The 64763-nt window shown below is 36.2% G+C and overlaps 1 protein-coding gene across 6 annotated transcripts; it reads left to right on the plus strand.

Annotated features, from left to right (window-relative positions):
- Positions 1-5931: 5931 nt before the first annotated feature.
- On the plus strand, positions 5932-47239 carry TTK (TTK protein kinase). Of its 6 annotated transcripts, none has more exons than XM_072735913.1 (24): positions 5944-6136; positions 6289-6723; positions 6986-7208; positions 7907-8047; positions 10398-10620; positions 10973-11079; positions 13313-13456; positions 14527-14641; positions 14802-14874; positions 14970-15061; positions 16493-16580; positions 17495-17618; positions 21900-22048; positions 26368-26504; positions 27912-28038; positions 32238-32327; positions 35274-35431; positions 35561-35712; positions 36780-36904; positions 38929-39009; positions 43545-43721; positions 44075-44159; positions 44478-44575; positions 46735-47239. In XM_072735913.1, exons 3-24 carry the CDS (start codon positions 7142-7144, stop codon positions 46819-46821), a joined length of 2640 nt encoding a protein of 879 aa, XP_072592014.1. In that variant the 5' UTR covers positions 5944-6136; positions 6289-6723; positions 6986-7141; the 3' UTR covers positions 46822-47239. The 6 variants fall into 6 exon arrangements, with proteins under 6 accessions (XP_072592005.1, XP_072592014.1, XP_072592021.1 ...); XM_072735920.1 differs by having other exon boundaries at positions 5949-6136; positions 6307-6723; XM_072735904.1 differs by having other exon boundaries at positions 5932-6723.
- Positions 47240-64763: the final 17524 nt, after the last annotated feature.

Raw genomic sequence — 64763 nt, forward strand, 5'->3', positions numbered from 1 at the left:
ACTGCATTTTGGAAACTCTCTGCTGGAGCTAATGTACAGACAATGTCAGCGCTCATTTGTTACCTTGCCTTCAGGGATCATTGTCCTGTGCCATCTGGGGTCTAATGCTTGAAAATGCTTGTTTCGTTTATTTTGTGAGGTTTTTGTTATTTATAGATAATAAATCTAGACTATGTTTATCTTGGCTGGACTCTAATTATGTATTTGAGAATTTTATTTTTATAAACCTAAATTACATCTATCCCTATAAATTTCATAATCTTAATTTTGCCCTTTTTAATTCTATTCTAACATTTTCATTTTTTGTTTTAATTAATATGTGTCAAAGGAATAAACATTATTGCTATATATTTGTCACACAGATAAAATATGTAGTTTAGTGTAAGACCAATGATAGAGTTTTAAGGCCTTCCACTAGGGATCACCATGAAGTTCTCAAACCATTAGGCAGTGTTCTTTGAGAATAATGGTCCATAGAGTTGCAGGATCATCTCGCATCATGGGTAACAGATCCATATCTGGACCATCGAAACAGTAAGAGAGGCTTTATCACTTTCTTTGCATAAATGAAGGTATTCTATGTTTATTGCCTTCCCTAAATTTAGACACTGTCACAATTAAGAGATAATTCTACATGGATTTTTCTTAAAGAATTCATGTTGGTATCTGCAGCTCTCTGCTTCCAAACAATTCTATAATGTATTCCAGAATTGAGCAAAAAATCCACATCAATATTATATAGACTATAGCTTCCAAATTTTACTTTTTCTAAAAAGAGCCATTTGTCTGTTTCTGATTTTCCATCATTGGTCTTCTTATCATGACTTTTCAGAAGCTGCCGACAATGTTTCTGGGACTATAATACAAATTTTTTTCAATATTCTGTTTATTATCCCCAGTATATTACCCAGCTATGTGAGGTTCCTTTTATATAGCCGAAATTGAAAACATATGGCTAAAATTAAAAAAAAAAGTCATTGTATCAGTAAATTTTAATGTCTTTTTTTAAGGTTTTATTTATTTCTTTGAAAGAGAGAGTGCAAGAAAGAGAGAGAGAGAGAGAACACAACAGGGGGAGTGGCAGAGGGAGAGAAAGACAAGCAGACTCCTTGCTGAGCAGCAAGCCCAACATGCAGCTGCATCCCAGAATCCTAGGATCATGACTTGAGCTAAAGATAGACACTTAACTAACTGAGCCACCCAGGCGCCCCAAATATCTTTCTTATATAGCTTCACCTGATAAGAACCTCAACCATATTTGTTTTTTGTTTTGAGGCAGGAGTGGAGGGAGAAGATGGGCAGAGGAAAAGGGAGAGAGAGAATCTCAAGCAGATGCCACGCCCAGAGCAGAGCCCCATAAGGGTCTTAAGATCGTGACCTGAGCCAAAATCAAGAGCCAGATGCTTAATCACCTGAGCCACACAGACGTCCCAATCATCTTCTTTTTTAAGATTGTCAGTTTGAATGCTATTATCCATGATGGAGAAAAAAGAAAAATCGGAATTTTACTTGTCTTCTGTCATTTGTTAGCATGATCTGTTGCCTGAATAACTAAATACCTGGTTTCCAAGTAGTGGTCCCAAAATGTCACTGCTCTTTTCCTGGGTCAGAACATAATCTAAACTGTCATTGCCATTTCTCTTCACAATCCTGAAGTACTCTGTTGACTGTCCTTGTCCTTTCTTTTTTCTCTTGAAAAATACTTGGTCCATTCTGTGATATGTAGCTTTCCTTCTATTATTTGTATAGACTCTGACCATTCCTATAGCTTCATAGCATTCCTAAATGCACCCAAAGCAGGTATACGAATACGTTTTTAGTCCCAGAATAAATAATTGTAAAGCAGTGCATAACTGACTACATTCTCTAAAAACTTATCATTGCAAAAGTAAATCCAAGTATGGGAAACAGTTTCTGGAATAAAGTTTGGGATTTAGTGAACTCATGTAAAATAACTTCAGTAATTGAAATTAAAAAAAAAAAAAAGATGCTAACAGAAAATTGTCAGATTAGCACAAAAAGGTGACATGATGATAATGGCAAACTTACATGATCCAAACTTTTATTTGTGTAAGAAAAAAATGTGAAGTTTTCCATCTTAAAGTTATAAGGTGAATTGGTGAATTCTTGGTGAATTGTATTGTTTTGTGGAAGGCTTGACTGAAAATAAACAAGTTTATTCACTGTCAGATGAAGTTGGTTTTAAGACAAACTAGTGATTGTGGTACATCATCTTTACTGGAACAACTTCATTTCCTTACTCATCTCTGGAAGTGGCTTATCATTGGTCTATGATTCCAATGGCCTGAATGAACAACAGGTAAGGATCAAAATCTATTTGGATAGGTAAGTCAGAAGCACTGATTCTGGGTAAAGCAGGAGAGCCATGGACACCCTCGTATGTGGACATCTAAACACTGCAGTGGAACTATTTATTCCAATATGGCACATTGTTACATATCTTCCATGAAAATAATTAATAAAGCATTTAGCCAAGAATGGTACCTAGTTTTGTTTCTGAATAGCTTGTAATGATAACCTGTCAATAAATAGTTTCTGAGAGTAGTGTAGGGTACAATAAAAAGGTTCTTCAAGCACTTATAGGAAGCTTACGTGGTTAGTTGCCTGTTCTCAAGAAGTCTGCAAATATAGTAGAGGAAACAGGATTCTGAAATACTCCAATGATTGCAAATGTTAGTATTTAGCTAACATTCACTGAATGTCTGCAAAGTTCCAGATACCATTCTAAGCCCTAATGATACTGTATCGAACAAAGTAGACAAAAATTCCTGTACTCCTGGGGTTTACATTCTACTGGAGGGGCAGGTAGAGTCAGAAAATAAATAACATAAATAAGTAAAACTATAGGATTTTATAGACCACTGCTGGAAATATAATGCAAATCACATATGTAATTGTCAAATTTCCTTTAGCCATATTAAAAAAGTACAAAGAAACAGATGAAATTAAATCTCAATAAATTTTTTATTTTGAAGTAATTTTTGGTTTACACAAAGTTGCAAATGTAGTATAGAAAATTGGTGTGTATGGGCAACCCAGGTGGCTCAGGGGTTTAGCGCCGCCTTCAGCCCAGGTTGTGATCCTGGAGTCCCGGGATCGAGTCCCACGTCTGGCTCCCTGCATGGAGCCTGCTTCTCCCTCTGCCTGTGTCTCTGCCTCTTTCTCTCGTGCTCTGTGTTTCTCATGAATAGATAAATAAAATCTTAAAAAAAAAAAAAGAAAATTGGTGTATACTCTTTACTCAATTTTCCTATCTTTAAGATCATATATTACTGTGATACATTTGTCAAAATTAAGACACGAAAACTGGTACATTACTATTAACTAAATCACATTTATTATTTGGATTTCATCAGTTTGTCCATTAATGTTCACTTGCTGTTCCAGGATCCAATCCATGATACCCTATTGCATTTACTTATCATATCTCCTTACTTGCCTCTGGTCTGTGACAGGTGATATTAATTTTAATGATATACTTTAATACAATATATCAAAAATATCATTTCAGACTATGATCAATATTTACATTATCCATAATATATTTTACATTTTTTCATACTAAGTCTTCAAAATCCAGGGTGTATTTATATGTAAAACCTATAAGCACTTTCATTGAAAGTACTTAATCTACATGTAGATGTCACAGATTTACATTTGAAAAAGTAGATTCACATACTCAGGTTCTAAACATAGAAATCTTCCAATAATTGCCCAGAATGTCAGGTTTTAATGAACCTAATTAATTTAAAAATTGAGTTCCTCTGTTGCACTAGCCACATTTGAAGTACTCAATAGCCTATGTAGCTAATAGTTACCATACTGAACAGTGTAGCTCTAGACCATTCTAAGGACTTTTGGCTCTTATTCTGGGTGAGACAAGGAGCTCTGAAGGGTTTTGAGCAAAGGAATGATGTAATGTGATTTAAGAATACTCTGTTGTGCTGGAGAATAATTTGAAGTGAGATGAAGAAGAGGAGCAAGGAGACCAGCCTGGAGGTTAGTGCAATAATTCAAGTGAGTGATGAAGGACTAGGCTGGCAGCAGAGCAGGTGGGGAGAAGTGGTAGCATTTCAGGAATACCTTGCTGGACCTAACACAGTCTGTTTATAGATTGGATGTGGGGTCATGCATACACCAAAGGTTTTGACCTAAAAATTAGAACAATGGAATTGTCTTTTACAGAGCAGATTTTGTAAGAAATAGGTTTGGGGGATAAGGGAGAGGAAGATCAGGGGCTCAGTTTTGGACATTTTCAGTTTTTAGATGCCTATGAGATGGGTAAGTAGAGATGTTAAGTAGGCAATGAATATATGATTCTGAAGTTCAGGGGAGAGAACTCAGCTGGACATATAAATTTGGGAGTCATTAGCATACAGTTGATATTTTTAAATTGAGACTGGAGATTACCAAAGGAATGAGTATAAAGAAAGAAGTGTTAGGGTGTATTTTTAGGAAAATGCAAGTTTTGAATCAGTCCCTAAGACATCAACAAGAATTGGTGGAATAACCAATTTCTTCCAGGTAAATGCAGTGTTAGGCACAATGGCGTAGAGGTGGCGATCACCCAACCATGCTACAGCAGATGATTCTGTTCTGCTGAAGTATAAATATATAACCAGTGGACATGGAAAGATGCATTAAGTGAGGAAAGCCTTCCTGGCTGGCTAAGTGCCTAGCCAGACCTGGGAATGCAAGGGTTCTCAGGGCAATTTTGGAGTTAACAAGGGACCTCTGTAGTTCCTTTCCTACACATACACAAAACCAACCAGCCTTTTCTACCATACAATAGATGTCCTAATGCCGACACAACAAAGACCTCTCTTCAATTGGCAGAGAAGAGAAAGTGGTGCCTTGAACCACAAGGCCACTTTTAAAAAAAAATTTTGTAAATATTTTTATTTATTTATTTATTTTTAAAGATTTTCATTTATTTATTCATGAGAGACAAAGACAGAGAGAGGCAGAGACACAGGCAAAGGGAGAAGCAGGCTCCATGCAGGGAGCCTGACTTGGGACTTGATCCCGGGTCCCCAGGATCACGCCCTGGGCTGAAGGCAGGCGCTAAACCGCTGGGCCATCCAGGCTGCATTTATTTACTTATTTATTTATTTATTCATTCATTCATTTATATTGGTGTTCAATTTGCCAACATATAGCATTTCATTCATTCATTTATTTATATTGGTGTTCAATTTGCCAACATATAGCATATTCACCCAGTGCTCATCCCGTCAAGTGCCCCCCTCAGTGCCCATCACCCAGTCACCCCAACCCCCGCCCACCACCCTTTCCACTATCCCTTGTTCGTTTCCCGGAGTTAGGAGTCTCTCATGTTCTGACACCCTAACTGATACTTTCACTCATTTTCTCTCCTTTTCCTTATAATCCCTTTCACTATTTTTTGTATTCCCCAAATAAATGAGACCATATAATATCTGTCCCTCTCCGCATCACTTGCCATCAGGGAAATACACATCAAAACCACAATGAGATACCACCTCACCCCAGTGAGAATGGGGAAAATTAACAAGGCAGGAAACAAACAAAAAACAAGACAGGAAACAACCAATGTTGGAGAGGATGTGGAGAAAGGGGAACCCTCTTGCACTGTTGGTGGGAATGTGAACTGGTGCAGCCACTCTGGAAAACTGTGTGGAGTTTCCTCAAAGAGTTAAAAATAGACCTGCCCTACGACCCAGCAATTGCACTGCTGGGGATTTACCCCAAAGATACAGATGCAGGGAAATGCCGGAGAACACCTGCACCCCGATGTTTATAGCAGAATGTGCGCAACCTGGAAACACAAAGCCACTTTAACAGCAAAGGCCCAGCAAGGGAGGTGCCCTTCCCCTGCAGCAAGGGAGGTGCCCTTCCCCTGCAGGCGCCTGAGCTCTTAAAGGGGACCAATTGGGAGGAAGCGGGCTGATCAGGCGTGTTCCGGCCGCCGCCTTCCCGACGGGCTCGCGTATTCCGAGCGGAATTCTGACAGAGGGGAGGGGGGGCCTGGGCTCCAAGAGGAAGCGCGGAGTTACTTATTTTAGAGCGGGAAGGCCAGGTGGAAGCTCAAGGACAGAAAAGCACGGAGATTCTTGCGCAGGCAGCAGGCGTACAGGTAGCTCTGAGAAGGATCCTTGCTTGCCACGTCCCCCCCAGGCGGGGCAGTGGGAGGGTGAAGGACCCAATCGGGTGGCACCGAGGCGGGAAGGGCCGACTCACAGGCATCGTTTAGGTCCTGATGCTGGGACTAACGGTCTCCGTCACTAGCTTCCTCTCGCCAGGTAGCCCTGCCCAGGGGTGGCTCCCTCCCCGGCAAGAATCTGGGCCGCCTAAGACGGGGCAAGGCAGGAGACCCGGCCTGGTGACACCCGGGACGCCCACCCGGCAACAGCACTACGCTACCGCCCGCGCAGACCGGGAGGAGTCGGAGCGCAGGACCCCGCGCGGCGAACGGGGCGGTCCCAGGCGCCCGGGCGGTGCTGACGCGCACGAGCCAATTACGGCAGACGCCCCCACGTGACCAGAACCGACCAACCGGCAGCCGCGGCGGCAGCGGCGGGGAAATTCAAACGTGTTTGAGGAGAGGGATCTGGATTCCATCTTTTCTTCCCGATTCCGCTTTCCGGCGGTGTTCTTCCCTCGCAGACACACACCGAGGGACGGCGGCGGCCCGTGTGTGGGGCTCCTTAGCCGCGAGGGCCGGTGAGTGGTGAGGGCGAGGCGGGGAGGACTCAGGGCCTGGTAGAAGGGGGGGGGCGCGGCTACACGAAGGGAGGGGGAGGGGAGGCTTCGCTGCTTCCGCCTCTCCGGTGGGTGGGTGGAGGGGGCGATTTTGCTGAGGACCCAGGAAACGAGAGGTGGGTGTGTGCCTCGCTGAAGAGAGAGCCTGGCGGGCCCCTGGGGGGGAGTTTTGGGGACAGGAGATCGTTTCCCAAAGGATTTGCCCTCTTGTCTGGTGTTTTAGGACTGGGAGAGGAAACGGTGACCTCGTTCTGACAGTTACCTTTTGAACCCGACTTGAGATAGTGGTGTCTGGCTGCCCACTTTATCGCCCCTTTTCACTGTCAGGACTCGAGGTCAGGGGCGGTATTGGTAGTATTTGCCCTGGGCCACCGGGTTAATGTCTGAGACTCTCAAACCTGAGAGTGACAGGATGAACTGCCCTTTGCAGCATCACCACCCTGCAGGTGAGCAAGTGCTCGGTGCTAGAAGAATGCAGTACATTTCTTGGTTTTAGCATGATTTAAGATAGCAAATCATAATTCTGCCAAATAGGCATAAGAATAAGCCTTCTAATATCCCATTCATCAATAAAAGGCGATCATGTTTATTGCATTTTGGCAATACGCCTTGGAAGCACTTGTAATGTGCAGATTGACTTGCATACAGCTGGTGAATAAAGGAATGGTTATTATCAAAAACATTCTTTATATCTATATGTCACTGCCAGAATCCAAGCAAACGTTCCCTCACATTAAAAAAAAAAAAAAAAAAAAAAAAAAAAAAAAAAAAAAGGGTTTGCACATGGCCCAGAGGAAATAGTTCTGTAAAAAGTGAAAGTGTGGAAGAAAAATGGAAAGTTTGAAAGTAAGGAAGGGCAGCAATTTCTGTGTTGTGCAATGGCTTCATTGAAGTTTCTTTTGGGAAGAAAAGGCGTACCTGGCCTATTGGAAACCTTGCTGGACAAATTATAAGGATATGCTGTTGTTTTTATGCACATAGCTTCACAAATACTACTCTGATAATATCTGTGTTTAGATGTGATAGTATAACGAATACTTTAGTCTTCTGGGTTCTAAAAGGCTAGTTAAAACATCTTTTTTCTTTAATGCTAGTAAAAAGGAATGATGCCCAGTTCTTTTTTTTTTTTTCTTTCTTGCCTTAGAAATGGAGGCTGAAGACGTAGGTGGCAGAGAATTGACAATTGATTCTATAATGAACAAAGTGAGAGATATTAAAAATAAATTTAAAAATGAAGACCTTACTGATGAACTAAGCTTGAATAAAGTCTCTGCTGATTCTACAGGTGAGTTTCTTTTCTTTGAGTGCCCGCTAAGGTAAAGGAATGAAGTGTTATCCACTTGCATTTCACAAATACACTTTTTCTCAGTAATTGTTGCTTACCAATTAGACTACAAGCACCTTATATTTTAACCCTTCTGTGTGGAAATGTTCCCATGTTTTTTTTGCATTCCTAAAAATAGAAACCCTTTACAGTGTACACTTAATGCTTGCATTACTGTCAGCTGTTCTTTCTGTTGATACACCTGCCAACAGTAGATATGCCATTTTTTTCCATTTCATTTTTGCTGCAAACTGAGAACCAGATGAATTGTAATGAAATGATGTATACACTTAACGTCAAACACTCAATTTTTGATAGGGGAGAATCTTCCTTTTATCCTATTATTACTCCTTCTTTTATTCTATTCTCTCTTACCTACTCTGTTTCAGTGACCGTGGTTTCCCTGCTCTCTCCTATATGCTAGACCTACCCCAATGCCTTTGTTCTTGCTCTCTGCCTTGAACACCGCCCCTGAGATATCTCTCTGCTCTTAGCTTTTCCAAGTCTGTTCACAGGTCCTCTCAGTGCGGCCTTTCCTAGCCCACCTATTTAAAATAGCAACCTGCTGGTGTGAGCATGTATATACTTTCCTTGTATTATTTGTCTCTATAGCACTAATCACCTTATATCTAATTTACTCATGAATTTGTTTGTTGTCTATCTCCTCCACGAGAATGTGAGCTCCATGAAGGCATGACTTTTGTCTGATTTGCTATATCTATAGAGCTTAAAATGGTGCCTGGCATTTATTTATTTATTTATTTAGGTGCCTGGCATTTAGTAGATACTTAAATTTTTATTGGATGATGAAAGAAAGTCCCCAAAGTTTAATACCCTAGCTTTATGAGCAGTTAGGTCAGAAGCCTAATTCTTTCTATATTTCAGATTGTTGGGGTTGTTTTAAATGTGACTTTTAGATAAATTTGTTATATCTATATTGACCATTAAGTGTGTGAGGGATTGAAAATAAGTGGAAGACCCTGAAGTCTAGTCATGATGGCAGATCCTACTCACTTGGAACAACCTAGAAACTGATCATTTTGGTGTTAAGCAAAATCTTAGAATATTACCATACTTTATTATGTGTATTTAAATAATGTTAACAAAGCTTGCACACCAAGATGAGTCCTTATTTAAAATTCTTAGCTCACTCAAAACTAAATACTTAACATGTATTGATAGCTGGGATATAAGTCATTGTAAGTATTATAAGCATCCATAGATGCTTAAAACCATGGTTTCTAGGTGACAACAATTTATATATTCACTGTGCTGCACTGTGAAATATGCTTGGCATCAACTGAATACTAACACAATAAAGACACAATTTAAGTTCTGAGTAGGGAGAGAATGGAGTACTCAGAGGCATGAGGAATACATTTGCAAACAGTGGTTTTTAGACATTTTGCAGACTAATTTTTTAGGAAAGCAATGGAAGGGAGGTAAAAAAGTGGAAAATGAAATTAATATCAGCCCAGATTAAAATTAAAAAGCAGAGTTGTGAACATGTTATGTTTTAGTAAAAAGCAGAAACAACAATTTTTTTTTGTAAAAGCAAAGATTTTGCCCTTATTGAAGGTAACTAAAACTCATAGAAATGATAGTTTCTCTGGGAAATCTGAATGTAATAATGTGAGTAATGACTAAAATATCCTGAACAGGAGATTGATATTAATTCAATTTGTCTTTTTAAAATGACTGACAGTAAGTAAATCAATCAATCCATCAATCAATCACAACATGAAAATTCTGGAGGTAACTTGGAGGGAGAAGAAAATAACCATACCGGTTATCTTTTATAAATTGGTTTTGTTTGACTGGGTTAAAGGTAAGTTTGAGATATATGGAGATTGTGTTGGATGGATGAGGTAAAGAAAGGTATGTTAGGAATGCAACAGTAAGTTTTAAAATCTTTAATGAGTAAGTCATTGATGAATTTTCTAACAAAGTTGTTATAGGTGTTGGTGGGAGAGGCTTAGGTTTTCTTTGGATAGTTAGAGTGCTGAAATAGAATTAAGCTGGTAGAGCATAAAATTTTCTTAGACTACATATGGTCTTTTTAAAAAGCTACTTACAAGAAAACTGTTTCCAAAGTTTTTCTTTCCTTCAAAATATGTAACTTTTGGAGTAAGATAAACTCTTATAAAGACATATATGCAATAAATAAGTTGCTTATATTTATGACTTGTTGAAGTTTTAAAGGTTTTAAGGAGTTCATGTACATCTATACCAAAAATATAAATTATTAACTAATTTGAAGGGGAAGTGCAATTTGGCATTTGTTATGGTATATTTTGTTCTTCTTGTTCAGATAACTCGGGAACTGTTAATCAAATTATGATGATGGCAAACAACCCAGAGGACTGGTTGAATTTGTTGCTCAAACTAGAGAAAAACAGTGTTCCTCTAAATGATGCTCTTTTAAATAAATTGATTGGTCGTTATAGTCAAGCAATTGAAGCCCTGCCTCCAGATAAATATGGGCAAAATGAGAGTTTTGCTCAAATTCAAGTGAGATTTGCTGAATTAAAAGCGTAAGTATTCACTTTTTAACTACATTTAACTACATACATAGCACATAACTACATTATGAAAAGAACCATGTCAGGGTTGATTGTAAGAAAAGTAATATTTTTTAACCACATTTTTTTGTTTAGAATTTACAAGTGAATATTGTAAACTCTGTTTACTATGTACGTATTTCCACAAGAGTTACATATTCTGGACTCTGCCTAAAAACATTTTAAAAATCAACTTATCAGTATTTAATTTTACACGCAGAAAAAAACAATATCCCACGTTCCTTGGAAAATTGAATGAGGAGTTCTCAAACTTAGGTAGCTCTGTCCTTTTTCTTAAAATTTGACTCTGAAATCTTTATTACAGTATTCAGGAGCCAGACGATGCCCGTGACTACTTTAATATGGCCAAAGCAAACTGCAAGAAATTTGCTTTCGTGCATATATCTTTTGCACAATTTGAACTATCGCAAGGTAATTTGAAAATGTCAAGTCCAAATTTTAATAGATTGCTTACTGCTGTAACTCACATTGTAGTGTTAAATCATATATATGAAGTAGAATTCTGTGGCAAAAAGCATGAAAGTTGATCAGATAATGTGGGGGAAGAATGCCGCTGACATATAAATGCAGAGAATATTTGTTATTTTAGCTTTTCTACTTGTGAGGCATAATCCCTGGAAATAAGCCGGAAAGTTGTGTTTGTGCTATTAATTAGATTCAGGAAATGTCTAAAGGAAAGTAGCTTTTTCACTGAATATTTGTGTGATAGAAGGACATAAGATACTTACGTTGGCATTTAGATAAAGTTTCCTTGCTTGGTCTCATAATATCAAGATACACATCAAAATATAATTGTAGCATTAATTGGTAGTTATCCTTTTTAATTAAAAAGACAAAGCAAACTACTGTAGGACCTTTTATTTCTTGTTCATTTGATTCTTGTGTAATCTGGACTTTTTTGGACAGAACCATGAGAATCTCTTCAGATGTTTTTAGCCTACCCATTCTTTAGTCTTTTCTTTTTCTCATTTTCCAGGGCTTTTGGATCTGCGCTCAGTCTGCCTTCTGACCACATGTTTCTAATTTTCCCTCTGCCTTATTTCTGCTCCAACCACAATCCCATTTACTACCAGTATGCATACATTATCACTATTGGTTTGGCTCAACCAGAATCCCCATCCCGCTGCCCAAAGCAGGGCTTAGTCACTGGAGTGTATTTCCCAGGGTTGAGGTTGGAGAAAAGCATTGCAAAACCTCAGGAAATGGATTGAGAACCCTGAACTTTTACTTATTTACAAGATTTGAGGCCTAGTGATCTGAATCATCTCTAATCCATCCTGTGTACTGTCAGGTGACTTTTTAAAAAAATCATTCCTTTTCTGCCTAGGAAAATTGATTCCTCCTTGCTAATTAGAGTAAGTTTGGCCAGGCCTTTAATACCCTCTCTCCTTCATTCTACTTAAAACATTTGTTGAAGTATTACGGCCTATCAATAGCAACTGTAAATTTTATACATTAGAACACATAAATACTGAAAATCTCTAATTTTGTTATCTGCGAAAAAGAAATAAACTATCACTGCAATGTAGTAGTGGCCTCAAGGTCAAAACTGTGATTATTTTGAACAAGGTTATGAATAGGCTTTCAGGAATTATGTGCATCTGTGAAATCATATGTGCAGTTAAGTGTGTATATATATTTTTGTAAGGTTGGTGGACATTCCACATTTTTTATCAGACTCTCAAAAGGGTCTATGACCTTGTTAAGCTCCCTACTTACTAGTTCTTATCTAAGCCTACCTTTCTTTTGCTGCCCTAAAAATTTTAAATCCTAAAATACCACTCTTCTGAATAAATGTATACTAAGCCACTCTCAGATATGTTTATATTCTTAAAATTTGTAAACTGTCAGAAGCTAGAAGCCATCTCTCAATCATTTTTAAATCCTAAGTGCCAAGTGTATAACATAGCTGAGTGGCTCCCATAAATGCTAACACATTCCATATGATCCATGATGTATACATTTGATATTGATAAATCAAATTCTAGACAAAATATATTGAGTAAGTTTGCAGTTGAAAGAAAATTTGGTGATTTATTTGTATTCAGATAATTATGGTAATCTCAATTATTTTGCATTTTTGGGATGGTATAGCTAAGTCTGGTAGCTAAAGGCTAATCTTCTCTGTTATTACTTTTTAAAATATAGATCCTTTTGATGGAGGATTCTCTTTAGCAAAAGATGTCAACCTTAATAACTAAATGTTGTCATGAATGATAATTATACTGTGTTGTAACAGGTTGGTGTTCTTAGGACTATAATAACATCTAGGACTTAGTTTTCCCTTTTACTAAATTCCCTAAGTTTTGTTTTATTTGATTTTTACTGCCCCGAGTTTATACTACTTTGTTATATTTCTTTTACTTTTGAAAACAGACAGTAAAAAAAAAGAAAACAGACAGTAGTGATAAACTAATGCATAATTATGTTAACTACATATTACATAAGTAAACTGACAGGCATTATTACCAGGAGAGAGAAATTGCTTTTATTTGCTAATGAAATAAGGTACATGAATCTTGGAATAAATATTTTTGCCTAAACCTTTTAAATTTTTAAATTTTCTCCCTAGATCCTGATGAATAAGTATCTGAGAAATAGAAGATTGCTGCATTAAAATGACAATTATTTTTTACTTTGTTAGGTAATTTCAAAAAAAGTAAACAACTTCTTCATAAAGCTGTAGAATGTGGAGCAGTACCACTGGAAATGCTGGAAATTGCCATTCAGAATTTAAACCTTCAAAAGAAGCAGCTGCTTTCAGAGGAGGAAAAGAAGAGTTTATCAGGTAAATGTATTAATGTGTACTACTACTTTTCTGTGGCAAAAAATTCAGGATAATTTATTTATAAAGATTTTATTTGTTAATTAGAGAGTGCGAGAGAGCATGCACATGGGTGCACAGTCAGCTGGGGCAGGCCACTGAGAGGGAGAAGCAGATTCCCTGCTGAGCAAGGAGCCCCATGTGGGTCTCTAGCCCAGAACCCCAGGATCATGACCTGAGCCAAAGGCAGAAGCTTAACCCACTGAGCCACCCAGGCACCCCCAGGATAATATTTTTTTAAAAATACCATCTTTGTAGGGGATCCCTGGGTGGCTCAGCGGTTTGGCACCTGCCTTTGGCCCGGGGCACGATCCTGGAGTCCTGGGATTGAGTCCCGCATCGGGCTCCCGGCATGGAGCCTGCTTCTCCCTCTCGTGTCTCTGCCTCTCTCTCTCTCTATGTCTATCATGAACAAATAAATAAAAATCTTTAAAAAAGAAAATACCATCTTTGTAGAATGATCAAAATCTAAGATTAAATTTTAGATGTAAAGGAGGTAGGACTTTAAGGAGTAACAAAATCTTTATTAACCCTGTTGGATTTTTTTTTCTTTAATCAAACTCATTCGTAACACATTAAAAACAATTCAGTCTAAGCAAGAGAGTGACTTTTTATTTTTAGAAATAGGGACTGTGCCTTTTTTCTGGGGAAACAGGTGTGTCATGAAAATTACAAAGTATAGTTAGAGAATTGTAACATCTTCATGTCTGCATGTCATATTTGGGAACGAATGTTTACTATAAATTATCTTCTTAGATATTCTTTTTTATTTTTTAAGATTTTTATTTATTTACTCATGAGAGACACAGAGAGAAGGCAGAGACATAGGCAGAGGGAGAAGCAGGCTCCTCATAGGGAGCCGGATATGGGACTTGATCCCGGAACTCTGGGATCATGCCTTGAGCCGAAGGCAGATACTCAACTGCTGAGCCACCTAGGTGTCCCATCTTTTTAAATATTCTTGTTTGTGAGATTACTTTTTGTGTATTTCTTGTGTCTTGATAAACTTAATTACACTTGAAATTTTTTTACAGTATCTACAGTATTGACTACTCAAGAACCATTCCCCAATTCACTTGGACATTTACAGAATAGGAACATCAGTTGTGATTCCAGAGGACAGACTACAAAAGCCAGGTTTTTGTATGGGTAAGGAAACTGAATTTGGTTTTTAGTGTTCATCATACATTTACATTATTTATACATCTGCAGATGTATTTTCACATTACAGTAAAAATACTAGCAGTTAATAGAAATACATATGTTAATATTATTCTTTTAAAAATTGGGATATTTTCTTTCTGTGTAGAGAGAACTTGCCCCCTCAAGATGCAGAGATATGTCATCGAAATTCCTTGAAACAAACAAACAAAGCTAAACGGGTAAGTTACTTTTGATCTATCTTGATTAAAATGATAGCAGTAAGGTATATGTTTATTTTTTAGTTAGTTACCAAATCTTTCAAAAATTTTTTTAGTCATGCCCATTTGGAAGAGTCCCAGTTAACCTTCTAAGTAGCCCGGATTATGGGAAGACAGATGGTTCAGTTTTACCAAGTTTTACTAAAAGGTATGTTTGAATTTTAATTTTTCAATTTGTTTTCAATACTCAAAGATTGATGACAGAATCCTTTATTGCATAATAGTAATTATGATTAAATATTTAGTATTAAAGGTTACCAAGTCTCTAAATGCTATTAGGACAAAGGGATGAGTAGGAAATATGACTTTATTTTGCTTTTTCACTCTTTAAAAATCAAAGGAATGGGGGGCAACTGGCTGGCTTAGTCGGTGGAGCATGTGACTCTTGATCTCAGTGTTGTGAGTATGAGCCCCCATCTTGGATGTAGAGATTCCTTAAAAATAAAATCTTAAAAAGGAAAACTAAAGGAATGATTAGCAAATTAGGAAAGAAGGAGAAAAAAAATATTACATCAATATTAAGCTTAAAAGTTTATGAAGATGTCCCTGGGGTAAAAACTAATGTTTGGACATTTCTTGCTTATGGGTAACCTCTCTGGTAAGACTGTCTTCCTCATATATATGAAAGTCTTCATAGGAGGAGTGGAAAGAGATCTAGAATTTCTTTACTAGTTTATTCAAGGAGAAGAGCAGCCATCAGTGGGAAAGATGATTAATTTGCTCATTTGCTTCAGAGCCCAGAGCATCAAGAGGTGGGGCAGGGCAGGTAGAAATGAAATATTGTTCATCATATCCAGTGTGTTCTCCTTCCTTCAAGTTGGGGTATTTATCCCTTTTTAAAAAATGGGATCTAGTATTCCAGTTTAGCTAAAGAAATTTTTCTGGTCTGTTCTTAACTAACCATTCTTGATTTCTTATTTCTATTAAAAAGCCTCCTTGGATTCCAGAGAACCATTTTACAAATAAACTTCGAAAGTACAACTGCTTGTTTTTAGTTGTCATCATTCTTTAATTAAAATCTTGTCATGCATAGGGCTTGACCAAAGATAGATATTAAGAGAGCATTTTGGTTATCCAAAATCTAGAAGATAACTTTTGTTGTCTCCACTTCAAACACCTAGTTGAAGAATAAAGGAGACTTTCTCCCAGTATAAAAAAAGAACAAAACCAAGCCAGTCATTTTCTTGGTGTTTGTAATGACAGACTATCTACTAGGCATGGTAGAGGCACATGGGAAGGTTTGTACTCTGGTCCTTAAGCTACTTCAATCTGAAGTGTAGTTTTACCTATATTCTGCTGTCCCATTCTCCATTACCACAGTCATACTTAGTTACAACTGTTACTTAATACATAATGAAGTAATACCTATCTCTGTTGGTTTTGTCACTGCCAGAACCTAATTTAGATCCAATTTAATTACATTTGTATTGTAATTATGCTATTTAAAATTTTTTTCAAGAAATCTTTCTAATTAAGTGTACATGTTGTTAAAAAGTCAACTTTAAAATGGAAAAAAAAACACATTATAAAGATTAATTTCAAGTTAAGCTTTAAAACAATTTTGTTTTGTGGGTAATAGACAGACGTCTGGATCAGAACGCCGAGATATAATTGTGCCTGGATCTAAATCAAGTGGAAATGATTCCAGTGAATTGAGACATTTAAAGGTATTTTGATTTTTAAATCTTTACATGGAGTAAAGGGTCCTGGTCCTGGATCCATGGAGTTTTTTCTGGAGAAGGTATCCAACAGAGTTCCTGCAGCCCCAAGAGTTATAAGGACTACTAATGGGAAGTACTATGGAAGTCCTAAACTGTTCCTCCAAAATTGAGATGGTAGAGAAATGATAGGTGATCTCCCGGGATACCTTTGAAGTAACAATTATTATGCATATGTTTAAGTAGATTAGTTGGCTTGGGTTTGGGAATAGCTGGGGAGCCATTCCCCCCAACTTTTGTTTCTTGATGTGTTTAATTATTTGATCTGACAGGGCATCTTATGCAGCAATGAGAGTAAATTATAATGTATCTTTGTGAATTCAAAGATACAGTTTTAGTCTCTGGTGCACTCATTTTTAGGGGTTATACTATTCTTATTGTACTTGAGTTCAACTGCTGGCCTCACAATTTTTGTAATTCCTTTTTCATGGTCTGTGCTTATTGTTTTAATTAATCATATCTATCTTAGAGAATAGTTTTTGGATTTAGAATAACTACTGTTTTAGACTTCTACAAATCTTAATTTTCACTAATGTTATTTTTGGGGTAAAATACAATCATAGTAACAAAATAATGAGACATATCTTATGTTGGATTCAAAATTTCAGTCTCTTTTATTAAGTGAATATATTTTAGCAGTTGATTATGTCCTTTGAAAGCACATATGGCCATTCCCAATGCCCTAATCAATAATTCAAGAAATTAATATTAGAGTTTGTTTGTCTACATCTGATTATAGTAGGTAATTTACTTAGCAATCTTTTCACATAAATGAGACTTCAGTATTTTGAACACTAAGACAAAATAGTGGTGTTATTGTTTATGAGACTTTATTTTTTTGATAACTTATTCTTTCCATGTAGTCTATTCAAAATATCAATTCCAAGGAATCTCTGATGTCAGATGAGAAGAGTTCTGCTGAACTTGATACTGATTCAGTAACCCTAAAGAATAAATCTGAATCAAGTCTTCTAACAAAATTAGAAGGTAAGAGAAACAAAATAAGCTTCCTTAAATAAAAACACTTTGTTGCTTGTGAAAGTTGACCAGCCATCTAAGAATTGCAATGTAAGAGTGTACCTATATCTCTTCATTTTGTATGCCAGTTGAATGATGTAGAATGTTTGAAAATGTATTGAATTCTGCAGCAACAGAAGTTTATTTGACTAAAAGGTGCATAAAAAGAAGAGTGGAAGGACATTACAATGGGGTTGAGTTAGGTTTTTCAGTTGGCTTGACAAATACTTTCTGGGAAAAAAAATCACAGAAGCTGTATCTGTAGGACAATTCTCTCTTTTTTATCAAACATTTGATTTTCCACTATATGAGTACTATGATAAATGTTCTAAGGGTATACAAATGAATGAGACAGTGTCCCAAGGAGATTGCCATCAAGCATGGAAGAGACTTTTAAATATAACGCTGTGTAGAGTTTAGAAAGTGTCATGAGAACCACATAAATAAAGTGCTAGAGAACTCAGTAACATGAAGAACTAATTGATTTAGGGTAAATAAGAAAATGTTTTATGGAGGAAAAGAAACACAAAGAACTGTTTGGGTTTAAAGAGGAAGAAATAGCTGTGATAGAGTATTTTGGATGGAGGGAATAGCAAAAGCAAAAGAATAAAACATTTAGAAACCAAGACAGTCTAGTTATGTGGAAAACTGTAACAGGTCATATAGAAGTGGGAGATAAGACTCGTAGACTGAATGCCAGGCTTAAATTTTTTTTGTAGACCTCAGAGTACCATTAAAGATTTTTGAACAAGATCACAAATTGGATGATTCCATCCAAACAAATGTTGCCAGATTGACTATTTTTTCTTTAATTGGACAGAGGAGGAAAACTGGGACAAACTAGGCTTGCTGAAACTCTGGTTTCCAAACGGAAACTTTCCTGGTATTAGTCCTGGAAGTTTCATACATCAGTTTGACCCTCAGTCCCCAACAAACTGGGACTGTTAATCACCTTGGAATAATCTCTTTTGTCACTATTTTGACTAAGAAGAGATTCCTAGCCCTAGTATTTGAAGGGAATTTTCATGGCATCTATTATGAACTGGTATTATTGAAAAATCATCTTTACCAAATATGCTTGTTAAATAGTAGTAATCTGACACCTATTTTAATGTTTTTCAATAAATGCTTGTTGAGTACCTACCTAAACAGTGCCTGTGATACCTTCTTACATAGTAAAACTTCAGTCACAAAATTTCCCAAATCATAAGAGTACAGCCCAGTGAAATAGCATTCCATTCATACACATTTCTTATGGGTGTATTCAAAGAGTGAGGTTATAGGGTCACAGGATGTGCATGTGTTCAACTGTGGCAGATATGCCAAATAGTCCTATAGAATAGTTGTGCGATGCCTACGTGGCTCATCGGTTGAGCATCTGCCTTTGGCTTGAGGTGTGATCCCAATCCTGAAAGGGAAAAAAAAAATCCCTGCATGGAGCCTGCTTTTCCCTCTGCCTTTGTCTCTGCCTCTCTCTCTGTCTCTCATGAATAAATAAAATCTTAAAAAAAAAAAAAAAAAAAAAGAATGATTGTACCTTTGACCAGATATTTTGTTCTTCCTCCATCTTAGTCTCAATTGTTTTATTGTTGGTTTTTAATTTTAGACATTTGGATGCTGCTATTTGATATGTCATTGTGGTTTTATTTATTTATTTTTTTAAGATTTTATTTATTCATTCATGAAAGACAGAGAGAGAGAAGCCTGGAGAAGCAGGCTCCATGCAGGGAGCCCAATGTGGGACTCAATCTCGGGTCTCCAGGATCACACCCTGGGCCAAAGGCAGGCGCTAAACTGCTGAGCCACCCTGGGATACCCATCATTGTGGTTTTAATTAGCACTTCTCTGATGACTTACAACATTAAATATCTTTTTCTGTATTTATTGGCCTTTTGGAAATCCTTTTGTGAAGTACTTGTTTGACTCCTGCAATTTTTTCTCGTTGATACCCAGGAGATATTTATATTATCTAGATAAGTATCTTTTGTTGGATATATGTATTACAAGTAACTTTTTCCCATTATGTAGTGAAGACTTTTTAAAACAAGAAATTCTTAAATATCAAGCATTTTAATTTATCAGTCTTTTCCTATGTGCTGTTTCCTGTGTCTTTAAACAAATCTATTCCTATTCTAAGATCTTCCATATATTTTAGATGATTTATCATTTTGCTTTTCACATTTGGATTTATCTTCTACCTGAACTTAATATTTGTGTATATGTAAGATGAAGTATCAAGATTCTTTTGGGGGGATCCCTGGGTGGCGCAGCGGTTTAGCGCCTGCCTTTGGCCCAGGGCGCGATCCTGGAGACCCGGATCGAATCCCACGTTGGGCTCCCGGTGCATGGAGCCTGCTTCTCCCTCTGCCTGTGTCTCTGCCTCTCTCTCTCTCTCTGTGACTATCATAAGTAAAAAAAAAAAAAAAAAGATTCTTTTGGGCTTTTTTCTCATATAGATATCCAGTTGGTCTAGCATTATTTATTGAAAAGACCCTCTTTTCCCTCACTGAATTATAAATTAAGTGATCTGTGTGTGATGTCTGCTTTTGGGTTCTTCTCCATTTCGTAGTTCTTTTTATCTTTGTGCCAGTATTACCTTAATTACTGCAATAAGTATATCTGTCAGTTGTAAAATCTTCCAACTTCATTCATCTTTGAGGTTATATCAGCTATTTAGGCCTTTTGAGTTTCTGTATAAATGTTAGGATCTATCAGATGCAAATGCCATTTTGTAAAAAAATGAGATTTTTGACTGAGATCCTAACGGGACAGGTTGACATCTTAACAGGTAAGTTGTCTCATCCACTAACCTGGCAAATCCCTTCATTTAAGTAGTGTTTAAATTGTTATCGAGAATCATTTTCTGTGTAGAGATCTTTCTTATCTTTTGCTAGAGTTATTCCTAGATATCTGATATATTTTTGATGTGATACTGTGATGATGGATGATGGATAGGATCTTTTTTTTTTTTTTTTTTTTGGATAGGATCTTTTAAAAAGTTTTTTTTATCCCCTACTTCATTGTTGCTGGTATGTAGAAATATAACTGGCTTTAGTTATTGATCTTAGATTCAATAATGTTTGCTAAATTTACAGAATAATTTTAATATTTTTATATGGATTCTTTCATGCTGTTTGAAAATAATATAGCATTTTTTTCCTTCTGATTCTTTTAACCTTTTTTTTTTTTTTTTTTTTTTTGCCATAATGATGAATGGAAAGGATGATAGGTGGAGATCTTAACTCATTCCTTATTTTAGAGGGAAGCTTTCAGTATTATCATACCTTTGTATGATAATTGCTATAGATTTTTGTGGCTACTCTTATTAGATATCAAAACAGAGTGAATTTTGCTTTATACTTAGATTACCATTAGTTTTTTGTGACTTAGTGTTGAACTTAAATGTTTTTTCTGTGTTTATTGAGTTGATCATATGTTCTCAGTTCTGATATTATGGCAAATTAAACTGATTGCAAAAGTTAAGCAGCCTTTGCATTATTCCTAAATGAACAACTTGGTCACAGTTCATTATCCCTTTTGCATATCAGTGCAAATATTTAGGATTTTTACATTTGGGGCACCCCCGGTGGCACAGCGGTTTAGCGTCGCTTGCAGACCAGGGTCTGATCCTGGAGACCCGGGATCGAGTCCTGCGTCGGGCTCCCTGCATGGAGCCCGCTTCTCCCTCTGCCTGTGTCTCTGCCTCTCAGTCTCTCTCTCTCTCTGAATAAATAAATTAAAAAAAAAATACTTATAAAAGAAAAGGATTTTTACATTTATTATGGTAAGAATGAATATAATCATAGAATAGTAAATATATTGTTGAGGCTCTTTTGTTTGGAGACCATTAAAAAGGTAAGATACAGGCTAACTTAAGGTAAAATTTTTGTTAAAAAAAACTAGAGGTCTATGAAAAGTAGTGGATTAGTGTCTATTAGTTAGATCTTATATATGTGTTTTTAAATTTTTACTAATTTATTTGGTGTTTTCTGGTGAGGACTGAAGTATTTAAATTCAGAATGGATTCAGATAGAGCTCTAGGTAGCAACTTAGGAAGATGGCTGTATGGCACCTCAGCAAAATTGCTTGCTAAAAACAAATTGTCAGCAGCTGACTTAAAGTTTCTAGTGTCCTTATTTTTAAGAGTGAAGTACTAATACAGTTTGTAATATGTTCTGTAGATCAGATTTAATTTTGTTATTATCAAATTTTCTTTCCTTTTATTGGTAATAACTACAAATGCAATTTCAGAAACTAAGGAACATCAAGAACAAAATGTTACAGTGAGTAACCAGAAACAGTGGCAGTCTGTGAGAAAGTCAGAATGTGTAAACCAGAATCCTGTTGCATCCTCAAATCTGTGGCAGATTCCAGAGGTTTCTCGAAAAGTTGATACAGAGGTAATTTTCTTTTCCTCTCAAGTGTAACATTGCCATTGTTTGTAATGTGGCTGATCATTTAAATGTTTTCTTCTTTTATTAAATCCTTATGTACCATATTTAGTGGAATAGTTTTACTTAGAGGTTTTTTGTTTTTTTTTAATTCACAAAACTGATCACTAAGAGTCACAGATTCAGTAAAAGTGTATGTCAAGCTGAAGTCTTTTATTTTCAGTGGTATTTCTAGATTTCTGGTAGACTGCTGCTAGGAGTCAGCAAACTACAGCAAATCTAGTCCCCAGTCTGACTGTAAAACGTGTTTTATTGGAACACAGCCATGCCCATTTATTACTTTTTTATGGCTGCTTTTGAACTGTAAGAGCAGAGTTGAGTAGTTGTAACAGAAGCTATCCGGCTTAAAAGCCTCAAATGTTTATTTTCTTGCTCTTTACAGAATACAACATGCCGATCCCTGAACTAGTGCAATGCTGTACTAAAGCATTTGACAATTTTCTGTTGTCATCCCCATGGATAAAATAGGAATAGGATAAAATAGGACAATACATTGTCCCCCTAGACAATGTATATATGAATTTATAACAGATTGAATGATGATTCCCAATGGCCAAAGGTCATTTCAGAAGGAATGATCTGGTAGGCTACTAGAAAACCATACCTATATATAGTCCATGGTTATACATTCCTCACTTTTTCTTTTTTGGTTATAGTGTAACTCAGTGGTTCTCGCCTACTTTGGTGTTGGGGTCCTCTTTATACTCTTAATTATTAAGGCCTCTAAAGAGTTTTTATTTATGTAGGTTGTATATCTGTTTTATTGTATTAGAAAATAAATAAAACATTTAAAAACATTAACTTATTAAAAATAATAATAAATCCAAATGACATGACTATAGTCATATATACTTTTATGAAAAATAAGTATTTTATGTTTTCTTTCATTGAGGTATAGTGGACATATAACATTTTTTCATGCCTACAACCTAATGATTGAATATTGTATTATGAAGTGATCACTACAAGTTCAATTAATATCTATAGACATATAGCTACATAATTTCTTTGTGAGAACTTACAAGATTTATTCTCTTAGCAATTTTCTAATATACATGTAGTATTAATAACTATAGTCACCATTATATTTCCATAATTTATTTATTTTGTAACTGGAAATACCTTTGGATCTTTTGACCCCCTTCACCCATTTTGTCTGCCACCCACCGCCACCTCTGGCAATCATTAATTTGTTCTGTGAATCTCTGAGGTGGTTTTTTTGTTTGTTTTAGATTTCACATATATGCGATAGTATGCAATATTTGTCTATCTCTGTCTGGTTTATATCACGTAATAATGCCATCAGTGTCCATCCATGTTGTCACAAATGGCAAGATTTCATTCTCTTTTATGGCTAATAATATTCCACTGTGTGTGTGTGTGTGTGTGTGTGTGTGTGTGTGTGAGTGAATGTGAGATTGTGTGACGTTTTCTTTATCCATTCATCCATTGATGGACACTTAGGTTGTTTCTATGTCATGGCTATGGTAAATAAAGCTGCAGGGAACATAGGGATGCATATATCTTTTCAAGTTAGTGTTCTCATTTTCTTTGGATAAATACGCAGAAGTGGAATTGCTGGATCATATGATATTCTATGTTTTTTAAATATTTTATTTATTGATTCATGAGTGACAGAGAGAGAGAGAGAGAGAGAGAGAGGCAGAGACACAGGCAGAGGGAGAAGCAGGCTTCATACAGGGAGCCCGACGTGGGACTTGATCCTGGGTCTCCAGGATCATGCCCTGGGGTAAAGGCGGCACTAAACTGCCGAGCCACCCAGGCTGTCCGATAGTTCTATTTTTAATTTTTTGAGGAGCCTCTCTACTGTTTTCTATAGTGGCTGCATTGATTTATATTCCTACTAGTAGTACACAAGAATTCTCTTTTCTCAACATACTTGCCAACACTTGTTATTTCTTCTTTTTGATGATAGTCATCCTAAGAAGTGTGAGATGGTTTTGATTTGTATTTCCCTGGTTGTTAGTGGTGTTGAACATCTTTTATGTACCTATTGGCCATCTATATATCTTTGGAAAAATATGTTTATATGACTGTTTACATCTTCTGCCTATTTTTTAATTGGATTGTTTGCTTTTTCGGTATTAAGTGATAGGGGTTTATTATATATCTTGGATATTAACCCCTTATCAGATATATGATTTGCATATATTTTCTCCCATTCAGAGGGTTGCTGTTTATTTTGTTAATGATTTCCCTTGCTGTGCAGAGGCTTTTTAGTTTGATATAGTTCTACCAAAGCCTTTGCTTTTGGTGTCAGATCAAAAAAAGAAAAAAAATCCTTGCCACGACTGACATCAGGGAGCTTACTGCCTGTATATTCTTCTGGGAGTTTTATGGTTTCAGGTCTTACATTCAAGAGTTCAATCCATTTTGAGTTAATTTGTGCATATGGTACAAGAAAGTGGTTGTTTTATACTTTTGCTTGTTGTTGTTTTCCCAACACCATTTACTGAAGAGACTTTATCTTAGTTTATTAAAGATCTAAATAATAAGGTAGTAATGTTAGATGGGAAAAATTGTGACAGTTTAAATCATGGTTCATATGAAACACCTTTTCCTTTTTAAATTTGAAAGTCAATAGCATGGTAAAAGGACTCAAAACCATTTAGTTGTCATTAGGGAAATGCAAATCAAAACCACAATGAGATACCACTTCATATCCACCAAGATGGCTATAATTAGAAAGAGACAATAACATGTTGGTGAGAAAGTGGATATATTGGAACCCTCATACACTGCTGGTGAGATTGTAAAATGGTGCAATAACTTGGAAAATGGTATGGCAGTTTCTCAAAAGGCTAACCATATAGTTGCCATATGATCTAGCAGTTGTACTTACAAGTATATACTCAAGAAAACTGAAAATCTCTATCATACAGAAACTTGTACATAAATGTTCATAGAAATAAATAAATAAATAAATAAATAAATAAATATTCATAGCAGCATTATATATAACCCTGAATATCCATCAGCTGGTGAGTTAATAAACAAAACGTGTACTCTAAATTTATTATTTCATTTTATTATTCAACAATGAAACGTAATGAATTAGTAATAAATGCTACAACAGGGATGATCTTTTAAAAACATGTGAAGTGAAAGAAACCCTATCACAAATGGCCACATATTGCGGGATCCCATTGATAAGAAATGTCCAGAATAGGGACATCTGTAGAGGCAGAAAGTAGATTAGTAGTTGATACAGATTTGAGGAGTGGGGAATGGAGGGTGACAACCAATGGATATGGAATTTCTTAGAATGATGAAAATCTTCTGTAATTAAATAGTGCTAATGATTGTGTACTCTTGTGAATACATTAAAAACCACTGAAGAGCACACTTAGGAAAAGAAGAAAAAGAAACCAGGTGGTTTCCTGAGAATCCCTGCTTCTCCTCTCAAGTAGAGTGTTTTCGTCTCACTTATCACTTACCTAATATCTGGAAACTCCTGGTAGCTATGGGCAGACCATTTCTTCTGCAAAGCCCTGACTTTGTGAGGCTCCTGCTTTCTGGATATACCATCCTGTTCCTTGCTCATTGCTGTCGTCTCTGAACATCTTAGTGACTCCCCAACATTCCTTAAAGATACTAGCCTTGGATCACTTCCATCTACTTCAAATTCATTACTTCTTCTCCCTCATGACCATTTCCTTAATTTCACCCCAGCTACCCATTCCCATATACTATGGTATTATTGATTAACGAAAGACTAGTGTTCAGAAGTACAGAGTACTTATTTAGATTATAAAAGTTCACTAATGGTTATAGTAGTCCTCATGGCAGAGGCTTTGGATCCTGTTTTGTTAAACAGTACTGTGTCTTCCCTCCCTTTTTAATCTCTGAGGAAAATATAAGAGGCTTTGGAATTTAGAGTAAAAGAGCTATAATAGGGATCCCTGGGTGGCGCAGCGGTTTGGCGCCTGCCTTTGGCCCAGAGCGCGATCCTGGAGACCCGGGATCGAATCCCACATCGGGCTCCCGGTGCATGGAGCCTGCTTCTCCCTCCGCCTGTGTCTCTGCCTCTCTCTCTCTCTCTGTGACTATCATAAATAAATAAAAAATTTAAAAAAAAAAAAAAAAGAGCTATAATAAGTTTTTGGAAGTCTGGAATACATACATTTTACTCATTTTAGCATGCTTGTGTATTTCATATTTTTCCGTTAGAAATTATAATGTTTGTAAAATTATTGAATAGGTGACTAAAAATTCTAAATTGTGATTTTTTTTTTATTTTGGTTTAGCAGAAACAAACCATTTTTGAGCAACCTGCCTTTTCAGTTTCAAAGCAGTCACCACCAATATCAGCACCTAAATGGGTTGATCCAAAATCTCTTTGTAAAACACCCAGTAGCAGTGCCTTGGATGATTACATGAACTGGTAAAATTACTTTTTGGTGTTTAGTTTGACACAATAGAAATAACATGGGCTTCAGGGCCAAATAGATCTGTAGTTGAATCCTGCTCTGTTACTTTAAGGAGTTTCCAAACTTCTGTTATTTTTCTGAGCATTAGTTTTTTCATCTGTATAAAGGGTGGGGAAGATGGCTACAATACATATTTAAGGATTGTTCTGAAAGTCTCTTAATTATATTGTAATCTATACCTACAGTCTATAAGTACTCTAAATATGTAAGACTTCTTGATAATTATACATTGCCACATGGATATCTTTCTGTAATTGAGAGATTTTAAAGGTTAGCATTCTTAGACTGGATAAAGGGTAGTAGGTACATTTTATAGCAAAGGAGTTATTAAATGTTTCTGATAGTTTCTGAAAGAGGTTGGTTGTATAGGTCACATGGTTCTGGAGTGTTCAAAAGTAAAGGAGTTAAATGGATGGGAATAAGGGATGAGTAAAGAAAGTGGATGGTCAATGCTGATTGACAGGAAATATAAGGATATTGCAAAACCAAATTAATGACATTTCAAAGAAAGACAATAAAGGAATGTGGCACATCATATCACTCAACTAGTTGGCTATATTTTTAATATCTTAGAGAATACCTTAAGTCCATGATGCCTTTTGCTTTTCATTTTCATAATGTAAATGATCTTAGATCTTAATTAGAACTGACCTTATAAAAGAGGTTTTATAACCTGGTCTCTACCAATTTAATACAGTTATATATTACTATATATTAATATATTGCTATATATTACCTCATTTTATTATACGTGGAATATTTTAAAGAATGGTTGCTCCCTAGAATCATGATGTATTTTTTTGTGAAGCCAGGTTATTTATTATCTACAAATATTTGTAGAATTCCATTGTGCCAACCACCATTCTAGGTGTTGAGGATGTGATAGTGAATAAGACAAGCAAAGCACAAATGTGAATTCAACAGCTTTAAGCTCAAAAGCCAAACTCCTCGAATATAATTTTCTTTCAGATATTTCTAGCAGGCCATTGTAGAACATAATTGTTAAAAAGCACTCATAAGCTCTACAACTAGCCATAGGCTAATGTTTGCCTTGGCTAAGGCAAAAGTCTTATAAAATAACCCCAAATCCATATTTTAAATGCCATCTTATTAATCTTACTAGTTAGGATTTTTTGTCTAGGGACAAAAATCACTTTCAGAAAGAATTGCTTCCAAATGAAATTTCTGGTGATGGTGTATTTAGAATAATTAGCTTAGCTAGCTATATTACTAAAACTGATTTGGATTCTGTTTGATGTAATGCATTTAAGTTTATGTGCATCTTTTAAAATCATACAAAAACTGAATCAGAATCTTGTTTACAATTTTAATGTTTTAAATTAAAACTGTGTCTTTCCTAGTTTTAGAACTCCTGTTGTAAAGAATGACTTTCCATCTGCTTGTCAGTTGTCAACACCTTACAGCCAGCTTGCACATTTCCAGCAGCAACAGCAGCAAATACCTGTTACTCCACTTCAAACTTTACAGGTTTGATAAGCTTTATTTATGATGGTATATGATTAAGGTATGATCAAATGTAAAGATTTATTTTCACAGCATCTAGTTGTTAGGAATGATCTTAAGAACTTGTCCATTCCTAGTTCTATGAGGCAAAACACTTTTCTAATGTCTCATAAAAATACCTTGTGACTTTAAGAGGTTAATTATTAAAAGCTAATGAAGTTTTTTTTTTTTTTTTTTTTCATTAACTAGGCCAAAAGATCCACTTTGAATAGCTAGACAAAATTTCTCTTGTAATTTAGGTTACTTTTTATTCCACTTCACTATTTAAGTCTGCTATTACTGAGCAGCATCATTCATTGGCTGATTAATTTATAGGTAAGTTTTCAAGAATATCAGAATAGCAGTATAAGATGCTACTAAAATATAAAGTAATTATAAAAATGAAAGAAGGGATCCCTGGGTGGCGCAGCGGTTTGGCGCCTGCCTTTGGCCCGGGGCGCGATCCTGGAGACCCGGGATCGAATCCCACGTCGGGCTCCCGGTGCATGGAGCCTGCTTCTCCCTCTGCCTGTGTCTCTGCCCCTCTCTCTCTCTCTCTGTGTGTGACTATCGTAGATAAATAAAAATTAAAAAAAAAAATAAATAAATAAAATAAAATAAAAAAATAAATCTGGTTTAAAAAAAATAAAATAAAATAAAAATGAAAGAAAAATTTTTTTCCTGGTGAAGTGATTGTATTGTCATCTAGAGAAAAAAACACTCTCCTGATATCAATACTAAAATTAGTTTCTAATAACTATCTGAGAGGCATCTTAATAACTGGTAGAAAGCTGAACTCTGAAGGGAGACTTTCTGGCCATGAATCTTGACCTCACTACTTAACCAGCTCTGTGATCTTTTGTAAGTTACTTAAATTTTCCATACCCCTTTCATCATCTATAAAATGGGAATAATAAAGCTACCCACCCTACAGGATAATTGTGAAGATTAAATTAATATATATGTAAGTTTTATGAAAGAGCCTGCTACTTAGCAAATAATAAAAATTAGTAGCAATTGTTATTTAAATAAAACAGCTAAAAACTAACAAAAAAAAGCCCACACAGGTAATTAGCTATTACAAATTAAGAGATAAAAAAAAATTAGCTGGCAGAAGGTAGAACAATGGTCATCAGTATCTAGAGAGAGGCAGGAATGGAGTGTTACTGTTTAATGGATGTAGAGTTTCAATATGAGATAATGGATGGTAGTGTTTGCACAACAGTGTGAATGCACTTAATGCTGCCACTGAGTGGTATACTTAAAAATGGTTAAAATGCTAAATTTTTATTATGTGTATTTTGCAATTAAAAAAAGGACAAAAAAGGGGCGCCTGGGTGGCTCATTCCGTTAAGCTTCCAACTCTTGGTTTCAGCTCAGGTTATGATCTCAGGTTCCTGAAATCCAATCCTGCATTGGGCTCCATGCTCAGTGGGGATTCTGCTTCTCATCTTCATTCTCTCCTTCCCCCCTTGCTCACGTACTCTCTCAAATAAGTAAATCATTTAAAAAATAAAGTACAAGAAAGCTGACAATAGGTTATACTATGGAAAGAGGAATAGTGTTATTCAGAAAATAAATTACAAAGGAGAGAAAGATGATCAAGTTTGCCTATGTATACTGATTCAAAACACATTGAGTTACTACTCATGTCAGGACCCTGTTTGAGTTGATTTCTACAAGTCAAGTCATGACCAAGTGGAGTTGCCAGGAGCCTTCTAGAAAAGTCCAGTGTCAGGAGGAAACTGAAAAGGGTCTAGAGTGTGACTGGAGCTCAGGCAGAGGCGAGGTGAGTCTTAGGGTTCTGCTGGGCCCTTTATTTTTGCTTATTTATTTATATATGTATGTATGTAAGTGGATAGGCTCCATACCCAGTGTGGATCCCAGCCTGAGGTTCAAACTCAACCTTGAGATCAAGACCTGAGCTGAGATCAAGAGTCAGATGCTTAACCAGCAGAGCCACCCAGGTGCCCCTCTGCTGGGCCCTTTAAATTTTACCCCAAGAGGGATAAGAAGCTGTGCTACAGTTGGTAGCAGGGAAGTGAAGTGATCTTATTTGCACTTTGAAAAAATTACTCTGGGGAATGCCTTCTCGTTATGGAGAAGGAGATTTCAAGAGAGAGTTCTATCATTTGGGATCTAAATAAAGTGGCTCAGTGGTTGAGCGTCTGCCTTTGGCTCAGGGTGTGATCCTGGAGTTCCGGGATCGAGTCCCAAATTGGGCTCCCTGCATAGAGCCTGCTTCTGCTTCTCCCTCTGTCTACGTCTCTGCCTCTCTCTCTCTGTCTCTCATGAATAAATCAATTTTAAAAATCTTGAAAAAAAAATTACTCTAGCCATAGTGAGGAGGATTGGCTAAGGGGCATGTGGATGACCCATGTAGGAAACTGAGCTTCACATTGGTATTGAACCAAATATGTCAGAAGTACTTTACCCTCAAAACTGTCAGCAGTTAGAGGGAGGAGACATTGAACTGCTTTCTCCCCTCTCAGGAATTTTCAGCTTAAGTATGAGAGGATCCTCCAAAACGATGAGGGGTGGGGAGCAGGTGGTGAAAAACTTTGATGAAATTTTAACGTAATGAAAAATAAGAGGTACATATTTCAAAGCCTAATACTTGCTTAAGGAAAGCCTATTTTATGACTCAGCAATGTTTTTCTACCCTAGAGGTTAAAGAAATTAGAATCCTTATCTTTTACGTTATGGAGAAGGAGATTTCAAGAGAGTTCTACCATTTGGTATCTAAAGCAGGACTTGGTTAAACTGACATGTATTCAGACCTCGTTTCAACTTCGTGAATGAGCTAGCAAGGTGCTTTTTGTGTCTTCAGTTTCCTTGTCGGCCTCAAATGATTCCTTTCACTGTGCTTCATCGAGCAAAGCATTCATATGTTCACAGAGAGCTCTAGCATAAGGGAAGAGAAGAGGGGGCTTGTTGCAATAGGGTATCAGCTGAAAGTTTGCTGAAGTTTGCTGAAGCGGATGCTGAAGTTCAGATCAACTATCATGTTGAACATCACCCAGCAAAAAGAGAGCATTACTGAAATTCACATTTATCTGATTGACTCTGAAGCTCTAAGTATCTTAGAACACTGCTTTCTTTATAATGTAATGCTAAATGAGAAAGAGTATAACTGTTTATATATGTAAATTAAGAGGTTTATGTAAGAAAAAAGAATAAGGTGAAAAGTAATAAGCTTGTGAGTTTGGATATTAGAAGAGATCTTAAATCTTCTATTATGTTTCTAAAAAATATTAGTGAACTAATGTAACATTGTATGTCAACTATACTTAAATTTTAAAAAAATTCTTAAAAAAGAAGTAGGAGGGGGTGCCTGGGTTGTTGAGCATCCAAGTCTTGGTTTCAGCTCAGGTGATGATTTTGGGTCGTGGAATTGAGCCTTTAGTTGGCCTCCATGTTAAACACAGAGTCTGCTTGAATTTTGCTCTACCTCTGCACTTCCCCCATCCCTCTCTCTCAAATAAATAAATAAATAAATCCTAAAAAATAAATAAGGTGCACCTGGGTGGTTCAGTCAGTTAACTGGCTTCATCTCAAGTCATGCGATTGAACCCCATGTATTGGGCTCCCTGTTCAGAAAGAAACCTTCTCCCTCTGCTCCTCCCCCTACTTGTGTGTCTTTCTGTCTCTCTCTCTCTCTCTCTCTCTGTCAAATAAATAAATGAAATCTTTTCAAAAAAATAAAAATTTAAAAAGTAAAGGCAAGTTAGAGGGGGACACCTTGGAAGTATATATATTAATAAATTTATTTCTTTGACTAAAATAGAGTAAACTTTGTCTTTAAAATATTGTGACTAGGGACGCCTGGGTGGCTCAGTGGTTAAGCGTCTGCCTTTGGCTCAGGACGTGATCCTGGAGTTCTAGGATTGAGTCCCGCATCAGGCTCCCAGCATGGAGCCTGCTTCTCCCTCTGCCTGTGTCTCTGCCTCTCTCTCTCTCTCTCTCTATCGTGAATAAATGAATAAATAAATCTTTTAAATATAAAATAGTCCTTATTAAATAAATAAATAAATAAAATCTTAAATAAATTGTGACTAATATCTAATTACTTAAAATTTAAGATAATATCAAAATTAGAAGCATTTCACACTGTACTAAATGCAGGATAATTTCTCAGGCATATTCTTTGCACCTTTGAATCTTTATATTTTTTAATTACTTAGATTTCAGCATCCTCAACAAATGAATGCATTTCAGTTAAAGGAAGAATGTATTCTATATTGAAGCAGATAGGAAGTGGAGGCTCAAGTAAGGTGAGTATCTTAAATATGTAAGAAAAATATTTTAAACTTCCTTTTCTTTTTTACCTTTTGGGGCTCTTTTTCCTTGACACTTAGGGGCCTGCCTTGTTTTTGAGCCAAAAAAATCCTTCTCATCCCCTGCTCCCAGTCTCTCTGTCCAACAAATGACATATCTCTTTAGGCCTATCTCTTCATTTCAGTTCTCTGTTCTTCCTCTGATGTCCTGTGCTCCAAATTTCTTCTCTAAATGACATTAACATTGACTTTGAGATGGCAAATGAAGCTGTGGATTATCACAAAACAATCTTGTGTAAATAATATTTTAGGATGGTTCAGCAAGATATTTGACTAATATTTTGAGTTTTTTGGGTTTTTCTTTTCAAAAACAATAGTAACGTGAATTTCTGGAATTGGAATAGAACATTTCCTAAATTTATCTGAGTGATAATTTTTACGGTTCTGTTTCATTGAGTAAAAGGCATCTCAAAAGAGTTGTCTATACCTAACATCTTCAGTTCTTCTCATTCTGTCCTCTTAAATCTACTTAGATCAGATTTTTATCTTCATCATTCACCAAAACAATTGTTATCAAGATCACCAATAATCTCCATGTTTTGCCAAATCCAGTTCTTAGCTTTAATTGTGGGTTACTCAGCATTTAGGGCAGTTGATTGTTCTTTCCTTGTTGAAACTTTTTTTCTCCCCACTTGGCCTCTCTCAGTTTTCCTCTTCTCCAACTGGCCATTCCTTTCCAGTCTTCTCCATGGCGTCCCAGAGCTCAGACCTTGACCTCTTCTCTTTCTAAACTCACTTTACTCCTTAGGTTTCTCCAGTCTCGTGGTTTTAAATATCATGTATATGCTGACAATTCCCAAACATATATTTAGCTCAGACCTCTCCCTTGAATTCCAGATTTGTATATCCAGTCTGACTCCTCAGTTATCTCTTCTTGAGTGTCTAATAGGTATTTAAAACTTAAAATGTCCCAAACAAACTCTGGCTCCAAAGTCTTTCCCAGTTCAGTAAATGTCAACTTCATCCTCCCATTAGCTAGGCCAAAAATTCTGTAATCATTGACTTCACTTTCTCTCACACATTTTTAGAGTGTGATTTAAACATTTTTAATGTTGCTGGTGTTTTAAACATTTTTTCCTTGGAGCATAATGAAGATGTTAGCTTAAGTCAAGGGCCAAGTGATAAAGCTGTGACTGGCCTATGTTTTTTTTAGTGTGGTTACATTATCATTATTTAATTATCATGGTAGAGTTGACAAAATCAAAATACTTCAGGGAAAGAAGGTAACACGCATTATGAAACTGTTTATGCTCTAGAGTTTAGAGAGTGACCAACTTATACTGTTGTATTAAGAGCATTTGGAAATGTCATGGGGACTAATAGGAATGGTCATGACACTGGCCTTTCATTCTTTCATTAACTTTCCATGAAACTGAAAATTATAACTGATAACTATTTCTATGAAATGAAAATAAGGACTACCTAATCATCAGTTATTGCAAGAGTTTTGCCTGAGCAGGGGCAATAGGGGAGTGAAAGTATATAGGTGCAAAAAGTTGATTTAAAAGTTTTCATTTCCTCCAAAACTTTGAGAACTTACATAGTTTTAATATCCTGCAAATCTTTTTTCTGATACACCCAACAACTTTAATAGGTTCTAAAATGTCCACTTTATTCTGTACTAATTATCCTTAATGATAATAGCTAACTTTGCTGTATTCCAAACACATCATCTTGGTCATCCTTCCAACTTTATGTGGTAGGTACTACTAACAAAATTTTAAATGTAATAGAGTAGTAGATACTCTCAATTCTCTGAGGTTTGTAAAGCTATTTACCTTATATAAAGTGGCTTTATATGTTTTAAAATTCCTTTTATCTCTTCCCTTGCTATTTTCTGCTGTCTCTTGCCCTATCACTGTTTTAAGGTCCATCCCTTGTCTAATTTGCTATGTATGCAGGTAAAACCAGTAATACTTTGTTAGAGTTTTGAATTTAGAATTTTAAATAACTAAGCTTATTAATGCATCCCTACCGCATGAATGAAATGTTAGTTCCAGGCACAAATCTTATGTACATTTCTGTTCTTTTCTTATTTCTTGCCCTGACCTGCTGGGTAGTCAAAGTCAAGGTTAAATGTCTTTTGAATAAATGATATTTTACTTCAGTGTGTCTAGAGGGATAAATGAATATAATTTTTCTTGCTTACCCTGGCATTCATTCATATTTGTGTTCATGCAGTTCAGAAGTGTCATCCCTATTGCATGTTTGCTGAAGGTCGGGCACATTAACAGTGTTTTCTACTTTTCAAAATGTATTATCTGCCCCATTAATATTGCTTAGAAATTGACTACCACTATAGCCAGAGCAGTTTGACCTGGACCTCAGAGATCCTGACAATGGGCTTATAGGAACATCTTGTTCTTGTCAACTTGATGTTACAAATTGGAACTACTCCACTTTTCACAACTGAATATACAGATAGCTTACAATTATTACATATTTTTAAATATTCCCTACCGCATGAATGAAATGTTAGTTCCAGGCACAAAGGAAGAAACATCATCTGTGAAATGAATTAACTCTTTATGACATCCATTTGATGTTCTTAACATTTTGAATGTCTTCTTTAGGTTATTTTCCTGGTTAAGGCATCCAATAGTGTTATAAATATATATATGAAATTTAAATTCTATTTCTTACATGTTAATATAAAAACTTCTTAGGTTTACCCCTTTGCATTATTGAATACTCATTGTCATAGATAGCTGAGAATGGTCTGTTAACTCTTAACATATTTTTCCCTTTAGTACTCAAAAATAAGCCCAGACATGTTTAATTATTCATATTAGTATTCCTTAACTTAAAATTGATAAATTTAGAATTATTATGATAATATGAAAGTAGTACATTCTAAACTTTTTCCTTTGTTCTAATATATAGGTATTCCAGGTATTAAATGAAAAGAAACAGATATATGCCATAAAGTATGTAAACTTAGAAGAAGCAGATAATCAAACAATTGAGAGTTACCGGAATGAAATTGCTTATTTGAATAAACTACAACAACACAGTGATAAGATCATCCGACTTTATGATTAGTAAGAATTTTTTTTAATTTGAAAAGAAAAATATTTTTGCTGTAACTCTTTGGACTTAGTACATCTTAATAGTATAACCTAACCATGTATTGTTTTGGGTTTTTTTTGTTTGTTTGTTTTTAATGGCAGTGAAATCACGGACCAGTACATTTACATGGTAATGGAGTGTGGAAATATAGACCTAAATAGTTGGCTTAAAAAGAAAAAATCCATCAATACTTGGGAACGCAAAAGTTATTGGAAAAATATGTTGGAGGCAGTTTATACAATTCATCAACATGGTATTTTATTTTATTTATTTATTTTTTAACATGGTATTTTAAAATCTCTTTATATGCAGTTATACTAATCATTAATAATGTTATCTCAGAGAAATATACCTATAATTTTTAGATATTTGTTATTAGCACCTTTAGACTAGATAAACTAAATATTTGGAAGCTCATTTGAAGATGAAGGGACAAAAAACCATTTCTTTAAAGCACTATTTACCAAAGGATATCGTGCATGAACTCAAGTCCCCACATCCATAATGCATGCATAATGCAAAATGTACCCATATCTTTATTAGTATTAACATAGTCCATTATCCTGGGTCTCCATGTAGTTCACTTATAGCAGATCTGAGACTGTAGGGTTCAGGCATCCCAAAAATCTGAGATTTTTATTTCTCTCATTCTAATCATTTTGTTTTGTGTGCCTTGTGTGGGAGTTGGTTTTATTCTTTTTTTCAATTGTTAGCCTTTAAGTTGTTTTTTTCACTTTAGTTGGACATGGTTCTTTTTAGGGCTTCTCTGCCTTTACCTTTTCCTTTTTTAAAAATAACTGTTAACCTAGATAATTATAATTCTTTCCCTCATGTCTCTCTATAAGTTAAAAGATAATTCACTAGTGATTAAGATTAGGGTTGTAGGGATAGAGGAGACAGGAGCATTAGGGTCTTAACCACCCGGCAGTGTAATTTATGATGTTATCTAGTGGGTGGTGAATCATAGTGGTATGATCATAAACTCAAGCCAGACTGCCTGGATCAGGTTATGGCCTTGTCACTTTAGGCTGTATGATCTTGAACAAGTTACTTAAACTCTTTGCCTTAATTTCCTCTTAAAAGTGGGGATAATAATAATACTTAACTCCATGCTGGTATGAAGATTAAGTGAGTCAATATAAACAGCAAACTTAGAATAGTGTCTGGCACATAGCAGGTGCTCTATTTTTTAGAAAATATTAAAAATGAGCATTTTATTTGATTGACTAAAGGAATCAACTCTACCGGTAGATTATGAAATATTTTTGTACTTAGAATGTTTTATATTGTCTAATATTGCAGTGGATTTTTATTTTGAAGGCATTGTTCATAGTGATCTGAAACCTGCTAACTTTCTGATAGTTGATGGAATGCTAAAACTAATTGACTTTGGAATTGCAAACCAAATGCAACCAGATACAACAAGTATCGTTAAAGATTCTCAGGTAAGACTTAATGAATGGTTGGTTACCACACACTGCAGTTCAATTCCTGTAAAGTCTTTTGCTAATAGGGATTTTATTTTTTCCATTCTCATTCTTCAAAGAATTTGAACCCTTTTTATAAGAATAAATATTTTGGGATCCCTGGGTGGCTCAGCAGTTTAGTGTCTGCCTTCGGCCCAAGGCATGATCCTGGAGTCCCGGGGTCAAGTCCCACATCGGGCTCCCTGTGTGGAGTCTGCTTCTCCCTCTGCCTGTATCTCTGCCTCTTTCTCTTTATCTCTCATGAATAAATACATGAGATATTTATTAAATAAATATATAAACATAAAATCTTAAAAGATTAAATATTTTAAGAATTAAAACCATATTTAAAGTGTATAAAACACTGTAGTATAGAAAGTCAAGATCAGGTAGAAATAAATCCAGCAATTTTGAAAGATTTTCCTGTAGCTGAGGTAGAGAAGCAGTAATACCTGTCGTGGAGATCATCTTGCCCATGATCTTGAATTCACCTGAAACTTATTCTCAGAGATTCCTGGTAGCAACGAACGAGGAAATTGCAGTTACTTGTTTTTCATTATCCATGAAGTAAGATTATTTCATTCTTCTGAAAAAGTAAAGCTTTAACTATCACTTACATTTGAAAAAAATTCTTTTTTTCAATAACTTCAGTTTTTTTTTTTAAAGATGTATTTATTTTACAGAGAGAGTGTTCAGGAGAGCATGCACAAATCAGGAGAGGGGCAGAGGGAGAAGAAGAGAGAGAATCGTCAAGCAGATTCCCCACTGAGTGAGGAGCCCAAGGTGTGGCTTGATCCCAGGACCCTGAGATCATGACCTGAGCCAAAATCAAGAGCCAGCCGTTTAACTGACTGAGCCACTCATGTGCCCCTGAAAAAAATTTTAAGTGGGCCTTCATATTGGAAACACCATAATGAATACTATACTCAACTGCATTTTTCTAAAAGGATATGCAGTTACAAACTTAATAAGTTTGTTCCCATAAAAACCAAGGTGATGACACCAAAGAATTAATAAAAAGAATTTTGCTTGGAGCCAAGATGATGTGTTCCATGTATGCAGATTTCTGGTGTAGATCTGCCGTAATCCTAGACATAAAACTAGACCTTTTTTAGGAGAAATAGGTGGACAACATGCCCTTGAAACATTTCTATTTGATAGTGACTTCTCGTTATATCAAAAATGCTGCTGGACATTGGGGCTCCTGGGTGGCTTGGTCAGTTGAACGTCTGACTTTTCAGCTCAGGTTATGATCTCAGGATCATGGGATGGAGCCCCAGATCAGGCTCCCTGCTCAGTGGGAAGTCTGCTACTCTCCCTCTGCCCTTCCCCCACTCACGTCCTTGTGTGCCCACACTCTCTAAAATAAATAAATCTTTAAAAAAATAAGATAACGGTTGAACATTTGGCTGTAAATCAACTTGAAGGTATCCTCTATGGCAGGATCCTAAAGTACAGGTATTCTGTGTTTGAAAACAGAACCATTTGTTTTAGAATAAAATAAATGCTTTGTAAGATTGGCATAATCTGACTGTGGAAGCTTTTGCATGATTTACATACCCACCCCATCTCACTCTGGACATGGGCCCAGGGAATACTTGGAGACATAGCTAGAGTTTTGATTGGTTGGTTGGTTGATTTTTTTTTAAAAAGCATTCTAGGTCTATTCCAGCGCAGAAATGAATAATTGATATCAATTCCTTCAAAGTTTATGGCTATTAATATAATTTTAGCCTTGATAGTTTTATGGTCGTTGTTTGCCATCATCTTAGAAAAAGCTGAGCATTCTGAAAGGAATAACTTTCCTGATTATGAATCCAATTTACTTTGCTGGAGTTGTGAAGAAATTTATGTCCTAATATTATTGTCAGTTACTTGAGTTTTAAAAAATATTACTACAATATGTAATTATTCAAGTTTCCAAGAACCTGACATTTGTGTTTTAAAAAAGCTAAAGCAGAAGTATTTTCATTGATTTGTGTTTTCTGTGATTTGGCATACAGGTTGGTACAGTTAATTATATGCCACCAGAAGCAATCAAAGATATGTCTTCCTCAAGAGAGAATGGAAAATCCAAGTCAAAGGTACTATGAAGGTTATTTACATCCCATTTAGCTGGCATCAGTAAGGAATGGACTATTCTCGGATTAAACTTAACAGCTAACTCAAAGTTGCTTAAGTTCTAAAACTTTTTAGGCCATTATAGAGACCTTGCTTTCTTAAACAAATTGTTATGGAATTCAACTTCACTATTATTTATTGATTTGAGACTGTTCTTTTAATATGGTGATGTCTCAACAGTGTGCTCCAATGAGAAATGTTTTTAGGATATTTTTAAATTTTAAAATTAATGGTAGAAATTTAGACTAAATTAGCTCTGATTTGGACCCCTTAAATGGTATTGAATTGATAATTGATAAGTCTTGTTTCCTCTTTGATTCTTACATTTTATCTCTTACCATTTATTCATTTGTGAATTCCTCATTTCCAAGTACAATTCTAGTATGTAATTTTTTCCCAGCCGGCCACAGGCTACTTTCCCACTTACCTTATTTCACCAGCTCAGTGAGCTTTGTGTTAGCTTCACTGGTGTCCCTCGTTGAGTTCCTTTTGCCTGCCATGATGCCTCTGGCTCCCGAGCTAGTCCTTCTTGCTCTGTAGCAGTGTCACCAAGTGTGCACAAGCACACATTGTTGTCCAGGGACCTGCAAGCAATAGAGGGGTGCCTGGGTGGCTCAATCACCTAAGTGTCTGACTCTTGATTTTAATTTAGGTCATTATCTCAGGATCATGAGATTTGAGCCCCATGTCAGGCTCTGTCTGCACATTCTCGCAGGGAACCTGCTTCTCTCTCTTTTTCTCTCCTTCTGCCTCTCCTCCCCTCCTCCCACTTGCATGTGCTCCCTCTCATAATAAATAAATCTTTAAAAAAATAAAAAGTAATTGATTAAATGGGAAAAAATATAAATCAAAACATCGTCTAGCTCAAAGTAATTGCTTGATAAATGTGTATTTACTAATTATATTTTCCTTCCTAAAAAACTGGCTTCTAAATATTTTCTCAAATAAGTGGTATAACATTTTGTCAAATAATTTCGCTTATGAAATTCTTTTTATAACTCTTTAGCTTCCGCTTTTCTTTTAATACTTAGATTTGCTATCTGTCTTTTCTTTTTCATTAGACTTACTAAGGTTTTGTTCATTTTAGAGAACAAAGCCTTCATTCTATTTTCATTTGCTCTATAATTAGTTTCTGCTATTTATTATTTTTATTTCCTTCAGGTTTCTTTTTTTTCCTAGTTTTTGGATTTAAATAATTGCTAACTTAATTTTTATATTCTTATTAATTAAAACATTAAAACTGAGTTGTGTGAGTTTTTACTTTAACTTCTATTTATACCTTTTTTGTGGTGTTTCTTATTTTCATTAACTTCTAAAATTTGCAATTTCAGTTTTAAAATACTTTGAAATAATATATTTTTTAAAAATAAGATTTATTTATTTTTATTTATTTATTTTTTTAATAAGATTTATTTTGAATTGCAGGTAGAGTTCAGATTTTTTTCAGTTGTCAACTCAGTGCTTTAATATTGTGGGTAAATTGCCATTCATTTGAAACACCTGCTATCCAGTGGCCTTAATGATTCTGAGTAGAAGGCAAATTTTTTATCCCAACACATGAAGTAATCTCTGCTGATAAAGAGTTCAAACCCCTCCCAGTCTAGCTCTGTTTCCAAATTATTCTCCAATGAACATTTGTTGGCTATTTGGAGTTTCTGTTCTGAAAATCAGGCACATTCACTATTCTCCCCTGCTTTCTTTTCCAAATGACTCTACAGGATTTTTGGCTGTGGTAGTTTGTCTCCATTCTTATTCTGGGGTTCATGGGTATAGTTTTTTACTTAGTTTTGTTATAAATGTTTTCTCTATGTATATGGTTTTGCTACCAGGCTTTTCTGTCCATCTTATCTGGGGATTTGGACAGATTGAAAAACTATGCTGCAATCTCAAAAGCAAACAAATAAACAGCAGAAACAGACTCACACATACAGAGAACAATGATGGTTGCCAGAGGGAGGGGGGTAAGAGATTGGGCAAAATGGGTGAAGGGGAGTGGGAGGTACAGGCCTCCAGTTACGGAATAAATAAGGGGATGAAAGGCACAGCATTGAGAATAGTCTGTGGCATTGTAACAGAGTTGTGTGATGACAGGTGGTAGCCACACTTGTGATGAGCATAGAATAGTGTATTGAGTTGTCAAATCACTATATTGTACACCTGAAACTAATGTAACCTTGTGTGTCAACTATATTTCAATTAAAAAAATAAACAAGGGCACCTGGGTGGCTCAGATGGTTAAGTGTCTGCATTTGGCTCAGGTCATCCTCTGGGTCCTGGGATCAAGTCCTGCCTTGGGCTCCCTTCTCAGCAGGGAGCCTACTTCTCACTCTCCTGCCCCTCCCATTTTTCCAAAATCTGAAATCCTGTTTTTGTTTGTTTTTTCATTAAAGATTTTCTTTCTTTATTCATGAGAGACAGAGAGAGAGGTAGACATGGGCAGAGGGAGAGGTAGGCTCCCCGCAGAGAATCGGATGTGGGATTCCAGATCCCAGCACTCCAGGATCACACCCTGAGCCAAAGGCAGAGGCTCAACTGTGAAGCCACCCAGGCGGCCCTTGAAATCCTTTTTAATCCATGATTTATTTAGAGATGGATATTTCCAGAATTTTAAGTTGGAGGAAGAAGAGGGTTTTTAAATTATTATTTTGATTTTTTAGTTTTCTTTGTGTTAGGATAGTGGATCTGTTTTATCCGCCATTTTCTAAAAGGCATGTTAGAATCTTTTTACCATTTCCCCCAAAAGAATTTGATATAGTTCTTACTTAATATAGTTGTATTAAATGTAGTTTCAGTGCATAGGAGTTTGTGAGTATCATCTCTTCTTGGTTGGTTGTACCTTTTTTATTATAAAATAAAATGGCTTTCCCTCTTCTGTTAAAAGCATTTTTTTTTTTTTTTTTTGTTCTCTTTCTCTTTTTCTAATATTAACATTCCTATTCTGCTTTCTTTCTCTCTCTGGTTTTGTTTTGTTTTGAAGTTATATGTGCCATTTCTTTTTCCTTATTTGGTTAACTAACTGAACCACGCTAGTGCCTCTTTATTTTGTTTTAATATGTTTAGTATCTACCTTTTATTTTTATTTTTTAAAGATTTTATTTATTTCTTCATGAGAGACACAGAAAGAGAGAAGCAGAGACACAGACAGAGAGAGAAAGAAGCAGGCTCCATGCAGGGAGCCCGATGTGGGACTCTGTCCCTGGACTCCAGGATCACGCTCTGGGCCAAAGGCAGGCGCCAAACCGCTGAGCTACCCAGGGATCCCCTAATATCTACCTTTTAAAGAAGAATTTAACCATTCTCTTTTATTATGCCCACTGCTATGTTTTGTCTTATTCATGTTCATTTCAAAGTCAAAATGATAATTATATAATAATATTACATTATTTCTAATGAGATTATTTGATGCAAAGAGCACTTAAATAAGAAGTAGCATTTCTTGTTTTCTTATTATACCCAGAAATTACTCTCTATGCTTATCTGTATCTCATGGTTATATCATTTAATCCCCATGACAATGTACTTTTATTATTTTCTATTTTAGAGAAGAGGAAGTGAAGCTGCATAGAATTACTAGCTAGTAATAAGGTCAGGATTCAAATCCAGCCCAGCCTGATTCTATAGTTTGTGTTCTTGGGTTTAGGATAGCTCAATTTAACCTTTTAAAAATCTATACATACTTATATGTTATGAGTTTACATAAAAATTTATCATAATCCTGGGTTATCTGGTGGCTCAGTAGGTTAAGCATCCAACTCTTGATTTTGGCTCAGGTCATGATCTCAGGGTCATGAGATCAGGCCCATCTTTGGGCTCTGTGCTCAGCAGAATCTGCTTGGGATTCATATTCTCTCTCTCTGTCTCTCTCCCTCCCTCCCTCTGCTCCTCCCTCAGCTATCCAGCCCATGTTCTCTCAAGTAAATAAAATCTTAAAAGATATTTATTATAATTCAATAGTTTTGGAGAAAACAAGTAAATTTAAAACTTGCAGTTATGTTTTTTAGTCTTTTATATTTTCATAAGCTGACAGGAACAAAACATGTTTCAGTTCAAATATTTTAATTATGAGTTTTTTGAGAGACTTACAGTTCATCTCTTGATAAAATAACCAAGTATAATAAAAACTATAAAACAATGTTTTTTCATGTAAACTGAATCTAGTGCTTGCCCATTAATTGAGGTTTAGTTATAATTTTAAGTGTTGAGGAATGTATGTGTACATATCTGTGTATAAAATATTCTTACATTTAATTGTATGTTAAAATTACAGTTATTTGGGGTGCCTGGGTAGCTCAGTCAGTTAAGCATCTGCCTTTGGCTCATGTCATAATCTTGGGGTCCTAGGATTGAGCCTCTTATCAGGCTCCCTGTTCTGGGGAGCCTGCTTCTCACTCTCCCTCTCCCTCTCCTTCTGTCCCCCTGACCCCAGCTCATTCTCTTTCAAATAAATAAGTAAATAATTACAGCAACTTACCTTTCTTTTTTTCCCTCCCCTAATTAGATAAGTCCTAAAAGTGACGTTTGGTCCTTAGGATGCATTTTGTACTATATGACTTATGGGAAGACACCATTTCAGCATATAATTAACCAGATTTCTAAATTACATGCCATAATTGACCCTAATCATGAAATCGAATTTCCTGATATTCCAGAGAAGGATCTTCAAGATGTGTTAAAGGTAACATTAGTAGTATATGGATATAGAAGAATAATATTTCAAATACTTAAATTGTTTGCTTAGAGTAAATAGTTGAAATTACTGGACTTATGTAACTGGTTTAGATAGATATATGTGGTCTATTGAAAGGAATTGCTGAATGAATTAGCTTTTTAAGTCATGTTAAGTTCACTTTGAAGATGTTTTAAGAATTATGAATACTGGGGATTTTGCAAAAAGAACTTATAAAATCTTGTTTCTGAGGAGTAGACTATCTGGAAAGCAACTATTATAGTACAATACAATCCTGAAAGATACTTTATATTGATATTACATAAGAAAACTTGATTTTTAAAAAATCCTTATTTTTGTAGTGTTGCTTAATAAGGGACCCTAAACAGAGGATATCCATTCCTGACCTTCTGGCGCATCCATATGTTCAAATTCAAACTCATCCAGGTACTTCTTTGAAAATCAACTTATTAGTAATTACTAATAATAACAGACTTATAGCTATAACAAAAAATGGAACATGAATTGGCTACTCCTCCAGCATTCCTCTTTCCTTAAGGAAGTTCCTTTTATGCTAAAATACTAAAATAAATTAAATGTTGTTTTTTTTTAATGTGCTGGCATTTTTACTTACCCTAGGTAAGTAGCTATGATCAGTGATAAATTACAAGATGCCAGTTATTGTGTTGTTAAACAGAATGTATTTGCATGTGATTTTGTATTTTTTATTGGTTACAGCATGTTAATGATTATATATTTTTACAGGTAACCAGATGGTTAAGGGTACCACTGAAGAAATGAAATATGTTCTGGGCCAACTTGTTGGTCTGAATTCTCCTAACTCCATTTTGAAAGCTGCTAAAGTAAGAATGTCTATCTACATTACTTTTAATGGTTTTGTAGTTTAGTGAATAAGACACTTAAAACAGGTAATCCAAAGAAAAGTTGTTCCAGTCATCAGATTAAATATGAAGTATATTTCGACATTTAGATTCTTAATGTATGCTTTTTGACAAATACAGACTTTTACATTCTTATTCCACAGATAGCACAATTGAAAGTATATTGTCATATAAGGTGCAATTGTAAGATTGCTGTCAGGTCTCAATTGGAATAAATTTCATAAGGAATTTGTCGTTTAAATCAGCAACATTTTTTTTTTTTTTAAGATTTTATTTATTCATTCATGAGAGACACACACACACAGAGGCAGAGGGAGAAACAGACTCCATGCAGGAAGCCCGATGCGGGACTCCATCTCAGGATCCCAGGATCATGCCCTGAGCAGATGCTCAACCACTGAGTCACCCAGGTGTCCCATAAATCAACAACATTCTTAAAACAGCTTTCTTTTCTTTTCTTTTTTTTTTTTTTTTTTTTTAAATGTATGTATTCATGAGAGAGACAGAGAGAGAGAGGCGCAGAGACAAAGGCAGAGAGAGAGGCAGGCTCCATGTAGGGAGCCTAATGTGGGACTCGATCCTAGGACTCCAGAATCACACCCTAGGCCAAAGGCAGGCACTCAACTGCTGAGCCACCCAGTTGTCCCTTAACACAGCTTTTGCATTCATTTCTTCTAGCCATCTTTTTTTTCCAGAAGCCATCTAGGAGAAATCTCGGTATTTGTTTACAGGTAATGACTGGAAGCTATGTACCACAGTCAGAACATTTCTCAAAGCAGAGGTCTTGGACCTTTCAGCCTTCCAGTGTTTATGTCTATACCACCATATTTGGATCTCGTTGCCATCAAACCCCTAGTCATTCTAGAATCCTGTGTATGCTTATTAACCAACTGGTTTAGTTACCAAGCAGTTACTAATTAATTTCAGTAATAATGCTTTTATAAAATATGGGAGCTTAAATTAAAAACACTCAACTCTCTGGGTAGGGTAAAACTACTCTAAGATGTTAAGAACTTGGACACATTTCTGGAGGAATTTATTATACATTCACTATTCGCATTCATGATATAAAGTAAATTTTTTTCTTATGGTTAAATCAGTGGTTTTAGGAATTCAAATTGAATAAAATTTGTTTTATAATTTTACTCTATATTTCATATCTCCATGTTTTAATTTCCCCCCAGTGTATTATTTAGAGCCTTTTATGAATAAAATTGAGATGAATTAGTTGCCTTTACCTCTAAGGTTATGTGTTCCTTCATGGTAGAAATATCTGTCATCTTTATAAATTAGATGTTGGCTTAACCTTAAATCCTTTACAATATGTAGATGTTAATATAGCTAATTATGTTTATTTATATAACTTGTATTTTTTTTAAGATTTTATTTATTTATTCATGAGAGAGAGAGAGGCAGAGACACAGGCAGGGGGAGAAGCAGGCTCCAGGCAGGGAGCCTGACGTGGGACTCGATCCCAGGTCTCCAGGATCAGGCCCTGGGCTGAAGGCGGCACTAAACTGCTGAGCCACCAGGGCTGCCCATAACTTGTATATTTTTTAATGTCATCTGTTTATTAGTTGAAATATCATATGAAACTATTTCCTGATGAGTTTATTTTACAGTGTAGCAAGTTATGTAAGACTTGCTTTATTTAAGAAAAAATAAGGGAGAACAAGAAGGCCTTTAAAATACATATATATGGGAGTGCCTGGGTGGCTCAGTTGCTTGAGTATCGCCTTTGGCTCAGGTCATGATCCCAGGGTCCTGAGATCAAGCCCCATATTGCGCTCCCTGCTCAACCTGTTTCTTCCTCTCCCTCTGCCTGCTTGTGCTCTGTCAAATAAATAAATAAAATCTTTTAAAAAAATGTGTATATATGCTTATTAATGGCTGTTACATTTCTTTTACAGAATTATTGAGTTGTATCTCATGATAGTGAATTTTTAGGCCAAGCTAGGTGTTTACAATTCTTATTATCTTCAATAGTTTGTAAAGTAATTTTCTAGTTATAAGAACAAGAGACATTCATTACATATTAGAATATATGTAGTTATCTTTATTCATCTGATAATACATTGAATTTTAGAAGTTGGAAAACAAGTGTGTGTTTTTCATTTCAGACTTTATATGACCGCTATAGTAGTGGTGAAAGTCATGATTCCTCTTCATCATCCAAGACTTTTGAAAACAAGTGGGAGAAAAAATAATTTACAGCTACTCCTAAACTGTCAAATATCACCTGTAAAACATATTGGACTGTATATACTCTTTATTTTCTGTGGAAATCTGCTCTTAAAGACAACTTCACCCTGAAATATCAATGGCAGAAAAATTCAGTAGATTATCCTCAAAAGAAAACTGTAAAAATAATAACCACTAATGGTACTGTATAAAGTTGTAGAATTGTTTTCTCTCTTTTATGCTTTCCTGTAAATCTACTCTATTTGATACCATTTCACACTCAGAATAGTGGGCGAACAACTGAAATACATTCTGAAGAACTATGTAAATAAAGCTTTGTAGCATAAGATGACACTAAAATGTAGAAATTGTAATTATTTTCTTCAAGCAAATGTACTGGTGATATGGTGCAAAATTCTTAATAAAAATTGAAGGGACGCCTCAGTGGCTCAGCGGTTGAGCATCTGCCTTCAGCTCAGGGCATGATCCTGGAGTCCTAGGATCAAGTCCCACATCAGGCTCTCTGCATGGAGCCTTCTCCCTCTGCCTATGTCTCTGCTTCTCTCTCTGTGTGTCTCTCATGAATAAATAAATAAAATATTTAAAAAAATTAAGGGAAGATACAAGACTAGATCTTAGTAAATGAATTTCAAGAAGAAAATTCCAAAGGGTTTGAATTCTAAAATAAATTTCCTAATTGCTTTATGGCACTGATGCAGTCCAGAGTTTTAGGGCTACACTTTGTTTTTTTAATTCTCTCTTTGATTCTTCATAATATCTATTGCATAGTGTTTAGAGTATCATGCTAGCTTCTGTGGTATAAGTTGTATAGGGCATACCCTCACTGTAATTTGCTTGGTAATTGACAAATTACAAATGTAGTCTTAGAGTCTTTGGGACTCAATCTAGTATTCTCTCTCTCTCTCTTTTTTTTTTTAGATTTCAATAGACTTTTTTTTTTTTTTTTTAAAGACCTTTTAAGATCAGTTTTAGGTCCACAGCGAAGTTGAGGGGAAGGTGCAGAGATTTCCCATCTAGCTCCTGCCCCAACATATACGTAGTATTCCCCATTATCAATGTCCCCTACCAGATTGGTACATTTGTTAAAACTAATGAACCTTCATTGACACACCATAACAATCACCCAAAGTCCATAGTTTAACATTACAGTTCACTTTTGTTGGTATACATTCTATAGGTTTGGACAAATGTATAATGACAAGGATCCATTATAATAATATTATACAGAGTATTTTCATTGCCCTGAAAATTCGGGCTCCTCCTATTCATCCCTCCCCCAACCCCTGAACTGCTAATCCCTGACAACCACTGAACTGCTAATTGCCTCAATAGTTTTGCCTTTTCCAGAACATCATATAGTTGGATTTGCACAGTATGTAGCCTTTTCAGATAAGTTTCTTTCGCTTTGAAAAGATTCCTCTAGGTCTTTTCAGCACCTAGTAATATTCCATTGTATGGATGTACCACAATTTATGCATCCACCTACTGTAGGTCATCTTGATTGCTTCCAAATTTGGGCATTTATGAATAAAGCTGCTATAATCTATGTGCAGGTTTTTGTGTGGTAATAAATTTTCAACTCCTCTGAATAAATACCAAAGAGCATGTTGGATGGATTGATGGTAAGAGTATACTGAGTTTTGTAAGAAACTGCCAAACTATTTTCCAAAGTGGCTGTACCATTTTGCATTCCCTGTGGCAGTGAATGAGAGTTCCCATTGCTCCACATCCTTGTCAGCATTTGCGGTTGCCCGTGTTACAGATTTTGCCACTCTTAATAGGTATGTAGTAGTATCTCATTGTTATTTTAATTAGCATTTCTCAAATGACACATAATGTGTATTTTTTCATATTCTTACTTGACAGCTGGTACCCTCTTTGGTGAGATATGTCTTTGGCTTATTTATTAAATTGGGTTGTTTTCATAAGTTTTAAGAATTTGTATATTTTGGATAGCAGTCCTTTATCACCTGTCTTTTGTAGGTATGTTTTCTCAGTCTGTGGCTTATCTTATTATTTGATATTGTCTTTCACAGAGCAGAAGTTTTTAATCTTAATGTACATTATCAATTATTTCTTTCATAGATTGTACCTTTGATGTTGTGGCTGAAAAGTCATCACCATACCTAAGGGTCACCTATTTCCTGCAATGTTATATTTTAGAATTTTACAGTTTTGCAGTTTATGTTACATTTAGGTTTGTAATCCATTTTGAGTTCATTTTTGTGAAAAATGTATAAAATCTGTCTTTAGATTCATTGTTTTTGCATGTGGATGTCTAGTTATTGAAGGGACTGTCTTCTTTCCATTGTATTGCTTTTGCTTCTTTTCCTCCTATTCCCTTACCAATACCATTCTGTCTTGATTGCTATCACTTTATAGTAAGTCTTGAAGTTGCATAGTGGCAGTGCTCCAACTTTGTTCTTCAATATTATGTTGATTATTCTGGGCTTTTTGCCTTTTCATATAAACTTTAGGATTGGTTTGTCAATATTCATTAAGAAAACTTGCTGAGATTTTGATTGGAATTGCTTTCAATTTGTAGATCAAATTGGAAAGAACTGACATTTTGACAATATTGAATCCTCCTGTCCATCAATGGAATACTTCTTCATTTATTCATACCTTGATTTTGTTCATCAGTTTTATACTTTTTTTCATATAGATCTTGTATATATATATTGTGAGATTTATTCCCAAGTATTTAATTTTTGAGAGTGCTAATGTAAATGGTATTTTTTTGTAAAGATTTTATTTATTCATGAGAGACACAGAGAAAGAGAGAGGGGCCGAGACACAGGCAGAGAGAGAAGCAGGCCCCATGCAGGGAGCCTGATGCGGGACTCGATCCCGGGACTCCAGGATCACGCCCTGGGCCAAAGGCAGGCACTAAACCACTGAGCCACCCAGGAATCCCCTGGTATTGTGTTTTTTAATTTCAAATTCCACTTGTTCATTGCTATATAAAATGATTGGCTTTTGTATATTAACCTTGTATCCTACAACTTTTTTTTTGTTTTTGTTTTTTTTTTAATTCATTTATGATAGTCACAGAGAGAGAGAGGCAGAGACATAGGCAGAGGGAGAAGCAGGCTCCCCATAGGGAGCGCAATGTGGGACTTGTTCCCCTGATCCGGATCACACCCTGAGGTGAAGGCAGAAGGCAGACACTCAACTGCTGAGCCACCCAGGCATCCCTGAAAATATTTTAGATTCACCCTTGTTTTTATGAAGATTGTTTTTTCAGGATCTATCCATCTATAATTTCTAATATCCATATTATATCTATGTAAGTGATCTGCCTTTTTCCTCTGGCTATTTATTTCTAAGATCTAAAGCTCTGTGATCCACTGTCTCCCTAAAATATGTCTAGTCATTGATTTTGTTTTGTTTTTAATCCTGTTTGGTATATATTATGCTTTCCAAGTCTATGGAATCATATATTTTCTTGATTCTGAAAAATTCTCAGCCATTATCTCCTTAAACTTTTTCAGTTTTAGAAATTTCATTTGGTTGTTTTTCAAACCTGCCTATTCTTCCTTGATGGTTATTTTCTTCCTTTTCAAGTGTGTGATTCTATCATTTTTTTCTTTAGTCATTTTACATGGAACAGTTTTATATTCCATATCTCAAATTCCAGTACTTGAATTTTTTGAATTGAACTCTTTTTTTTTTTTTTTTTTTTTCTGACTCTGCCATTTGTTTCTTACCATGTTGGAGGTTTCTGTGACTACCCCCTCAAGTTTAATGACCTACTAGGAGAACTCAGGATTCAGTTACACTCATGGTGATGATTTATTATTAGTGAAAAGATATAAAGCAAAATCAACAAAGGGAAAAGGTGCATGAAGCAAAGTCTGCAGGAAACAAGCCACAAGCTTCCAAGCGTTCTTTCCTAGTGACTCACATAGGATGTACTAATTTCCTAGCAGTAAGTTGTGGCGATATGTATAAAATGTCTAGCACAGCAGCTTATTAGAGACTTGTTACTCTGTTTCAGGGGCCTGGTCATGTACTCACCCTTTGCCTAATATGTACCCAAATATTAGGCTCCCAGAAGGAAAGCAGGTATTTATCTTAAACCACATTGTTTGTACCTCACAATTCAGACACTGGAAGCCCCTTGTTTAGGAAATGGTGGGAACCCTCCAGAAATTTGAGTTCCTAGACTCTGGCCAAAGACAACCTTCCAAGCAGACCTTTTTTAATGATATCAGTCTCAGGCTTGCAATGTTTACTCTTTACACTTCTTGTGAATTTGTTAGTCTTTGTTTATGATCTCTGATTTGTTTGATCTCAAATATCAGGAAACTGCAGAGGAAGCCAGTGTTAATCTTAAAAAATCAAACTGCCAGTTATTTTACCAGCAAAAGCTGGTTTTACTTGGGAATAGCAGAAAATTGCAATCTGGAACCAGCAAGCTATAGAAGAACCATAGGCAAGTCCATAGAACAAAGCAGAGGTACACTTTATAGAGGAAAGGGGAACATTAGGAAGGCTGATACAAGCAAGAATTCCATTGTAGTAAAGTGGCAGTTTGAAGTATAGTAGATTTTCATTGGCTAAGCTGTTGCCAGAGAAAGGAGGAAAGCTTTTCTTCCTCCTTCGATAGCAAAGTAGTATCCAATTGCAAGGTCCATCTCTTCCTATTGGATCTGTAATTGATAACAGTGTTAGAGCATAAGAGCTCCCACTGGGAACCTACTCCACTCTAAGATTTCCTTTTACTTTTCATGCCAGCATTTGTATTAACTTAAACCAGTATCAGTATCAATCAGGGTACGTTAGGTTTTGCCATGGTAACAGGTAACCCTGAAAAATATCAGTAGCTTTAAACAATGAAATTTTATTTCTCACTAATGCCTGTGGAGGAGGGAAGAGAATACTGCCCTGCTTTGCCCTCACTCCTGGACCCAGGCTATGTGGTGCTCTACTGTTTGCTGTGGCAGACAAAAAGGGAAAGCATGATAAAGTTTCTTAAAATTAATACTTGAAAATTACATCCTTCTCACAATTCATTGGCTAAAGAAGTTGTGTGGTTTAATGTAATGATTGTGTGTCTAGAAAGAAGGCTAAAAATACATGAACAGCACTAATTAAAATTTGTAAGATACAGCGATATTCTTTGCTTCAATTAGGGATCTTTGCCCTTCCTTTTTCTTATTTTCTTCCTCTCTGTTCTACTTGTCCACTTTTACTGCCAGAAAGAGAGTATATTGTATTGAAGAGAGAAATGTATTAGTAATTAACTAGTTGTTTAGTAGTTAAAGTCTTAATAATGTTTATTGGCTGTTTGTAGAGACATATATGTTACTACGAAAGGAAAATATTAGTCTCTCCTTAATCTACTTGAGAAGTATAATAGAAGGAAGTATAAATAACTCTCAATCTCTCAATCCCATCATCCAAAGTCAATTACTATTAACTTTTGGCATATTTGTACAATCAAGATAATATATTTATAACTTTATACTCTTATTTTTCCACCTACTTTTCTAAAGCATTTTCCTAAGTCATTTAAACTCTCACAAATATAATTTTGATTCCTTTGTAGTAGCCTATGATGTAAATGTACAAAGATATTTCTCTATTTTTAAATTTTGTTTATAATTCAGAATTAATGGGAATGGAAGTTAATATTTGTCCTAAAATATAACTAATAATGTAAATCCACAGTTAAAGATTGTGATACCATCATGGAACTTTTTTTTTTTTTTTTTAATTATCAGCAGTTTGATATTAGACTCAGCAACTGAAATTTGGGTTTACATTTAAGCTATACCTGATATGTGGTGGCCAACCTAATATCTTTGTGAGTAGATTTAATTAAACAATATTTTAGGGAGGAGGCAAATGCTATCTAACCAGAAAAAGTCTGTTGCTTCTACTGTCAAGATATATTTAGAATTCAGTCCTCGGGGATCCCTGGGTGGCTCGGCGGTTTAGTGCCTGCCTTCAGCTCAGGGCGTCATCCTGGAGTCCCAGGATCGAGTGCCACATCGGGCTCCCTTCATGGAGCCTGCTTCCCCCTCTGCCTGTGTCTCTGCCTCTCTCTTTGTGTCTCTCATGAATAAATAAATAAAATATTAAAAAACAGAAAAAGAATTCAGTCCTCAGCACTAGCACCTACATCACATGGGTCACTGCAAAAATTTCCTCACTGTTCTCCCTGCTTCCACTCTTGTCCTTACCTATTCTGCTCTATAGGACAGCCAGAGCGATTTGTTCCAATATGAGTTAGGGCACTTTGCTCCTCTGTTCCATACCTTCCAACTGACTCTATCCAACTCAAAGTAAATGCCCAAGTCCTTGAAGGATAGGTGTCTTTCTATATGTAGCCAGAATTTGGACGCATAGGCACATGACTGCCTTATGGCCCTTGGGTTGCCATTCCCTCTTCTAGAATGCTTTTTCTGCAATAGACACTAGGCTTGTTTCTGATGTAGGAATGAGTTAGGGATAGATGGGGGTGGGCAGGGAAAGATAACGGAAAGGCCCAGAGTCGGGCTCCCATAAATCCCAAGGACACCAAATAGTCCTGAGTCAGTCATTTCCTCATCTTGTGTTTGTTCAAACGTTAATTTCCCAGTGAGGTCTGCCTTAAATAGCATATTTAATTATAATCCGCCTGCCCCTCAATATCCCCTTCCTTGTTGCTTAATTATTTTTTGTAGTATTTATCATTCTGACATTCTTTATAATTGATTTAGGTGTATTTTTTGTTTGTTTGGTCTTTTTACTATTTATCTCCCCACCCCCTCGACCCCCCAATGATACCAGTTGCCAGAATGCAAAGCTTTTTATTAGTTTTGTTCACTACTCTATTCCCAGTGCCTAATATAATGCCTGGTCCATAGCTGACACTTGACACTTGATAAATATTGGTTGAATACATGAATAAAAGTTTTCTTCCTGGAAAGAGAGAATTATGTTTCTTACAGAGAAACAGTATTAGCAATATCGGCAAACTGGCTGATATCAGCCCAGTGGCCTGATGTAACTCCTAGAGAGGTGAACAAAATAAGATGTCCTTTATGGCTACCACCCATTCCAAGCGACCTACTTTGCAACACTTGGATTTAGGAATTGATATGGGAGAGCTTAGGTTCTTGTCTCACGGAGTCAAAGAATGAATCTCGTGGACACAGGAGAGTGAGTAAAGGAATAGAAGTTTATTAAGTAAAGATACAGATAAAGCTCTCAGAAGTGAGAGGGGTCCTGACAGGGTTGCCACTGAGGGCTTGTAGGGTTGATCTTCAATTGGAAGCCAGTCAGGGAACCTAAATCCCTTTAACATATCCATTGATATCACCATTGAATAGGGACTAGTGATAACATCATCAATGGCTTACTTCCTTTTTAGAGTATGATGATTTTGTGGGTTACTTTAGGGCAGGGTGGTCTGGCTTGTTCCCTTATCTCTGATTTCCTTACACCTCAGCATTTTGGGGATTTTTGTGAGCCTGCTTCCATGGCCCGCTATCTAGCCTTGCCTTAGCCCCTTTTGTCCCTAACTCAGAATGAAGAATGTTCACAGAGGCAGACTTTTTCTAGACATGCCCTTGACTGACAGGATTTCATACAGAATTTGGGATTTGCCTTTTCACAGAGGCATCACATGATACCTTCTCCTAGATGAAGTATGTCTATGTTCAAATAAATGAAGCAAACTGAAGTCCCTGCCCTCCAGGTGGTTATTTCTGTGTTTCTCCTCTTCCTGTGAAATCAGGAATATATATATCTTTTTCTGTAGCCCAGATGTCCTAGCATTGATTTTCCAGTTCTTATTGATCTACGGTAGAGCAAGTACATGGAAGTGTTGACAGAACACAAGAAGCAAGCAGTGTGACTCTGTGTGTGCCCACAGGCTTTGGGAGGCTGGTGAGGGGAAGATGCAAACAGTGCTGACCTCTCTCTGTTGCTATCTTTGAGGGGATCCCTGGCTCCCCTGTCTGGTGAGGAATCCCCAAAGACTGTCTTTGTCATAGCCAGTTGTTCTCCACACTCCAGGCTGGAGGTTCCTTCCACTCTGAGGCTGGCCTAAATTCTCTCTGGGGCTAGAAAGGGCCTCCTTCTGGTAAGGATTGCCTGCCTGAGTCCGGTAAGGGAGAGTTCTGCTCATTCCTGAAGTTTGGGAGTGGCCTAGTGAATTAAGGTTCACAGCCTCCAGGTAGGTGTGGAGTGACAGTGACAACAATTGTTCTGGTCCTAAGCAGGATTTTCCAGTTTGGGTGGGAGTTTGCATAAATGACTGATTTGAAACAATGCTACAGGGCTCAGCCAGGGACAGATTTGCTAACTGGGTCAGGTCAGGTTGGAAGACATTGTCAGTCACTGATTACCCAATCTACTTGGTGAGTGCCCAGAGCACTTTCCTTGCAGTCTTGCAAATCTCTGCATTTTGTCCTCACCAGCTGGTATGATCAAGGGAAACCTGGAAAAAGGCAAGAAGGATTCAACTAAAGCAGCAACTCGTTATGACAGACTGAACTTATTGTCTTCTTCCTATAATCAAGGTGGCTCTGTATCCAGAGTTCTTTTCTTTTTCTTGCTATTTTGGTCCATAAATTTTAACTCTAAATAATTTTATCTCTCTCTTTTTTTTTTTAAATCTTTTTTCTTGCTTTGCCTATGTGTACCTATTCTCACCACATACCAATTTCTTTCATAATTCCTTCCTATTCTATGCTGTAGTCAACTTTCCAGAGCATTGCCACCTCCTTATCTTTTGTAAGGTATAGCCACACAAATTACCTGATCACTACACTTCCTGTTTCTGCCTAGAGGCAGGACTGTGATTCCCTAGAGGGATCCAGCCCTTCTCCAAGAGATTGAGAGAAGAGCCTCTCTGTTCACAATTCTAGGGATTAATTAAGCCCCTGTTGGTGATCTAATTGTTCTGTCAGTGATTGGTTTAGGGCTGGGTATACATCTTCAGGCAAATGAAACATGAAGGGAAATCTGCTGGTGGATGCCAGGAAATAGATATTTGGTCTTAAAAATAAATTCAAGGAAAGTTAACAGTACCTATTTTTCTTCTGAATGCGGTTATGTCTGCATTTCATTTCATGAACTGGAGTAGCTTTCTTGCAACCATGAGGAAAACTAAGCACAGACCATGAATGTGGAAAAATCATGGGACCTTGATAATTAGAACATGAGGTTCATCCAGCAGCCATCTTATCTTGGGAGTTCTTGTTATATGAGATCAATTTAACTTAATATTTAAGACAAGTTGAGTTGTATATCTGTTTTATATAGTTGGAAGCATCCTAAATAATCTACAAGCTCTCATTCTGCTTATTAGACAAAGACATTTTCTCTAGGCTCCATAACTTTAAGTCTATTATCTCTGTGAAGCTGTCCAGAAAGTCCCAACCCAAAATAGCAGTGCTCTGCTCTGAACTCCTTTATCCGCTCAGTCGGACATCTCTCTTTTCATCTCTTTTTGTAAATTCAAGATCCTATGATAACGTTTTGGAATTCTTAATTTCTGGTACACCACCTGAAAAACAAACACTTTAACATATCTTATCTTTTTAAGTTTATTTATTTTTTTAGTAATCTCTGCACCCCACATGAGTGGGGCTCAAATTCAGGACCCCGAGATCAAGAGTCATATGCCCCTTCTATTGAGCCAGGCAGGAGCCCTTCACATATCTTTTGTGATATTTAGAATAGAATGAGAATAATTTGCCCTTAACAGTCTGCACATGGGTTTGCATTGATTTGCATGATTGGCAGTATGTTTTAACATAAAGAGTGTAGCTGGGGGTGACCCACTTGACTCTAAGCTCCGTCACTCACTCAACTAGCTTAATCTCTCTAAATTTCTATTTTCTCTTATGTAAAATTTGGTTAATAACCCCTCGCAACATTATTTTGAGGATTAAATGGAACAATGAATGTTAGTAAAATGCCTAGGATACTGTGAACAGTTAACGACACCATGCATAATACCTATCTATGTGTATCCAGATACACAGCTTTTCCTTAATTTACTTGTGATTGCTGAAAAAGAAAACTCACCCAAAGAGGGCCATCGGCAGTGGGCAATAGGAGAAGTGAGGAGCAAGAAGATAGTTAGACATCATTTCACTAAAATTCTCATTGTGCAAATGAGGATAAGGAGGTCTAGAAATGTCCTAAGATTCACCCAAAGTCTTACTGCTCTTTGGTGCATTTTAATGACACAAATGAGCTTCTTGCCCCAATACATGTGGTTTTGATGACTAAGATACATCTGTTTTCCCACTTTTTCCCTGTTGCTTGCATTGAGACTTGGATCAGGCAACAAAGAGAGATGTCAATGTGAAACAGTTTCAAGACCAGGCCTACCTAATGGAACTGAGTAAGAGAGTACCTGCCAAAAAAATTACATTATCCTACTGCGGACACAAAATAAAAATTGGTAATGTGAACAATTAACCAAAGCAAAGAATAAGGGAAATAATTAATCAATTAATCTTTTTCTCATCTATAAATGCCTTTGCTCCCTAAATCACATTTTCTCATTATTTGAAAAACAAACAAAAACAACAATAAATGGAGAAAGAGTGGAAGCCAGGAAAATGAGAATGTAGAATGCCTTGGTCGCCACTAAGTTCACCTTGAATCAAACACTAGCATCTCACAGGACTCTTGACTTGCTCAAACTTATCACATTATTGAAATTTTCTCAGAACCTTCAGTCCTTCATCTTTTGCAATCCAAGTATAGAAGGACTTGTAGATGAGACAATAATTAGATTTTGGTTGTATATTTAGCAGAACAGGTGTCCTGGATGAAGAGATTGAATATGTTTCCAAACTCAGAAGTCATAACATAAACATTATGTCCTGAGGCCAATCACTGGGAGAGTGGGAAAAGGGAAAGAAAATCCAAGCAGATCTCCGGTTCCCAGAGCAGAGGTAGAGAAAGCTTGGCAATTAATGTACCTAGTTGCAAGGGAAAGGAATGGCTGTTGCTATTGCATATGTGAGCATGAGAAACCATGATGTGGGTGAACAACATACAGGATGTAATGAGACTGTATTTACATATGTTAAGAAAGCAGTTCCAGAAGTCAACCATGTATCTTGCCCAGTCTTTCATCTTCCTTACTTCCCACTACCCATACCCCAGGATATCAAGAGGGAAATGGGTAATTCCTATAATTTAGCCAATTTTCCACATACTCTTTCCTGTCTCATAGGACTCTGTTGGTTTGCTAACTAGCTATCATACACACAGGGCGCAAAGAGACGGAGGAAAGAGCCAGACCGCTTTAGATTTGTGAGCACATTTAGTAAACAAAGGGAACTTACTCTGAGTCTGTCTTAGGCAGCCACCAGAGGAGTAGATCTCTGCAACTATCTACCAAATCTTAAAAAATTTATAGAGAGGCCTTAACTGGTTTTAGTTATGTATACCATCTCAACAACACATTGCTTTTTCAAGGCTATACCCTTGAAAACAGCTCTCACTCTGGGAATGGTGGGGAGAGTGCATATTCCAAGCGTAAGAGAAGGGGTAAGGAGCCTCTGATTGCTTGGGTCCACTTCCAGGGTCAATCAGGTCATGATTTGTCAATTTCTCCTCCAGCAGACTCACATCCATATTAATGATATGTCTATTATTTTCCTCCTATAAAATGTATTTTTAAAATTTTAAACTCAACCATTTAAATTCTTTATTTCATTTTTCTTTACTTCTTTCTTCCTGTCTTAGATAGGAGAGACCATAGTTCAACTCTTTTAATACAATGGATATTTTTCATTTAAATTGTTCCTCAAAAATTTTAATTAGAATCGCTAAGGCTTATTAAACTAAACATTCACACAGAAACATTCAACAATGTTATAATGACACATATATGGACAAGGAAGTGGAGGTAATCTGGATGTCTGTTATGGGGAGATACAGAGGAATCAAGATGGGGAACATAGTCAGCAGTAGACTAGGTGTCCAAGGGCCACCATTCATGTATCTTAAAAACAGTGCTAAGAAAGCAGGAAACAGAATGAACTCTAAAGCATAATAGCATTTAAATTAATTAAATTAAGAGCACCCAGGAAAATACATGTTTTATAAGGAAATATGCAAATGATACATATCAAGTATTAAATTAGGTGTGTATTTTGGGAAGGCAATCATAGTGGATACAGGGGGAGATGAATAAATTGATATAAAAGTCAAGAGAAGATATTTGCATGTGTTAGCAGTAATAATGGGACAATAATGTGATGAGTGGATTAACTCAATGCTCTGCTCTCTTGAGGTTCCAAGTAAATATATAAATAAAGAGCTAAGGAGGAGATTATGTACAGTGGGAGAGTGGAGAGATGTTTTTGACTTCAGTGATAGAAATCAGAGATGCTATTTCTATAGAAGCAGACTTTATGTGTCCCAAGAATTGCACTATGGCAATGACAGTCCTATGGGAGGCTGGTCTTTGATTTACTTGGTAAATTGATATAAATATCAACATGATTATCATGCCATTGGGATGCTTACTAAGAGCCATGCAGTTTGTGTCTTTATAGATTGATAGCAAATATTCCTAAGGCAATTTTTTTTTAGCATTCTGTTACAAATAATAATACCTTAAATTTGTATGACATTTTATGTTATCCAAAGTACTTCTGTGTTATAATTCTAATTGATTTTCCTGAAAGAGACTAAGTGAAATATTATACATTTCATAAATGAGAACTCTGAAACACAGAGTGACTCAGTGACTGTCCCAAGGTCACACAAATTAGAGAAGACCTGGTGTAGGACCCATGTCTCCTGATCAACTGGTATGCTTTGTTCTTTCTCTTGGGTAGAACACATAGCTGACTGGGGCATATCCCTTTTTGCTCTCATTTCCAGGAAGCTCAGAGTTAGATTTAAAACTCTAATGGAATAATTGTATCTGTTCTTATAATCTATATATTTGTATTCTTTTTTCCTTGGTCTTTGGAAAGACTCTTTTCCTTGGAACTTTCTTTTCCCTATTCTTCCTGGTCATAATTCTTCATTTCTACTTATATTTTATCCTTATTTTATTCTATAGCCACTATAGGCTGCACTAAATCACTTGTAGAAGTGATAAGAGTAGAAATAAATGCATAAATGTAAAAATTGGAAAGAAGTCCACAGCATTAAAATAGACCATATTTTCCTAGAAAGAAGTCAAATAGCTAGCTCCAATGAGATTGGCCACATTTAGAAAATCCTTGTTTGGATTATATAGGATTTGACTAGCATTTTGAAAAAGATGATTAGTAAGAGGAGATCTACAACACTGAATAAAAAGCATGATTTTGAAGCTTAATAAATCAAAATGACCCTATTGCTTCATGGATAAAGAACAGCTATCCAATGAAATCACCCACTCTTGGAGTGGTCTTGTTTCTGAGCATCAAATTAGGATACTGGCTTTGTGACTTCTATCCTCCATTGATTATTTAGATTGCCCTTGCACTGGGTCATCTGTCCTCCACCTACTTGTCTAGCTTAATTTCCTTTAATTACCACTCCCACCCCCCTGCTGGCACATTATATTCCATAGATTCACAAACTTCCTTGCCAATATTCACACTGGATTCTCTGATGGATAGCCCTTCACTGTTTTTCCTTAAAGGCCCAGTTCATATTGCCTCCCTTAAAAAACTTTCCTTGATTTGGTCTCCTTGTTGGTCCCATCACTCAAGCTCCTTCTTTAAGTTTAATAGCATTTTAAATATACCACTATATTATAATAATTGATGGCTTATTTGTCTTTCTTGCTAGATTGTGAACTCAAGTCAAGATCTAGGCCTTCTTGTCACCCATATAGTGCTTGGCACTTTATAATGAGTGCACCTGCTTGAAATGATGTCTAATGAATTGCCACATGCATAGATTAACAAGACATTTTACCAGGTCATAGCTACCACTTGTTCAGATACACTTTCCTTTGTTCTGATCTCTATTCCTCAGGCCTCCAATCACAATACCTCCGTATGTTTTTGCTTTTTTTTTGGTCTTATTTCAGTCCTCTTTGTTCTCAATTTTCCTAATTTTTAATTGTCACTATTTAATCAAAAACGTTTCATTTTATATCGACAAAAAGATACAAACATCAATATGCTTATTGTGCTAAATAATATGTTTTTAGGAAACAGATAAAACTTTAAAGATAGATTTTTGGGAAATAAAAATATTTATGTTCTATGAAATATGCCCGTGTGTATGTATACATATGTACACATACCTATATATACACGTTTGTATATATATATATAATTCATATTGTATACATATACAATATTGTATTGTTTATTATTATTGTATATACAATATATATATAATATGGTTTCTCTGATCAGTATCTAAGTGTCCAAATTGAGCTTTACCTGACTTCGAAGTTATAATCTGAAATAACTGAAATAGTTTAGAACCATTCATAGAAAATTTAGAGCTAAAAACTGGCTTTTTAAAGTTCATGCTTGTTATTATGCATGTAGGCATTCCTTTATTATGCAAACATTTATCAAATCCAGGAGTAGGATAAGCGCAGGGGATGCAGAAATAAATAAAACCACTTATATCCCCATAAAACTGGTAGAGGCAGAGTGGGAGCTGAAGCTGGAGTGGGGGGTAGGGCCAGATGGGAAGGATTGTGTGTGCCAGGCTAAAGAGTTGGTTCTTTTCCTGAAACTAAGTGGGGATCATGAAAATCTCCAGAACATGACAGACACAGTTCTGTCTCCATTTGCACTTTCAAATATTTCTTTCATTCTTTGAGAGAAATAGAATGGTGAGGACACAGGCAAATAGATTATTGCTAAAGGCTGGGAGTGAGAGAGTGAGGGCTTAAGCCCAGACAGATTAGGGATGAGGATAAGAGGATGGATCAGTAAATAAGACATAAAATCAATAAGATGGTCACTTAAAGTGAGGAAGGTGGATAAAAAGAGGGTGATTATAGGCTTCCAGCTTGGGCAGTGTTCCATGTCATTTATGGGACTAAGGGACACAGTAGACCAAAATGAAATATGAATCCATACATAAAAGTTACCATCTCTCCAAAGTAGCTACATTTGAAAGTAAAATCATTTTTAATGATTATTTAAAAGTCAAGATCCTGAAAACAACACTTTACACTGTACGTTTAACTGAACTGCAGGAGAGTGTATCATGTTTCTTTGGTCAAGCTATGTTTTTTCACCTTTAGATCCTTGGATACAAACACACTGCTTGAGTAAGAAGCTGAGGCTGTGGGCAGCCCCGGTGGCTCAGCGGTTTAGCGCCACCTTTGGCCCAGGGCATGATCCTGGAGACCTGGGATCGAGTCCCACAGCAGGCTCCCTGCAAGGAGCCAGCTTCTCCCTCTGCCTGTGTCTCTGCCTCTTTCTGTCTCTGTGTCTCTCATGAATAAATAAATAAAATCTAAAAAAAAGAAGAAGCAGCTGAGGCTGACTAATGGCTTGGGTCCCACCATTCTGAATTGCAATGTGCAGTGCCACTTGCTTGTCTGTGTTACCATCAGTATAGTGATCGCCTGGGGCTGGTAACACACCAACCTACTGGAAACATCACTGGTTAGTTGTGAGCAATAAAATTTACTTCCCCAAGTTTATTGTCTTATAATTCCTGGCTTCTATTCCTGGTTAGCCATTTTGCAAATGTAGGTCACACAAAAAGCCCGAGTTGAATAAAGGATTATGAATAACCAATACAAAAAAATAATAGTGATAGGTAAAATGTGTGGAGCACATACTATATGCCAAGTAAAATTCTAAATAGTTTCACTTAATCATCACAACAACCCAAGGAAGTAAGTACTAGTACTATGATCATTTTATAGTGAATATGATCCTGTAATGAAAATTTAAAAGCTGAAATATATCCTGATGGACAGTGGCTCATCGTTTTATTTTTAAAAATCCAAGTAAAGAAAAACTCAACATATTTTGGGCAAGGGCGACAAGTAGGTGTTAGCTTTAGTTAAGGACAGACTAGGTTATTTATAAAAATTCCAACATCTGTTTTATAATTTTAGGATCAATTAATTAAAGAACAGCATTTTAGAGCTTGAAGGAACTGATTACTTTAATTACAACCACTTTACTTAACATGTGTCCATTTTTGAAATTGTCTTTCACCAAAGGTTAAAATATAGTTGACTCTTGAAAACCAGGGGCTAGGGGGTGTAGGCCCCTGCACAATCGAAAACCCACATATAAGTTTTGACTTTCCCAAAACTTAACTACTAATAGTCTACTGCTCATCAGAACCCTTATCAATAACATAAACCGATTAGTATGTTAATATGTATTATATACTGTATTTTTACAATAAAGTAATATAGAGAAAAGAAAATGTTATTAAGAAAATTATAAGGAAGGGTGCCTGGGTGGCTCAGTTGATTGAGTGTCTGCCTTCGGCTCAGGTCATAATCCCAGGGTCCTGGAATCGAGCCCCACATCAGGCTTCCTGCTCAGGAGGGAGCTTGCTTCTCCCTCTCCTGCTCTCCCTGCTTGTGAATGCTCTCTCTCTGTCAAATAAATAAATAAAATCTTAAAAAAAGAAAGAAAGAAAGAAAGAAAGAAAGAAAGAAAGAAAGAAAGAAAGAAGAAAGAAAGAAAAAGAAAGAGAAAGAAAGAAAAGAAAGGAAGGAAGGAAGGAAGGAAGGAAGGAAGGAAGGAAGGAAGGAAGGAAGAAAGAAAGAAAGAAAAAGAAAGAAAGAAAGAAAGAAAGAAAGAAAGAAAGAAAGAAAGAAAGAAAGAAAGAAAGAAAGAAGAAAGAAAGAAAGAAAGAAAGAAAGAAAGAAAGAAAGAAAGAAAGAAAGAAAGAAAAAAAAAAAGAAAATCAGGGATGCCTGGGTGGCTCAGCAGTTGGGCGTCTGCCTTCGGCCCAGGGCGCGATCCTGCAGTTGTGGGATGGAGTCCCGCATCCAGTTCCCTGCGTGGAGCCTTCTTCTTTCTCTGCCTATGTCTCTGCCTCTCTGTGTGTGTCTCTCATGAATAAATAAATAAAATATTTTTTAAAAAATTATAAGGAAGAGAAAATACATTTCAGTATTGTACTTTATTTATTGAAAAAAATCTACATATAAGTGGACCCACTCAGTTCAATTCTGAGTCATTCAAGGGACTTATAAATGTCATGGATCTGTATCTTCTATCCATTCACAGTGAGGACCAGGAGGAGGGCAGGCAGGAGCTCTGATAAACTAAATACCCCATGAATTATAACTCTGGATTGGAAAATGCTCTCAGTCCCTTACTCTGAAGTCTGATTTTGGCTATGTGACCTCCCTTGCAGCCCAGGGGTCATGAAGTACAGTTAGGGTGACCTATGGTCCTGGTTTGCCAAAGGCTTTCTTGGTTTTAGCACTGGAAGTATTCATATCCTGGCAAACCTCAGTCCCAGGTTTTGCCTTGGACCTGAGGAAACCTGGCTAGTTGGTGTCCCTTGCTACTTTAGCTTGGTCTTTCTAACAGATAAAGGTGAACCAAGTCCTGGTGAAATGCCAGGAAGAATTTTGTTTCTCTCTTTGCAGCCTTTGCTTGCTGTTTATTATTATTATTATTCAGTATTAAACCCTCCCTTTCCCTTAAGCTTCCTTATTTTTTTTTTCCTTTTTTTAGAGACAGAGAGGGAATCTTAAGCAGGCTACATGCTGAGCATGGAGCCCGATGTGGGACTCAATCTCATAATGCTGAGATCGTGACCTAAATCCAACAAGAGTTGGAAGCTCAACTGATTGAACCACCCAAGTGCCACCACCTTCCTTGTTCTTATAATTTTTGAAGCTCTCCTTCAATTCAAAGATCTGAGACCATTAATTACACTTAAAACACATTCATATAAGCATGTTAATTCTTCCAGGTTTTGGTATTTTAAGCCCTTTATTCTCCATTCTTAGAGACATTTCAGGAAATATGGGCAGGTGTGGTAGGTAATTTTGTAAGGGTAGACGTTTGCATTGCAT

The sequence above is a fragment of the Vulpes vulpes genome, chromosome 1, assembly GCF_048418805.1.
Source record: "Vulpes vulpes isolate BD-2025 chromosome 1, VulVul3, whole genome shotgun sequence".
NCBI classification, from domain to species: Eukaryota; Metazoa; Chordata; class Mammalia; order Carnivora; family Canidae; genus Vulpes; species Vulpes vulpes.

What these genes read in the sequence shown, in the direction of transcription:
- TTK (XM_072735904.1), top strand. Translation starts at nt 7,142, where the DNA reads ATGTCTGAGACTCTCAAACCTGAGAGTGACAGGATGAACTGCCCTTTG. An exon ending in AGTCTCTGCTGATTCTACAG is followed by an intron (nt 8,048 to 10,397) that starts GTGAGTTTCTTT and finishes CTTCTTGTTCAG; the next exon opens with ATAACTCGGGAACTGTTAAT. An exon ending in CCATTTTGAAAGCTGCTAAA is followed by an intron (nt 44,576 to 46,734) that starts GTAAGAATGTCT and finishes TTTTCATTTCAG; the next exon opens with ACTTTATATGACCGCTATAG.